The 55,948-nt window shown below is 31.8% G+C and overlaps 2 protein-coding genes and 1 pseudogene across 2 annotated transcripts; all 3 read left to right on the forward strand.

Moving 5' to 3' along the window:
* The window catches only part of LOC112691810, a 26,827-nt pseudogene extending 16,560 nt beyond the window's left edge, over positions 1 to 10,267 (forward strand).
* Positions 10,268 to 26,324: 16,057 nt separating this feature from the next.
* LOC112691889 (glutamate receptor 2-like) lies at positions 26,325 to 42,953 on the forward strand. Its single transcript, XM_025566322.1, has 10 exons — positions 26,325 to 26,529; positions 27,090 to 27,241; positions 28,007 to 28,366; positions 29,317 to 29,432; positions 39,140 to 39,310; positions 40,874 to 41,097; positions 41,517 to 41,725; positions 42,198 to 42,320; positions 42,389 to 42,537; positions 42,663 to 42,953. Exons 1-10 carry the CDS (start codon positions 26,379 to 26,381, stop codon positions 42,934 to 42,936), a joined length of 1,929 nt encoding a protein of 642 aa, XP_025422107.1. The 5' UTR covers positions 26,325 to 26,378; the 3' UTR covers positions 42,937 to 42,953.
* Positions 42,954 to 48,975: 6,022 nt separating this feature from the next.
* LOC112691811 (probable glutamate receptor) lies at positions 48,976 to 52,343 on the forward strand. Its single transcript, XM_025566211.1, has 7 exons — positions 48,976 to 49,142; positions 49,214 to 49,335; positions 49,428 to 49,598; positions 49,836 to 50,047; positions 51,284 to 51,485; positions 51,916 to 52,065; positions 52,123 to 52,343. The coding sequence occupies exons 1-7, from the start codon at positions 49,074 to 49,076 to the stop codon at positions 52,340 to 52,342; spliced, it is 1,146 nt and encodes a 381-aa protein (XP_025421996.1). The 5' UTR covers positions 48,976 to 49,073; the 3' UTR covers position 52,343.
* Positions 52,344 to 55,948: the final 3,605 nt, after the last annotated feature.

A 55,948-nucleotide genomic window follows, 5' to 3' on the forward strand; every position in this document is an offset into this window, starting at 1 on the left:
CCAAAACTTGTATTCAATTCATACCAAAAATTTTAAAAGTCATTTAACTGTCGTATACGCCACGCAAAGGCTTGACGTATAGCAACACAAAAAAGGGTATCTGTCGGTTGTTGGACACTCTAACCGTCAAACAAGCGCGTAAAGAAAAACCTTTATGATTGGCCCGGACGACTACCTCATTAAGTGACAAAGAATACAATCTAGCACTGCTTAATGGGATAGTCGAAAACAGGTTTATCAAAAGGCTTACTTTCCTTTAGTAGCTCTAAAGTTATTTTGCACTCGAAACAACTGAAAAAGAATAAGATCTAACACTGGATGTTTCAAACGTGAGGTATCCTTTATCTAACTATATTATACTCTCCCCTCAAACTGACAAAAAATAAGATCTAGCGCTGGATTGAGGTTTGAAGTACAATATAGTTTTAATACCCTTTTTGTAAACGTACCAACTTTCTCATATACTCGCACATGTACGTAAAGTAGAAAAATTATTAAATACGAACACCTTTTATAATTATATTTAAAACCTTTTAATTTAAGGCAACGAAAAATATTTATTAATACAAAAAAGAATGACCGATTACTTCACTCGTAAATCGGGCAGCGATCCGTTCTCCACATCGATGGCAGTAGAACGAACAACATCACGTCTTGCGGGGGGCGTTTCATTCTATTGCAATCTATCTGGTCAGCATTTCGTGAAAGTGGTGTGTGTATGCGTATGTGTATATGTGCGTTTGCTGACAATATATTAATTTTATGTTTATAATAATAATTAAATTAAATTAGGTGTTAGGTGATAATACAACATAATAAAATCTAAGTAAAAATTAACATTTTTTTATAAATAGCAAAAAAAAAATCTTTTAAAATGTGTACCATTTCATGTTTCTCATGTTTTAAGGTTATTCATTTTTGAATTAATATTAAATTTTGTCAAAATCCGGTGTACTGTTAAACTTTCTCATATTTTTATAATTATTAAGAAAACTGTTGAAAAGTTCAAATAAAATATCAATTCTTACAGAAAGAAAGTATGTTATAATGGTTATTTTAAGATTTTTCAAGACTATATTTAATATTAAAATTAATATTCAATTAATTTAATAGTACCTATAATATTTCAGATATTTTCAGCGCTATAAAATCTGAACTCTTATTATATACATAACATATAATATGCATACACAATAAGCGCGAAGGATCGGTTGGATACCGTGGGTTAGACTTGATAAAACAATGAGCAACTCGGCGGCGGCGGCGATAGTGGTAATATTTTATGCGTTTACAGGCTCATTATAATATTTTGTAATTACATTACGCTTTGTATTTAAATAATTGCGTGGTGTCTTGATCCAGTCTCGTATCTGTGAGCGCACCGCCTTTTACCGTCACGGACCTTTTCCGAAGACCGTCGGTGTACACAAAATAACATGATATCCAGTTACCGAGTAGCTTTTTTTTTTTTGGCGGTGGCTTGTAGAGGATATAATACGAATACTCGGATAACTCTAGCTCCTATCCCCCGTCGGTGACCTAAAAAAACCACATTTTCCCATGTACGCGTGCATCTAATTAATCCATGCGTTTTTCAGACAATTTACGAAACAAAAACCGTTTGATATAATTATATAATAAATTAATACACTAATCGATTTTTGTTCGATTATAAATACTTAATATAATATAAATTAATTAATTAATTTCTTCACATTTAACACGTTACTTTTTGATCGTTAATTATTAAAAATTAAGTTCTGATTATATATATATTAAAAATAAATAATACACAAACCGATTTTTTTCGTGACAATTAATACATATTATAATATAAATAAATAAATTCAAATTTAAAATTATACTAGTTGCATTATAATTCATACTTAAACTTTTTTGCAACAATAATTATTAAGATCAAGCCATTTTTTTTCGCGCTCTTTCTTCCCCAATCCATCACGAATCGTTATAGAACGCGCAGCAGTACGGTACGTGTGTAAATTATTTTCTGTTTTTATTAACTGTTAACGTTCCTTTTTTTCACTTTACTGAAAAACTTAAAACAATCTTTTACATAATGCAATTCAACAAAAGGTGATATAAAAATAAATGTACTTCTAAACTTCCGAAGTACTGAAATCGTCAACGGAATCCATGAAAAATTAAACATGCCAAATTAGCAGAAACAATTTGGACAGCTTTTTGCTTATGATTTACAAAAACGTTTTTCAGTAGGAATGTAATTTTATTTTATCTTTTTTAAACTATCATGAAGTTTAAGTTTCAATTTTTGCGGTCCGTAAATCAATCATCTTATTAGTAAGCTTCCATTTCTTGTACTATTCTATTTTTAACATTTTCAAAGCGATATAAATACTATCGATATAATATTTAAACCGAATTTTTATCATACTTAATACAAGATAGATGTGTATCTATACAAATGTATAAAAATAACAAAGAAAATTATAATGTGGTATAGTTTCACATAAAAATAAAATCACGTGACTGACAACAATCCCCTACCTGGTACTTTCAGTTATTGATTTCATGAGGTTTTTATTTATTATTTGTCAATCAATTGATTATTATAGTAAGAAGCACATGGTTAGGGATACAGATATAAATTAGGAAACCACCTGATTTTACCGATAAAAAATATCAACCTCTGTATGCAGCTGCAGGTTAATGAAGGATAGTAAACGCAAAAGAAGCACGCGATGGTTTCGGCACTAATACGTTATTTTCGGGAGATGGCAGGTCCTTCCTTAATGATACTGCACCTGTACAGTTCCTTTTAAGGTTGGGTGGGCTTCTTGGAAAAAGCAGAACTATAAATTTAAGTACGATAAGTATATCATATAACTATTATGTAGTAAATTACTAAGGGATTGGATTTTTATGGGTAATTAAACCGAAGGACGAAAAGTAGGTAAGTGGTATCCCGATATCCCGCCGTCATATTCTTATCTCGACCACTGTCTGTGAACGTAATACTATAATATATATTAGATATACACAAATTATCTGTATATTATGCATATATATTAATTATATTACTTGATATTATTTACAATAAATTGTATAACGTTAAGACGTTTAGAGTTGTGTATAATGAATAAATAAGAAATACGCCCAACAACAAAAACATATTTTACAACAAATAGTTTCTTTCCAAATTAAAATTAACGTTAAACCGATGTTAATTTTTGTAATGTTTCATTAATCTCGCAATCTAAATAACAGTTAAAAATAATATGTAATGTGTCACTTTTTTTTTATATACCGTTTATTCGTGTTCATTAAGTATACAGCTGCATATACTTTATTATTACAGATTTCAACGAAAAAAAAATTTGAAAAAAAAAACAAAAAAACGACCTTAATAGAACTCATTTGTGCTTACCTACATATTTAAACTTTTAAAGGTACAAATACACATAGAATTAAGTACGTTTTCAGCCTTAGTGTAGTTTAACTTTGCCGTTGGTAGAGTAAAATTGTAATTTTATTTCAACGCTTTTTAAGACTGCTTCGTAAATACCACGATATACCTTAAATAATATTTATTATTATCCCATCAATATTATAACGTGTCATTATAGATAGTAAAATAGTTTTTTTTATTTTTTGGTTTTGTAATAAGACTGTACCGGATAGGTACAGAAGTAGGTAATTTTTACTATGATAGCCCCATTTAAAGGAGAAATAAAATAATAAAAGAACACTGGTACGAATTATTAAGATTTAGTTTAGAGCTCTAACGAAACTGGTATAAAAAGCGATTATTATTTCATCAGTTATTTCCTTTCTCGACCATCACAATTTCGGTGTTGTCTTATTTCGTGTTCATAACATCGGCATTTCCTCGATAATCTCACAATGCGGAGGAACAAGTAAAAATATTAAATCTGATTTGACACACATTATTGGAGCACCGATAGAACAATAATAGGCAATTTAATGGACTACGATCATTATCAACTAGACGTTATAATAGCTTTTTAGCTTATCGATGGATAAAAAATGATATATCGAACGGTCAAAGTATAAAAGTTAACATATTTAATGGCATTCATTTTCAAAAGTACATGTTGGACATTCATTATTTTTACTCTACCCTTTTGGTTGTCATTATGTGCTTTGCGTATCGGGAATGGATTGGATTTCAATAGTTGAAAATTACTTTTTCCATTTATAATTATTATTGAACGATCGTTGGACAACGTATCGATACTTTGCATATTATTTTTGTCCGGTATTCGAGTCAACTAACTTCGATAGAACGTTGACTAACCGAATAATTTAGTATTTGTAATTTGATCTCCAAGTTGTAAAAAACATCACATTGATGGTAAAACGAAAAAATCTCACATCTTCCCGAATAAATCACAACCACAGTTAGTTACCATTTGAATCTCGATACTATACACAAATTTCAAATGTTTAAAATTATAGAACACGGATCAATACGCGCACGTTCAAAAATGTATAACATGATATAGAGTATAACGCCATAGCAATGAAACGATCTGGACTCAGCCCTACATTTGCAATAGTATTACGTTTTTGTTTTTTGTAACGCACGCCTCATGTAGGACGTCGTTTATAGGTCGTGTGACCTACATACGAGCATACCAAAATCATATAGTGGCGCGAATACCATGACATGCCATCCATAGACATAACCGTGTGAATACTGATCATAATAATGCAAGCGGATTGCATCTTGCACCGCGGGTGAAAAATCGTTTGCATACATGATATTTTTTACATTTTTACGATAACTAATTGGCGCACAAAATTGTGAACAATGAAGACCAGTTGACCAGTTGTAGACCAGTTGTAGATACCGTTTTTGGTGTACAAAGTATCCGTGTACTTTAAAAGAAAAACGTTCAATCGTAGTTTCCCGTCAGTTTTCGACCACCAGTAACGTTATAATTGCGATTACCATGCCCACCAAGTATATGAGTCATTGATGTTGATCATTTATAATTTTATTATATTATTTATACAATTATGTTGAAGATTTGTTTATTTATATGATTTTAATAATTACAATTATCACAATTATTGTGATCATTTTTTTTTTTTTTTTGTAATCGACAAAATTATAAATAATGGTTTTTTAATGAAGTTACATCAAATTAAATAACTCAAACACAATTTTAAAGCCCACCAATCCATAACATCAGAGAACATGATTAAGCAGAAAATCCTAAGCCTTATAAAGGGCGAAGGAAAATGTTATACGAGTATAATAATTTTCCACCAACAGTCACGACGAATTTGAAAATTTGGAAACGTACGCAAGTTATGTACACCCTATAATACATGGTCAAATCTTTCCGAAAAACTCGTAAACTGGGCATAAACGAGGTCTAAAAAGTAAATGTGCGCAAATGAGTAGTAGCTTGCACCACTGATTGTGAACATTGAATGGTTAAAAAGTGTCAACACTGCCTGTTATACTCTGTACGTGCGCATTGCATACCACACATAATTAGAACCATTAATGTGTACAACAGCAGTCACTATATTGATGTATTCCTATCACACAATTTTTTTGCGGTGAAATATCGCAATTCACAATATATAACGGCTGGGGAAAATCGAATGTACCAATTGAACGTACATGTGGCTAGGTATAAACCATTCGGTTAGCCTCGTACCCGAAGAACTACCGGTGTAAAAGAGTATTTTTAGGTAAGCTCAGTTCAACTTTTTGCAACACGGATCTTTTATCCGAGGTTTTATTCGGCAATAAACACGATCTTGACTTGGGCGTCATGACAATTTGTTCTATTCATGCCACGGAAAGCCAGCATTTTCGCCAACTCTAGAACACGTTTTTTTCAGCGCACTTTGGGTTACGTTTTTATTCGTGTATCTATCTACTCATAATGAATCATATTTCATAATACAATGAATCATAATACATCATATTTTATTGTATTAAGTCTAGAACGACGATCCACAACCATCAAGGATTGAGAGCGCGCACACACATTCGGTGATGTACGTTGTTTTGATGTTTGTCACTACGTCTAATGTATTGTTATAACGCCCTTATAATCGTCGATCAAACCTCGAAATTTTTGCTTCGAACGGAACTCATTCAATCATTCAATATTTTTAATAAATTATAAGAAAGAAGAATATTATAAGAGGTATACGTGCAATTCTAGGATTCGGATGTTCTTCCATCATTTGCATGTTTTTACCGAGTACGCCAAAAATTCAATAAGTTCAATTACCTACACGTTTGAATCACAACTTAACGAGTTCTAAAATATAATTTAATTTTTACGTTTTTATCACATATTTCGAACATTCCTACGTGTGTATGCATATTTTAAAATTATATTTCATAAACATGTCGAACTTTGAGTCTGTTGAAATATATGTATTAAAATATATGTCTGAATCAATATGAAAAGTTCAAGCGTTATGAGAATGAATTCTGAGAACATTTTTTTTTAGTTTTCAATGCGATTTAAAGCTGTTGTTATAAAAAAGTGTTTGAAAAATAAAATAAAAAAGTTTACAAAAGAGGTATAGTAAAATCATATTTTTTTAGTTTTTGACACATGAACTTTCAAGCTCTCCATATAGTCATTGCGTGTACAATACTGTATTTATAAATATTTATTTGGGAATAAGGAAAATTAAGCCAATAAATTCTTAAACCTTCTCCCAGGATGGGAAAAATGTAGGGGATTTAATGGTTATTCAATTTACAATTACTTTTATTTTCTTAACCCATTGTTAATATATTTTGATATTTTAAATTTTCTAATTTTGTATAATATTTTATTTTAATAAATTGTATTTATTTTTATAGCATTTAAGTAATGAAACAAATGGTTTAAAAATAGATACAACAGAGCAAATTAATAAAATGTATACATTACAACATATTCGATTAAAAATATAAAGTTCAAATATTTAATAGAATTTTATTACCTTATTCTATTGGAACACGTGGAACACGATAGTGTTCCAACTGCTGTGTCATTTTGTAACGTTTGTCAAAAATACGTGGCATGATGCTGTAAGTTATATAAAATGTTATTTTGATATTATGATATTTGCTTATTTCTCATATATATTTAAAAACCTTTACTGAAATAATTATATATTCAAGTAACTTAAAAAACATGTCCGTGGTCGTCTACTTGAATTAATAATGAAATTATTAGATGAAGGATACAGAATGCAAGTTAATCAATTATGTCATCGAATAAGAGCAGCTGAAAATCAATGATTTCAGATCAAAATTTATTTAGAACGAATGCAAGCACAAAATAAGGGTAAAGCAAAACCAATGATCCGTAACTACTGCCCTATGTGCAGTATCAGTTTTTAGGGATCTGTACATTGTATGTGTGTTCGTCATCGTGTAAATTATGGTCAAGTAGAATTTTTCAAGACGAAAGCTATCTATTTATGTACTTTTTTTACTATTTTTTTACTGACTTCAATTATAATCATTAAATTTATTATAAACTTTTAATTTTAATTTTTTTATTCCAATTATTGAAAATAGTATTACATCAGTTTTGTCTAAAATTATATTATATTTTTCATTTATATAGAAATTGAAACAAAATCTTCATCCGGAATGCAAAATGTGTGATACGTTGTTCCGTACTAGTTGGGAATGGTATGATCATAAAGTGTATTCAGATAATTAATACGTAAAGTAGGAGAACAGCGCCGTCAATTTAATCTTGATCTTAAAAATTATGAGTTCGCATTTTTTTATGTCATTGTAATTAAAAATTCAAAATTAGCTGAATAAAAAATACATGTAGTATCAAAACTAGATATGCTTAATGATCAAAAGTTAAAAGAAGAAAAACATAACGATCAAGATAAACAACATAATAAAAAAGAACCGGGAGATAATGAAGCTACAAAAATGATAACTAACAGTGATAAAGAAGAAAATTATGTTAAAGATGAGATTACTGCTGTGAAAGAAGATATCACCGCCAGTGTTACTACAACAGAAGAAACAACAGTAGTTAAGAAGGAAAAATACAGCTCTTCTAATGTTGTTAGTCGAGAACTTGTCATGACTGGAGGGCATGTGTGTCGTTTATGTGCATTGCATTTAAAAGTATTTAATTTTCATTTATACTGTTAGACGAAGTATCAAAACTTTATTTTATTTTTATTTGCACATTATGCAATGCACGAGTATATTAATGATGAAAAAGTTGAGTTGTATTATCAAATAACTTCACAATGTATTAAATTTACATCTATTACAAAATCACATGTGAGTATAATACATTTATATTTTTTACTTTATTAGTAAAATGTATATATTATTCTTAATAAAACGTCAATGTACTACTATAAATTATTTATAAATCTAGACACTGGTAGTTTTCTTCGAGAGAGACCACTACATGCAAAGAAAAGAATCATTTTATTTTGTTAACTATGGAAGTTGGCTTTTTTAGATATAATAGTCATAGAAAATTAAAATTAAGTTTTGGTACTTTGGTTATTAGTACAAATGAAAATGGGATACAAAACAAAATTTAAAATACTTTTAAATAATTTGAATAAATATTTAAGTATTAATTTTGAAATATAATTCAGTTTGTCTGTTCTAGGCTAAAATGAACAACCATAAGCATAAAATTAAAGAAGACAAGAAAATGGAAATTATAATATAAACACAAAAGAGACCGAAGGTGAACAGCCCGAAAAAATGTGTGTTTGGACAAGTCTAAAAATAATAAACCTGTAGTTGAACAAAATGGTAGATGTTCCTACAAAAGACAAAAAAAAACCTAATATGCTTTAATGTAAGACATTTTATCATACACTTAAACGCAATAATGCTAAACTGAATTCTGATATATATAGACAATTATATTTTGATAACTATAATACTTAAAGTGTTAAAAATTAAGTGCTGACGTAAAAAATAAAAAAGGTACAGGATTTAAGTTTAGGATACTAAGTTGGGTGAGTCATTTGGGCTGGTAGATTTAAATTTGAAATCGATGTTAATTATTATTATTACAATTAAAAAACTATTCTTAAACGATGCAATTTTGTGTACCGACTATTATAATGTAATTAAAAATGGATTTAGAGTAATTTGGGACAGTGTGTGACACTTTGCTTAATCTGCATTTTTAATATATATTTTAGACATATTATTTATAGCAAGAATTGTGTAGGGTAAAAAAACGAGTAAAAATAATTTTTATATTTCATTTTCGACTTCTAATATTCGGGGAATACATTTTATCGATATTAAAACGAATATAAAATGTATTATTTAGTTCGTCGTAATTTGTACAGGTAAGACATATAAATGGCGAAATTATTCATTAATTTGACTATTATGACTGAACTGTTTTCTAAGTGGGATAAAGTATCATTATGTAATCCTAATGTTGAACAACGCGACTGATACAGTGTTAACATTTCAAAGATTCAAATTTACCATTTTAAAAAAACTATAAATCAGCATACTTTGAAAATATTAATGCTAAGTCGGTATTATGATAAAATATACGAAAATACGTTACAATGTAACAAAATTGTACGAAATAATATCAATTAATAAATTGTAATAAGATCAAAGAAAAAATATTTTGGTCCTAAGAGACATAGCGTGTACACTACGGGACCGATAAATTTAACCTACTGTTAAAGCATTTGATGGCATCAATGTGATTGCACTAATGTTTCTCTAAACATTTAGTAATAAGAAATTTAATTTGTAAATTTCGGTACAAACGACATTTACAAACAGAAATTTTATATAAAATTAGGGGCTAAGCGGCTTTATTTTAGGGTATAAGAGACACTATTTAATGAAAATTATTTAATTTGTTAATAAATATTTTATTCGACTTTTTTTTATTAAATAAGAAATAAGTACTATAATAATTTAGTTTGTGTTTTTTTTTTTTTTTTGTTTAAATTACAATTTATTCGTAATATTATTGTCGATTTGCGATTTGTCCGCAAACGATACATAAACGAGAATATCTAAAATGAGATCTCTAAAACCACATCAATTCAGTCAATTATCATTATAAAAAAGATTAGCTTTCTAAGTGTTTTTTCAAACCACTAAATAATTACGGAAATATTTGAAAACTATTTAGTGATTGCAAATAGTTGGTATTTTTATTTTCTTTCGTGAAGTTTCAGTTTCAATTACGTATGCATTCAATATTGACGAGCGCTTTAATTGAAAACGTTAAAGACTTTAAACGCTAATTGGATTCTACTTACAATACATCGTTAATGGTCGTAAGTTAGTATTTGTGTTGTATATATAATTATAATTGTTACACTAATGCAGCAGTTCCCAACTTGGAGGTAATTACCCCTCAGAGGGTAAAAAGACGATTTTTTTGAGGGGTAAAGGTTAAACTATTTATTTAAATTTTAAATACATATTATCTATTTAGTCATGTGTACTATGACTCTAAATGTACTTGTAATACTATAATATTGTTGTTAATAGTTTTGAGGAATACCTTATCTTATGTTCTAATGACACTGATAATTTTATTACCTTCAAATAATACTTTTAATATTACATTATCTTGAATTTCTTTGAATTTTTTTTTTTTGTTGTATAATTCTCTACACATTTTAAATCCTATATATAAAATTATATCAATATTTAATTTAAAGGTTTTAAATTTTAACCATCAGTCGTTCGCCGTTTGTTTATTAGTATACTTGGATTTTCAACAATGGTAACAATGAAAACAAAAGCAAGAAAAGTTCAAGATTGAACTTGAAACACGACATAAGATGTGCATTGGCTGAAACTGAACCAAGTATTAAACAAATTGATAGAAAAAAGCAATATCAACCGTCTCATTAATGTTTATTAATGGTTATTAAACTAACCGTTATTCATTGATTGTAATAAAACTCTTGTTTTCTTTGTTTGAAAAATTAAAATAAATTATAATTATAATCATAATATATATATATTTTTCGTTATTTTTTTACTTAACTTTTTTCAGGAGGAAGGGGTATTTGTTAATATCTAACCTGACTTATGGGTTAATAGTCTCAAAAAGGTTGGAAACCGCTGCACTAATATAATTTTATTAAATAATTAATTTATAATTGATGTGAACATTTTATGAACAACTGTGAAAAAATTTTGATTTGTTCGAGAAACAATTTTGCGAACGATCACGATTTAAAGCGAGTATCATGCAACGTGATTAACGTAGATCTAACGTATTATTGTTGAACGGTACACGAAAAAACAGATTTTATTTTGTATCATCACATATTTTATAAAATTAGCGTTGGAGAATAAAACGATTTCTAACCGGAGAATCAAATGGTCGATAACGGTCAAGATCTAATGATCTAATTTTGTTGTTATTCACAATAAACAATATTTTATACGGAAATGTTTATAATTTAAAAATATGGTACGGAATACGGTCATCGAAACACTGCGTATACGTATAAAAGCATTCCTAGATATTATACGATAATATTTCCAGTGACCGTTTGAAAACGTTTGTATTCCATACGCTCTCCGGTTCATTTCCCGTGGACGTTATTCAACACGAGCAGGGATAAATCCACGTTCCAAAAGACAGTAATTTATGCGCGCGACACAAAAATATTAATAACGCAACAATGCGATCATCATCCCTTAAACAGACGTGCGACTGATATCACGCGTAATAATTTATCGCCATTTTTATTGCTGTTCAATTAGAAACCAATGTTGGACCGACCGATTAGGTATTTTAACAAGGGATATATTCTCGATGAATAAATTCATTACGCTGTCTCGCGGCTACTCCGACACCTGTATACACGTGTTACGCATGAGCACACAACGCGTAATGCAACGGACGATTGAAAAATAATTAGTAATAAAACGTATCATTTTACTATTTATGTTTCGTATAATATCTGTATTAAAATATGCATCGCGTCCATATGGTGTCGGATACAGATTTTTACCTCTTACACGTGTACAATATGTACCTACGCTCTGTGGCCTACACGCATTCTACACGCGCAAATCGTATTTACATCTAATTATACACATGTTAATGTAACCGACTTGATTGATGAGGTCTTTACACAATGCCAATAAAGTAACGGACACACAGTTTATACCCAACGTATAAACGTATAGATGTATTGCACCGAATTATCATAATTCAACCGCCGGCATTAAAGTATATAATTTCCAGACGTATTGTTTTTGACGAACGCGGCGACTACATGAGACATCAACGCGAAGTGTAACACACGTCGTTGTCGAGTGTGTATTTTTTCATCTCATTTTTTCGCGACCGATTATCATAATGAAATCGTAACAATAACTAATGGATAATTTATCGTATCCAAAGACTTCGTGTAAGACCATCACTTACGTTGAATTACGTAAAATCCCGGTTTCAAGTTCGTTCGGAGAGGGAAAAAAAACAAGAAAATATCATGAGAACTTGCGGTGACATTGCGACATTACACTGCACGTAATGGAGGCAACGAAGTCACAAACACACACACACACTTTTACATACTTAATACATATGTATCTCATTAATGATACGTTCAATTTAAAGAATTAAGTCAGACATATGAACGGCATTTAACGAATCAACTACAACTATTGTCCACATAATACCGAGTGATGTATAATATATATTTATTAGCATTCCATATGTAATGTTACTGCAGTATCGAAACATTTCAATGTCAACCGAAATTAATTATACCCGTTTCGATTGTATTACACTAAATATTCTGTTGAAACATAAATGATTATTACTATACAGTAATATTATAGTTGGAATAATAATCACAATGAACCTGCGACACAACGTATACTTGTAGATATACCCACGTGCCGTACATACGACTAACTTCAAAACACAAATTGTTGTGCCCGTAAGACTCATTCTGAAAGGGCACGTTTCCTGTTAACTAACTCTACGGCACTACGATGCGTTTCTGTTATATTATTTCATTTTCTCGTCTTATAATGTCGTAAATGAACTCTTTGCAATTGAATTACGTTATGATTCCATTGCAAACAACACCGTACGAATGAAATGTACAGGTTGTTATTTTATAAACACGTTTTATACTTTTTTTTTTTTTTAATTTAATTTAATTTAACCATTAATAATTATTATATATAATAATACATAATGTAATAATATACAGTACGAATAAACTTAATGCCGCAAGAATGCGTATTGAGTGTTTTATCGGATCTATTTCGCGTTTTTCAATCGTGCTTGCACAATTACTAATACCAATACGATCGTTTATAACCACGTACATTTAATTACGATTAGAAATTGTGAAAAAAAAAAAAAAGTTATCTACAGCTGCCCGCGAACTGAACGTCGAACACAATTGTACTGCGAGGTTCAATTTTCTGACCGAAGTACGCGTTTTTCTATCGAGACACGTGCCACGGTTTCCCGAGAACCGTACGCACTTAACTACGGATCAATAATGCGTGATCTTTCAAATTGTCATCGGCCGCGGTAGTCTGGTCACGAACCGACTGCAGACGAACAATATTTTTATGGTTACTATGTATATCGGTGCAATTGAGTCGCAAGTGCTTAGGTTCAATACGGATTGCAATCCGAAGCATACAGGGTTTGTACGACACGCATAAATGTTTTCGACGAATGGACCTTGCGCGCACGAGTTACGGCTAACCGAAATGGAAAAGAGAAAACTACGTTGCGCGACACAAGACACGAGCGGTACATCACCGGGCCGGTATTTTCTTCGACAGAATTTTAATTTAAAACAATACATTTCCCACCCCATGTGCAAAACAGTACAAGCGAAAGCTTAATTTATAATAACGATTCCGACGTCGTAAGTGTTCAAAAGTAATTCACGTGTTTCATCACTGGGTAACTATTGGAGCGAGTGATTTGTTCTTGTGCGCGCGCAATCGAGATCGAAAACTTACGAAACGCGTAATAACGTATTAAACTTGTACCATTTTTTGGTTTTACGGTCATTTACGATTATTCACTAACTGGGTTGATCGAACCGTACACGATATCACTGTTCATTCGACATTAATTCAACCGCACGTTTTCATAGCTAGACCGTACGATGTCGAAGGGCTAATTTCGACGTTCACTACCGCGGTCAAACGGACGGAAGTTTAAAAGCCCTGTAACCGTTAATTGATTAATTATTGAGTATCCTACAAACGTGTAACGTAAAGTAGTATAACCGGTGTGCTGCATAATGTGATATTGCGTTAATTTTTATCAGTATGCATTACGACATGATCATTTTGACACCAGAAATGATTTATAATATTTGTTACGATATATTATAGTAGTAGCAGGCATCGACAGTCGCGTTCAGAATCACTAATTGGATATTTTCATAAATTTTCTCCAACCATCACTGCCCGAATACATTATTATTATTATTATTATAGTTCAATGTACAGGGTGTCTAACGGTTTCTGCCGTGATCTAGAACCTCTGAAATGAATTTCTGTTCAGTTTTTATAAAACTGTACACACATACCTATGTATTATCTCGTTGATTATTTTTAAATTTTCTTAAGGTATAATAAACACACACTCTTGACGTTACCAAGGAATCGTATGCGTCCACATCGTGCGGAATATAGTTTTCAAGTCGCGCTGTCACTCTCGACGGAGTAGTGCATTATACACGCTAATTTTGAAATCGGGTAACGAAATACAACGACAAAATATCAAATGGAAGAGAAACAAGTTCACCGACGTTGCCAGAAGCACTCGGCGGTACACACATGAGTACCTGTGCACGTAGAATCAACGTTCTTATTCAATACGGTACATTACATGATACCGATGGTCATATGTACACCGGGCTCGTTCGAGTCGTCGATAACGTGGACATCGAATCCGGCTACGGAATATTAAACGACCGCCGCCGATCATTAACACTTTGACTTAAATAACACAGGGTTTTTTTTTAATTTTTTTACCGTCGACACGCACGTTCGCTGAACGTTAGGTTATTTTTCGAGCCCACCGCAAGCTCCTCTCTCGCTCTTTCGTTTAGCCGTGCATTTTTAATTTTTTCGCGTGTCCCGAATGCTTGCCAATAAATGTACGTATACGTCCGGGGAATAAGTTTGTACTCGGACGGCTCGCGGGTCCGCATAGAAATGGCCCATCAAACATTTGTTGCGGAAATCGTCATTGAATAGAAACGATCGATAATTATTTTTTTTTTTTTCTATCGTCACTTCTGATATTAATTATTATTTATATATATTAACAACTAAAGACTTCAAGTACAAAGTTCATTAGCCTACGGTAGTTTAAGATTTCATAATGTTTATTACATTTTAAAGATGATTTTCATACTGCATAGTTGGTGTTTTAGGAGTGTGATCTAAATGCTTGCTGTGGCTACCTCGAGTAAATCTATAATGATCATAGAAACAATCATAGAGACCATTATTGGTCCCACTTTTCGGGGATCCGAATTCATAATAATAACGAACAATTATCATTATTGATATTATTTACTATCGTTAGCCCGCGCACGCACACGCACGATGCACATATCGTGTACCACATAATAAATAAATAATAATATAAAAACGACGGGCTAATTGGGCGGAATAACGACTTAATTGCGAACGCGCGCTCCGCGGATATAATCCCGCGTGGGATTGATACATAACCGTGTGTAAGTAAACCGCTTCGGGTCAGGTCTTTTTTTTTTCTTCCATAAATTCCGTAAGATAAATAACACAACTTATAGACGTCTGTTATTATTATTATTATTATTATTATTATTATACACCGAGCCTATACGTATGATTTATACAGTATAATATGCGACGCAATCGAATTCTCTTACCGTTTTGCAGTGAACGTAACACAATACTAAACTATATTTATAAGAGTAACCGAATTGGTTCCCATTTGACCGAATTGGTTCCCGTTTAAAAAAGGTGTTTTATTAGGTATAACCGAATTGGTTCCCGTTTGTGTACAGGTAAAATAGCGAAAATTTTAATTTTTAGCACATTTTACCTACATTATTAAAAATTAAAATCCAGTGCATAGAGAGCAAAAAACAAAATTCTAAAAGCTATATGTATGACATACAGACACAATTAATATATCGATAACAGTATAGATTATATTTATTATATTTATTTATTTGTATTTCGTACACCTAAGCGATGACTAGTTGACTTCCAAATTAACGATTTAAAATTGTATATTTTTATCAATTTTTTTTAACAAACATTAACGCACATTGTTAACCTATGTTAGCCTACTTTAAAGTTGACAGACCTAAGCCTGTAAAATTGAGAAGGAAAATGTGCGTAATTAAATGGTAACCAATTCGGCCATGGGGAACCAATTTGGTACCAGCCATATCTATGCAGCTACACATTTTATAACGCGAGCGGACAACAAAATCACGTTCTCGTAACACCGCCCGCAACCAGGGTCCAGCGAATCGCGCGTCTTTTTCGGTGGTCGCACGGGCCGTAGTCAATTCGCACCGAAATTCACCCAAAATATATACAACATGAGTGATTTGCACCGAAACGTTTGAAATGCGCTTGTGATTTGCCCCAAATGTAAGGATATGTAATTTTCATTTTCATCGCCCTCGGGTAAAAAGAAATAGGAATTGTAATTTGCACCAAAATTAAAATCTACTTTTTTCATTAATATTTCGATAGTATCAACGTACGAATCGCCGACGAAACATTGCTAAACCATTATATTGCATAGAATAACGTCAGTATACATATCGTCAGCATGAAATATAGCATTAATTTAATTATAAATAAATATTTCAAGCATATAATATCGTTATATTAATATATAGTAGAATTGATAAAAATGATAAAAATATGTATAATTTAATGAAATTGATATAAGAATTAAAAAAAAAATAAAATATATGTACATTAATTAATGGAAGTATGTATTCAATGAAATACCTTGAAGATAATCTTCTACTACTTTCTTTACTCGTTCAACCCAAATGACTGTCTTGCTGTCTTCATTTGGCGTGTTTGGATTTCCAACTACACTTTGACTTATTTTAATTTGCATTTGGTTTTGTTGACGTCTCAAACCGTTTATAAATTGAAATAAATTTTAAATAAATAAAAAAATACTCTAAACTTTTAAAACTGTATAAAAGTGTGAAACTGTAAAAGCGTCAAAGTTACAATACAAAGTAATACTAAATAGAAATTATAAAATAAAAAACCCGTATACATGAATGCATTGCTAGGTAAAAGATGAATACGATTAAATAATATAAATTTAAATGCAATATACAGACGCGATAATAATATACGGCGGTATAATTTCTTTAGAATATATTCGCGAAATTTTAGTTGCGATATTTTGTCGGGGTACTCAACGTACAGGTTTCTATATATAACGAGATATAAGAAGCTAATAACACAGAATTTTAGGTTTTAGATTCTGAGCCGCTATTAAATTTATTTACACCGATTTACCTGTACGGTACTTCAGATCTCAAAGCTACATTCTAAGAACAGTCAATAATTTATGATAACAGTATAATAATTTCATTATTTTAGGAAAAAAATTATTATTGTCATATCTAGTCTCGACGTTGACGAGGATACTTAGGAATAATTGGATGTTCAATAATCGAACAAATAGATATTTATTTTGGTGCAAATTACAAATTCTACTTTTGACTACCTGGAATGGTGTAAATTACATACTCCCGTTGCACGGACCAAGGTGAGGTTGAGAAACCTTCGCTTTCGTGATACGTATCTATGCAGTGGCTCGATCGAATCGTACTAAACTTGATTCTGGCTATATCAATTTAAAAAATTAAAAACGAAAACTTATCATTCAAAATTGCAACTCCAGCCGTGATATTACGTTGTTTGCCGATGTACATTAAATTAACGGACACGTTATAATTGTCGCTTCCGTCGGAGGAGTTATATTTTTGCTTTTCCCCAGGTAAAGTTAGTACATACTCGCTGGACCCTCACCCTGCAGAACCATCGCTACAGCGCGTTCGATAACCCAGATTTCTATTTTTAATACGCAATCAAAATGATTTATACATTTAGTTGTTGACATAAGGTTTTCCGATCAAAACAATATGACACCGTTTTTTGGCTAGGCTCAACGGAATATATTAAATTCACCGTGCCTGAAGATATGTGGTAGATATTCATGGCACGTACGTTTAAAATCCAATTTCTCACAATAGAATTTCTGTCTAACGTATTGCCGGCTGACGATCGATTCACTATTATGTGTACATTTACGAGACGTAGAAACATACTACTCAGATTTTTACCAGTTCCTCCAAATCGAATGTTCTGACATAAAATTACCGTATAAATGTTTTTAATCATACCGTCTCGGAGGTGGAAGTCCCATAATTTGTGTACACAATAAACGATGATGATTGTCAGTGCCGTTTTACAATCATTGTTTCGGTCGATCTTTTTCAATATTTTAAAAACTATTTATAACCGTTTTAAGTATGGCGGTATTGAGCGCGCGTACTATCAAAATATGATAGATGACAATAATATTATGATCATTTGCGCCATGTAGTGCTGGTCCGCACTTTGCAAACGACAAGATTTACGCAAATCGGTGTCTTATGAAAATAAATAATGGGTAGTCGTGAAGTGTGTGTTAAGCGTCCTCGTGTATATTTGCTGTGCAGCAAACCGTTACTGCAGTAAACAGTAAGTGCGAAAATTGTCATCATTGTCACCGGTTTTTTTTCCCCATTTGAAACGTTAGTACACAGCAATATAATAATTATGTATAGCGATTGCACATGGCCGATGAATTATTGAAGAGACTCCGCTCTAAATGGAAACCCATCGCGTCGATATAATATAATACATTACTATAAATCATATATATATATATATATTTATATGCATATAATACGTATGTGCACTTGCGAATCGCAATGCAAATTTATTATTGCAGTTGATCTCGTTTAACACGTTTTACTGATTAATCCTTAATAAATGTTTCTAATTAATCACAAAACTGGTCGTTTTCACGTTTTGTTGACATGATATATTATGTGTTATATTACTTTTTAATATTATTTATACGAGTACTTCTATCGCAAATAAAAACAGCTCGGACTGCGCGCGCCGCTACAGTAGAAGTATTAAAAAAAAAAAAAAAGTTTCTACTCGCCTGTAATACAAGTATATTCTCGAAACAGTAGTTTGTTTCAACGTCGTTTATAATCCGGTAACTTTGGATTCGAAACGAACTAAATTTTCGTTTCAGGATCTTCGACTTTTTTTTGGTTTCACGGTTCGCAGAAAACATGCATACCTATACGCTGTGGAAAACAAACATATTTCATCTTCTTCGTTTGAAAAAAATCTCCAAAATCCCTCCGTACGAACAAACGGATCTCATCGAGAAGAACAATAAATCAATTTTCATGCGTGATTTCATGGTTTGATTTACCAACGCAATACGCGTACCAATGTATATAATCAGAGCCGTCTAAGGATTTTTAGGATCCGACCCGGTGCAAATTAATTCGGAGAACCCTCCATTATTATAATATTATTCGAGTATAATAAAAAAAATACACATAACGTTTACAAAATCGTCATAAATATGGTTTTCTAAACCTCGACCAATCAAGATAGTTTAAATGCCCCAATACTATGAATTACATTTTCCATAACTTTTCAATAATGTATTAATATCAAGTAACATATATATTTATTCCTATATAATTTAAAAACGGTCATAGAAAATAAGAACTTGGATGTTGTGGTGTCGATAACGATAGCGATAACGAATTTTTACGTAAACATGAATAAACTGATATCATTCTCAACAATCCAGCAATAACAATAACAAATTGCGGTTATAACTATTTAGAAATTAGAATAACTAAAATGTACCATGTATAATAGTGCTTTTATATAAATTTCTGTTAATTTTATTTAATTACATTTATTAATATTTCATAAAGAAAAATAATTTATAAATAATATATTAATATCAATCATTTCTAATGGGTAACGCCGAATACTTCTAATAAATTTGGATTTTAATGAAACCCTTTAATCTTTCCTAGACTAGAGCTTGGGGCAAAATGGTCCCAATACTCCCCCTGGCGATATTTGATATTTAATTTTGATTTTTTTCGTTCAAACATTTTCCCAAATTTTGAGATTTTCAAAGTTATTCCCGATGTTGAAAACCATTTAAAAGATCATAATTAGCTTTGCGAAAGAACAATTTCGGCTCCGAAGAGTGATGATGTCAACAAAAATAAACTAACAAATTCGATTGAAGCTAATGGCTGAAGTTGTCAAGTACAAATCGATTGACGCAGTTGTAGATGAGGAATAAGTAGTCAACTATCCAATAGTTTCTCAACTCTTTGGAACCATCTGGAATGCAATCACACATCTTAACTTAAAAAGTTGATATTCGCCACTTAACGTTGTTATAAAATCATCCCGGAATTTGATCGAAGCCACAACAATCAACAAATATAAAGATGTGCTGATACCACGAATTTCAATGTTTTTGACCGATTCGCCATTTGATTTTAAGCGATTACAGTTTACAATGCGTTTAGATTTCCCTATAACCATCAACAAGAATATCCAATTATATCTTGTTTCAGAGTTAAAATACTCAAAACTCTCTATACTTACACGCTTACCGAAAAAATTCAAAATATCGTTTATCCGCTAGCATTAAGATAAAAGAATCAATAAACAAATAAAGTTTCCTTTTTTTCCCAATAAACAAACAAAATCCGTTTCTTTTTTTACCGTAGTAGAACGGGCGGTGGTCGTTTGGGCGAAGGTAATAATTTTGACCAAAAAAAATAATAGTCCGTTTGGGAGAGAGAAATTATTTTTACCTGTGCGAGGTAAAAATCTGATGACAGATACGAATAATATTATTGCTAACAAAAAATAGAGTTTATACAAGAAACATGGAATAAATATAAAAGAGGGGATATCAACCAATTAGAATATATAAAATGTTTAAGTTTAAAATATCAGACCAATAGATTGCTTTGAAAACTACTAATAATTATATTATCTGTAATTTTATTTTATTATTTAAATTTTTTGACTGTAGATTATTTCCTACTTATAAATAATAATATTAATAATATTTATATCAATATTTTTTTAAACAGAACTTATTATTAATTATTTATATTTTATATGATTTTTTTCAATTAATTGTTGAATATATGTCATAAGAATTTTCATACAAAGCCAATAGATTATTTAAAATATACTAATTACATTATATGTAACTGTATTTATAATTTTTTGACTGTAGATTACTAACTACTTATATATTTATATAATATATATATTTAATAATATTATCAATATTCATATAAATATTTTTTTAAAATATAATTTATTGTTAATTATTAATATTTTATATAATTTTGTTTAATTAATTGTTGAGTGTATATTATAAGCATTTTTATACCATTTTATATTTTTAGTTAAATAATCCTCGCCCAAACGGTATATATCTATTCGCCCAGACTATATTTTGAGCCGATTCATCCAAACGGTGTACGCCCAATAGAACACGTCGAGTATCCGCTGTTTTATGTTCGATCAAGACAATCCGAATATAACTGTATTCAAAATGTATGCAGATTAGTGCTACTACATTAATGGAGTTTCAAAAGGTAGTAAATCCACGGCCATTGAATTCGTCACGGGCAAGGATCAGCTAGTATAATATATATATACATAATTATTATTATTATTATTGGTAACAGGTTTCGTTCGTACCGCAACAAAATTCTTCGGACAAATGAAAAAAATAAAATTCTGCTACACACTATGTACTTTTTGCTAATACTTATACGTAGTAGATACGTACATAGAACAGCTACGTTTCGTTATGTGTACACAGTCGGATAAATCATTAACGGTTTATCTCGAGCGTCACTCGTTAAATACAATTACACGGACATCTTGTGCGTGCGCTCGTCGTTGTTGTATACGGCGGTAGTTATACGGTAGAAATATCAATGGGGGGAAGACAAAAAAAAAAAAAAAAACCATAACGACCGAGAAAAAATCCTCTCTCGCTCGTTTTATTCTCTTTCGTTATTAATTTTTATCGTTACCGGGTTTGATGTGCGTTACGCGTTGTGCGAGTCGAAGAATAACGTACACGAACAAGAAGAGGCGACCGCACGACACGTAACAATATTATTATCGTTGTCTTCCGCTTCGCCCTTCCGCCGCACGACGCACACCGAACCATGTCCTGGACCAAAGGGCTGGCGAAAGATAGGAGAGACCACGTGCACGTAATAATGCGTATAAATAACGATACCCGTGCGCCCGTCGTACTCTTTGAACGGTCTTTTGTGCGCCTCTGCCCGCGGCTCCGATAATTAATTTCCGTCGACCGACGGTCACTAAAGGAATTCGGGAAATCGTAACGCGCCGTAAAATACGTGCTGCACCATTACGGGGTCGTAATGAGATGTGCGCGCACGTACGTATGCGTATGTTACGTAAATGGAATTTAGACCGACCGGAGGAGGAGGAGAAGGAGAAGAAGGAGATGCAGAATAATAGTGGAAGGAAAAAAGTCTTCAAGTCTTCACTCGGTCGAGGTTAATTTTTATTTTCAAGACCAGTTTACCGATGTCCGTTGATAAATAAAATGATGGTTCTTTTTTTTTCTCTCCGTTTCGGGACGACGACGCGTAATTCCAATGTTTTTTTTTTCCACTTTTTAATCGTTACTCTAATCGTGTACTATCGTTATATACTATCGATCAATGCGATTCGTACAATATCATATGTGTACGCGCATGCGTCGCACAGTTCGTTAACTGCTCCGCCGTGCGGGTTTGATGTGTTCGTCAAGCGAAATGTTCGGCGGCGGGCGATCACGATAATTATACGTACAAGTTTATAATACAACGTTTTTTCTCCTTCTCCTCCACCGTAACGTATGTGTTTTCGTTTGGTTTCGTGTTTCTTTCTTCTTTTTTTCATTTTTTTTCTCATTCAATTTTTTATTGTACCGCACTCTTCTGTTTAACGGATACGTTTTCGGCCGGCAGTCTGACGAACCGGTCGATGTTTATCGCGATATAATTTACGACAATAATTTTCAATCGTGACATAAGAGGTCTCGGGACGAGACATATTGTTATAATTTATTGTTATTAAATACATTTTTTAACGCCAGAGAATCTGCCGCGTCCGTGCTGCGTAGCGATCCGGCCAAATGCACATAATAATACAATTATCGCTACCATCTGCGGATATCGCAGGAAAAACGTGCGTTATACGTCCATAAAATATTACGTGCGCTCGTTTTTCGTCCGTCAGCGCGGAGCGATTTAGTTTTCCGTTAAACGGCATCCGTGTGCGTTCCACAATTTATTAATCTTAACGATGTATTGCGTTCTATATGATGTTCACGCACATAATAATCGCAATAATAAAAAAAAAAATATATTATCGTTAATAGTGCAGTATTATTTTGCGTGCAATTTTTTTACCCGGTGTTTCGCGAATAAATGTGATGTATGGCGTTGTTATGTTCTTATTTGTTTGGTTTAAAATTCTAACGTATCAAGCGATGCGTACAGTTCTGCGCATTTTGAAAATGTGTTTTTTTTTTTTTTAAACCTACTTCAAGCAAACGTTAGTTTAATGTCCGAAATTTTTTTCCGCGCACCAATGCGTACAGTTTGTCGAATACGTCCTCGAGTTCACGCGGTGCAACGTATGCCGACATGACAACATTGAAATTTATTATTTTTACGAGAAAATCACCGTGATATTTTTAAATATGTTCGGAGATACTGCTCGTTTTTGTCGAAAACTTTATTCCGTCGTGGTTTTCACTCGTGCACACGTCTATATGTAATCGAGTACACGAGCAACGCATTGTAACGATATACTTTTGCTTTCGAATAATGATTATTATTAATCTCCAAAATAAACATTATTCATTATGATAAAATAATTATACAATAAAATTATTATTATTATTTTTTTTAGCGAAACGTATATTATTATTTTCCAAAATATACGTTTCGCTGAAACAAATGCTTAGTAAAATCCGTTCGGTACCGTTATTCGAACGAAATTAACATAGTATTATATTTTCTAATTAAAAAATCACAACACGATAACTCTTGTTATTTTATAAAACAACATCGAATTTCGGCTCATGTCACGTCATCACGTTCACTGTTCTTTTTACCAAAATACTAATGGGCCAAGATCAAAAACTGCTATAATTAACACTTGAGTCGACTAATTTTTGAGACACATAAAAGTTGCTGTTGGAAAATTAAAAATGGATACTGGACCAATACTATTCATTTTCTTATTACAAAATAACCACCCGACAAATGGTAAACTTTGGTTGTTCTTGTTCTGACCAAGTACTACTGCAGTGCACGGTTTTTAATAATACAATTAAATTAAAAATGTTGAATTCGCAAAGATTAAAACCAAATATCGTCAATGAATCATTTGAAAACATGGTTATATAATGTTTAACGATATGTTGTTACGACGTAGCTGACAATATTGTGCAATAAGATTTAAATAAAAGTTTACGCTTACTTGAAGCTACTTTAAGGGTCTTATTGAAAAATTAGTGATAAAAGACACACTGTATATAGTAACGAATTGTTTGATCATAAAATCTCATCACGGTTCGTATACGATTATTGTGTATAACTCATGTAAAATCGTAGTTGTAATCACATTTTGTTGGAACAATGATAATAATGTACAAATAAACTCTTCAAGCACGCCTTATGTACAGGCAACATAACTTACGTAAAGCCGATGCGTTTATTGCATAAAAATATTTTGATAATTATGTCAACTAACATAGCATTTATTCGAATGGACTTTGGTGCACTTTGGTGCATCAAAGTGGCAATTTGGTTATAATATCATCTCCGACGACCACCAATTTAATTAATAAAATCAATTGATAAAGATATCTCGACTATATTATCATTATAAATATCAAAATACTTCCGAACAATATTGTCCTTAAATACCCATATAATAATTACTAAATTGATACATTAATTTGCAGGGATACTGTGATAAAAACAAAAGTAATTTTTTTTTGTCAGTTCGACACAATATGTTCATTGTTATCAGCTTCATTACATGATTAGATAAAATTGAGATTTCTTAAAACCACGTCATAACGACACCACATTCGTAGCCAATAAATCGTCTTTTTTCCTCACTCTTATTCTAAAGAACTATGAACGTTATTATTGCACATTTTAATTGCGTCAAAGTACTATGTTTATTTATTTGTAATTTAATACAATATCGAGATTACGCCTACATTTTGAATTGTAATTCTATATTATTCTTCATTTTTTTTTTCTGAATTTCACATCTTTAAAGGAATAAAAATATCATCTAGTTTTTAAAAAATATTATTATTTTTCGGATAACTATTCAGTTTTAGACAAATATACGTCTTATTACCAATGATAATTATTTAAAATTAATTATGATAATTTATCTTAATTTATTTTTTATGGAATTCTGCCGAAAAAATATTTCGGCACAATTCCCGTTCTTTTATCGTATTATTATAATATCAATTTTTTTTTTTTTTTTTAAACAGACCAATTTTTCATGTCTCAACATTTTTAAAATAAATTACCAAAACGATCCTCAAACATACGTTTACTTTATGGCAGCAAAACGATTTTACGATGTTTGTTCAAAATTATTAAGTGCTCTAACGGACATTTTAGCTAACAAAATAAAATTCTTTACTAATTATTTCGAAAACTACCTATCACCCAAAAGAATCTAAGAAATCTAAAAAAATGTATTGATTTTCGTCAATTACAATTTTTTTATTTTTTTTACTCTTATACATAAAAAATAAAAGTCCTATGCGTGTCTCTGTTGTAAATGGTAGAACAAACAATAATCGTTTTTGATTATTATTTACTCGGCAGTTAACACAAATCGTATTCGTATAATAAATAAAAATGACCTAGTTCTATTTTGGAAGTTAAATACATTATTTTCTATTATTATTTTCTTTGATTTAACGTCGTCCATTCCGAAAATACCTTTGTTAACTACTACATTCCAGCACTATTAAATTAAATATTGAACAGTAACAAGTTTTTCGTTGAAAAAATTAAATAAATAAAAAATTAGGTAAACGAATAACATGCGATAGGAATCGTTTTGAGTATCTTGAAACGCAGTGCACTAAATCCGTATTTGTCGGGAAGACTAAGTTTCCGTGGTTCACTCGGGACGGTCAAATTTCTTCGTTATGCGAAACGTCATGGTTTTACTGTGCCTGGTGATGACGAATTTCAAACCATCGTCGTCAGAGGAATACAAAGGTTTGATAAACGCGTTGATCAATGTGTTTGCACAGAAGCACGTGTCAACGGTAACGGCTTCCACCTGCTGGTCCTCAGGTGACTTGGAATGTTATGTATAGTATTTTTAAGAAAAAAATTTTTTTTCACTATCCGTAAATCTTTCCGGCCTGTATTCTACTGGCCATCACCCCAAAGCGCACACTTTTCAACAAATCAGCTACAGAGATCACGAAAAATACCTCTTCAATAATATTGATAAACGTGTCCTTTAGAATAATGGTGTTATGGAGCTGTGCATGCACTAATAAATCAGTGATAACCGTGTATGTAATATTTTTCCTAGATTTAGTCTCGAGTTAAATTTAATTCCTATATATATTTTTCATTAGTATTATATCTGTACTAAACGCCGATTATCGGCTTCGATCCGGTTTTCACATCAACCGTCCACACGACTATGGTTAGATATAATATTATAATCGCGAAACACGACGGCACGGTTGCGTCTGTAGTTCGTTAGTCAGCGTGTTAAAACTTGGGATACAATAAAACAACTCCTTGTATTATCCCGATATTGTTATAATATTTTTACTTTTTTATTTATTTACTTCATTTTTCCAACAGTAATATTATGAACGTAACGTTTCCGTTCGCAGATTCTGTTAACCGGTTGCTGTTGGGACTGTCGTCGGCCAATATATCCGTGGGCTTTCGACCGTCCGCAATTCCAACGTTCAACACGTGGTACAGATGCGGTATCCTGGTCGACGTGTCGTGTACTCAAATCGCGACCACGCTATTCCGGCAGGTTATGCGCTATTGTTTTTAACTCGATGATAATGACCGTTAATATAAGATGTATCATGAACTAATTATAATAGTTTCATAGAAATACACGTGTAGTTCCCATAGTCGTCCTGATGATTGACAAGAGCGTTAAATACACTACAGCCCTGCACATAACATACCTAACATACCTAATATTCACTTCCCATCAACGGACATATCATTATATACCTCCCCTTTTCCGCGCCTTACACACTGCGGTTATACACATTGCGTAAAAAGTACGTGCAAATTACGTAAAACATGTTACGGGCAATATGGAATAATGTACACATTACCCGAACAATTTGAACTTCGATTATAAACAAATAATTACAAAGTACAAAGTTTCTCGAAAAGCACGAAAACTTGACTGTTTTATTGACCAGGTGTTCATAAATTATTGTTCATATATTGTTGACTGATCGTATCGACACAGCTATATTACTTTTATCAATCTGATATGGAAAAACAGTAGATACTAGAAAAATATGAATAACGAGTAAGAAATATTTATACTGATATTTTATATTTTGTTCTTAATTATAATAAAAGTATGATTAGTAAAATATTGTACAATTATAATAATGAGTATTATTAACATTTCCGTCCGTGGTTCAAATTGTTCGGGCAGGACCAAATGGCCGAAGCAACGTGTAAATCGCCCAGTGTTTCATATTGCCCGTAACATTTACGTTTGGAAAACGGCCGACGAACATAAAAACAAGTCCATGTGCAATGTAAATAGGCTTCGGAAAATCGACTGTTCAGCAGACAAAACGATTGGATACTGGTAGATCCTCGGCGGCGTCGGCGGCGGCAGGATACGGACTCGACTTGGTCCAGCTCGGCAACAGCACTGGAGACTTTCGAAAACCACTTAGCCGACGCGTACGTGCTGCCGGAATCCAACGTACTGCTGCTGGTCGAGACGGATGACGCCGGCGGCACGTGGGATATTTGGGAGGGCTTCAAGGTGGGCAAAGCGGAACGGATCCGCGTGTACAAGCACGGCACGGTGACGAGCGACGGTGTGCTGGAACTGAACAGGAACTCAGTATCGCCGAGAACGGATTTACGAGGCATCACGCTTAAGGCGACCACGGTGGTGAGTACATTTCGAACCGCAGTGTTTTTTGACTGACCCGATTTATAAAATTGAAATATAAATTCAAATAATTAGATTGACCCATCCACTTTTTCCAATTCTTCTCTCATTTCAAATACACAAAAATTTTTTTTAAACATATATAAATAAATATACAGTTTTAAATAGAAAACATTTGTCAAATAATTAATTTGATTTAAAAATTTTGAAAATTTTTAATTTTTTTTGTTAATATTCCAATTTTCTAGGCAGTTCAATTGAACTACGTGGAGTTAGGTGCCACTGACAGTCTCAGTGAATTATAATTTTGTTCATTAATATTTGAGTAAAATATTATGCACACATTGCATTTTATTTTCAAATAATCAAGAATATAAACCCTAAGAATATTAGAAATAAACCTTAAGAAACTGTGTTAGAAGCGTTTTAAGTATTTACATTTTTTTTTTTTTTTTTTGGAGGGACTCAACTGTGAACTGGAATTTTAAAAAAATTAATACCAATACAAAATACTCTTTCATCCAATACTAAACACTTGTTGCTATTTGTGAAACTAAATGGGTTTTAAAACATGGCTGTATTAAATGGTTTGAATACATTTTTATTCCAATTTTTAAAGCTTTAGATAATTTAGAAAATTCGGTGAATAAAAAAACATTAACTACAGCTTAACATCTTTTACGAGTTATATTAAATGAAAAAATGTTCACTTTTTTAACCGTATTAGAAAAAAATACATTTTCTTTTTTATATACATTATTACATTTTTTTATGTAAGCATTTATAATACAGGTTATATCTACTTATTTTAATGATCTAGTTGTCAATTTTATACTAACTTAAAAAATTAAACCATCTCCCCCCCAATACAAATGTTGGGCACATCCTTGTATACAATTACACATCATTGTACTGTACTGCGTATATTATTGCTGTCGTGTTCCTATCAGATCACGGAGCCGACCAAATTCGATGGATTCTATCCGTTTGCAGACGCCGATCTGGACATATTTGCTCACATGCACAACGATTTAAATATGATTCTACAAGACCAGCTGAACTTTAAGTAGGACAAGTGAAGCGAACGATTTTTTTTTTTTTTTACCGGACGAACGGTCGATGATATAATGTTATTACAAAATAACCGTAGTGAAATACAATATTAATTGTTTATACGCTCCGTTGAAACTGTATAGTACATAGTATATATGTATCCACTGCATAAATCCGATAGTTAACACAACACCGTTATGCCACGTAAATATGTTGCGTATGTTGACCAGTAAAATAGGCGCAGAATCAGAATAATTAATATGAGGGGGCCATATTATATTGTAAACATAATATAATATATGAAATTCAATAATCCTATGATATTATAAGTACTACGATTTACCATAAATACTTCTTAATTAACACAATAAAGAAATAGACTTTCAACTAAACATTTTAAAAATAATAGGTAGGTACATTGAAAAAAAAAATCCTATAAGAACAATGAAAAAATATTAAATATGAAATTGAATCAAAGTTATAGAGCAAAATCTAATTTTTTTTTGGTTTTTGACAACATGTTGTCAACGCCGTGGCGGCTCTTACGGCTGTGGCAGATAACCGCCAAGACTCGCGTTTGGTCGCGGGATAAGTATATTGAAGACCGATCGTACGATTCGATGTTAGCGATTGAAAAACAACAAAAAGGCATACAATGGATGCGCGTTGCGTTTAATAATTATAATAATAATATACAAATATTGAATTTACGAGGCGCCCCAGAATAATAATAAATTAACAGATATTTATAATATAAATGACCAGAACCTCATTCGCTGATCATAGACTTTTAACAATGATAATAATAATAATAAACGACTATTACCCGACGATGGAAATTATGGACATCATTCTTGACACTACGAGATGGGAGTTGCACATGATGAAACAGCGCACACGAACAGGGCAACAACACGAACGTACCCGCCGTTTTGAACAGCTACGGTGAAGGCGCACACACGTTAATAAATTTATGGTGGCGACGAGGACGCACTTATCTCGAATGTAACGACGACGACGACGAAAAGGGGTACACATGTCGATTGGCAGAAAAACAGAACGCAATCGCAAGTTAATAACGTACACGGGTCGAGGCGGCACCACGACACGAAGAAGGAAAAGTGAAAGACAAAAAAAAAAAAAGAACTGAAAATGAAAAAGTAACGAGTCACCGCTGTACGCCCTCCCTCCATCGATGTCGTCGCGCACGATAATCGGTGAGATTCGTGGCCGGACTGTGATAGTCGGCGGCGGAGGGATCGGGAAGGACCGATATCAAGCCTCCTTGGACACGCGAATCATGTGGCACGAGTGCCGGCAGTGCGAAGCACGTGCGGCTCGAAAACATGTCAATGACTTTATTGACGTCTAAGCAGGCACGTCGTCAAGGGGGGGGGGCTTAAGGGGCCTGGCCCCCTAAGAAAAATCAGTGGCCCCCTTGATTTTGATTTTTAAATATTATGGTGTTGAGTTGTCCCAAACCAGCTAAATTCTGAATGTATATTCCATATGGGCGATTGTAAACTCCGCTAAAATATCGGTTAAGATAAAAAGATTATAAAAGGTCTAGTGTAAACTCCGCCAGTTTTTTTTTCTTACCTATAATAGGTATATGTAAATTCCTCCAGTTTTTTTTTTTTTGTTGTTGTTTACCTGCTCATTGCTCACATTACCACGTGCCTTCTCACATTAAATACGTTGACGTCTATTGCGATGATGTACGTCGAAATTGATAAGATTATTATCCTGGTTCCATTCATTTCAATATATATCCACATTGGTTCATTTATTAATAATTTTATCTACATATTATTTGAAATTAGTATTTCCATTGATGATGTTGGCAGTAGGTAAGGTATACGTAAAGTATACTTTGACGAACATAATCATTCGTAGCTGCGTGTCTTCGTGTATATTTTGTATTGAACGAAATATGTTGCAACAAAGTAATAATATAAAATTAATTACTGGTCAACGAGGCAATTTATAGGTTCTATTTAACAACCAACTACAAATATAACCAAAATATAAAATATACCAGACGGTGAAATAAAATGGAGGTACGATATTATATATTATAATAATAATATTCACTTATTATTACTTATTACGTATTACTTTTAATAACATATCATATTAATTTTATACTACTTCTCGGTTTTCTTCACTGGCAATGTTTACATGTATTAAATTTTACATGATTTTTTTTTAGTGGCGGAGTTTACATGAACCCAATTTTACAAGTTTTATTTTTCTAGTTAACAGTAGTAGGAGTTAACAGTAAAAAATGGTACTTGTGGCGGAGTTTACATGCGTCCATTCCATATAATTAACGATCGTATAACAAAAATTAAATTCTGAGATTCTATTTTATAAATATTCGTCACTTGATAATTTGAGATAAGACAATAGTACGTGTATTAATAGATTGAAAACTAGTAATTCCAAATACGGATATCGAACGCACATTTGATAAATACAACTACAAAAAGGGGCCAAAAAATGTTGGCCCTCTTATAGAAATATGTCTGGTTACGTGCCTGCGTCTAAGTCAATATCACAGTGGATATTCAAAAGAGCGAGTCCAGTTTATCCTAAAATTGATTTAATATAAATTACGCATCATTTTTAAAGATGTATTATCATCGGTGTCAGAAGTTCATACTTGATGTAGACTGTTTAGTTGCACAGAATAAAATGAATGTTACGAATGAAACATTTATATAAACGGTAGGCATATAAATGCGGGTGATTACGATATGAGACGACGATCGGTATCCGTCACGTCGTCAGTCGACGCGATTAGAAATTCCCCAACTATAAATAGAACGATCCACAAGACAATGCAGTTATCTATTATTATTATTCATAATTTACATCAGTGGTTCCCAACCTTTTTAGTAGTACAGACCACCAATTTCATAGAAAATCTTTGAGGCTCACCAATAGTTATATATGTATAATGTGCACATACGTCAGTTATTATAATTTATTTATTAAAAAAAAAATTGTTTATCAAAAAAAAAAAAAAAACTTTATTGAACCAGATTATTCAAGAGTTAAACAATGTAATTTTGGATTGTCCCCCACAAGAGAATCAATATCTGGATTAAAAATGAAAATGTTTAGCCTTAAATCACTCAAAATTAAATTTATTCCTAAATTTATTTTTTAAAAAAATTAATGTAGAAAAAGCTCGTTTACACAGACACACAAGTTGTCGAAATATAGCCCACCAAGTTTCTAAATCAAATTTTAGAAATTGCTGGAAAATCTTGCCGAATATTTAACTAGAATGGTAATAATGGTGTAGTTTTAAAAAACGATTTCAGAGTCTGATCACATGAAAGTTCAATCAACGAATCTTCTTCACTTACTGATATTTAATATTTTACAAATATATGTAAATAATGTTAATATAATATGGTTCACGGCTCAGTACCACCTGCTCGCGGCCCATGGGTTGGAAACCGCTGATTTATATGAAACCTACAAAATAACATCCTAAACAGTTTTGTTTTTTGATAGTTGCTTTAATTTTTTTTTTTTTTGTTTCTCGACATTTGAGGTAGGCCATCGTTTCCTTGTTCCCTAACCTCCTCTTGTATCCGCGCCTGGAGTAAAGAAAAAGAAAAATCGGTCGACGCAAAACATGTGTATATTCAACGGTACACGGATGATGGTCAAATTTTAAAATGTACATAAATATACTTCATTGGCTGACGAAAAGTAAACATAAAATTTATTCGGTAGTAAAAAAAAAAAAAATTATATAATTATATAAATTTTTATAAAAGAAAAAACGTATGGCTTGTACGATTCGTTCCTGAATAATGTGAACGACTTACTCTTCGATTTGCGTTACAATGCGTAATTTTTTTAGTATTTCTTCTATTGGAAATCGAGTAGGCTTTTTTTTTTTACGAGCTCTTAAAATGCAAAATCGCAATAGTAATATCGCAACGCTACACGCAGAACCGATTTCCGAATGCAATGATTCTTTTTCGATCCCCGCACATTTGAAAGCGAAAAAATCTTCTGTTCGCTATTATCTCGATCAAACGTAACAACGCGATAAATATCGTTGTCAGTTCGGAACGTTAATGTGTAAACCGTACAAAATGACTCCGGACCAACTGCGGGAATAACAAACAACACGTACGTTCGAAACGTGTAATTTTTCTCGTTCCTCTCGAGATCCAAAAAATTACTTCTTTACATCATATAAACAGTTTACATCCCGTGAACAAGAATCGTATTCATAATCAGAGTCGATATTCGACGAAACATATCACTTGAAACGAAAATATGTTCGATAGGTCATTGATTCGGCCCACACTGTATCAGTATTATCATACATTAATAGTATAGATGTTCCGGGTATTCGACAATTATATTCGATAGTACTCACTCAGTGTTATAATTAAGACTCGGTCCTTACACTGGCGTAAAACTGCATTTTTACACGACCCTTACTCGGTATTCGATGTGTAACTTTACTCAGTTTATAATCAATTTTCTACACCTAACATCTCCGATTAATACCATTACATTGGACAGTGGCGAGTCGAACTCAACAATTTTCACAGGCAAGTATATTTTGTCGACATACACCCCTCTCTCCCCCAAACAAAGAAAAACTGAGAGGCAGTCGCCTCTCGTTTACCCATATCTCCACGTCACTGACAGTGTATAAAATAATGCGCATAATTTGCGTCGATACGAGCGATCCAGTGGCGTAGCCAGGATTTTTAAATGGGGGGGGGGGGGCTAACCACTTTTTTTGGATAAGTAAGGTAAGAGAGGATATGAGAATTCACCCTTAACCCCCCCCCCCCATTACCATCTACCTCCAAGTTTCTAAACGTAATTCAAGCATTTTAGTATAATTTTAAAAATATTTATTAATATATAATTTATAATAATAATAATAATTTTGGTTTCAGTGTTCAGTCACTTGCTCCACTCTGACAGCTGCATTCTCTTAGGCGAATTTCTGGCAAATTCAGTTATTGTTTCACTTTCATCGAATTGCTCTTTTTTATTTACATTAGTCATAGCTAACCCATTCAGTCTGTTTTCCGACATGGTGCTTTTTAAAAAAATTTTTAAGCGATTAAGTGCTGAAAACGTTCTTTCCGGAATGAAAGAGGTAACTGGTAACGTGGCGAATAATTGTAAAAGTATTTTAATGTTAGATCGAAGATTGGTGCGATGAGAGAGTGAATCAAGAGCAGAATTCGGTTTTGGAATAGTATTTTGACTCCATTGTTGCCTCCATATAAACAGTTCAGCTCTGATTGTAGATGAGGTATCATCATGGAGATCTTGGACATATATTTTAGCAGCTTTTATAATATTTTTATCGTCATACATATTGAAATTGGCCGGAATAAGTCCTTTAAGTGGCATAACATCAATATGCCTTTGATTAAAACGAGCGTTGATTCTATTAAATAGTCAAGATACATTATACATATAAACACGACCCATGGGGTAGGCTATAGCCCTCTTAGCTTCCCCCCCCTTGGCTACGCCACTGAATACAGGTGAATAGTTCTTATACACATGAAATTAATTTACCATTACCTTCGAAAAACGTATCTCAGGGAATTAAGACGCATGGATCACCTTCTATGACTAAAAATAGTTCGTATGACTGCAGAAGTATACGATTAGGTATTTGATTTCGTATTCAGATTGGTCGCAGTGCACAACCAACTTTAGATAAAACTAAGTGTATTCCATATGCGATTATAAATTAAATAAATCAATTATAATTTATTTACCTTGAAACCACAATATTAATAAACAAATACATATTTTCAAACATATTTTTCATATTTTTTACAAAATGGAATAATTATTTAACATTTATTCGCAAACTTTCAATGCATACGACCATGTTTATAATTTTACTAAAAACTTTTCACGTTTTGTTATCTTATACCTATAACCACATTTAAAAATACAATAAAATCAAAATTCAACAAATATTTATTTTATATTTTACGTACACAAAATATCACAAATCTTTGGGGACATAAGTATACAACAGCATATTATATGTTACCGTCAACAGAGAGTTATTAAGGCGTTATTGAAAATGTCCAATACATGTTTAAGTGTTTTTTATGGGCAATAATATTATTGAAAGATATAATTATGGTATGCCTAATTTAAGCTAAGTGTTACAGTCAATGACATAAATACTTCAAAAATCACACATAATTTTCAAGATTTGTCTATCATTTTCATAAGTGATATTGTAGTCATAATGATCATGTGGTATGCAGAGTCGATGAAAATTAAACATGTAATAAGGTACTGTGCTCTGTACAGAGGAACATGACGCCTTCAAATGCACAGATTATTTTATTACTTTTATGGAGATCCATAAATATGGACTCTCACATAGAAAAGCGTTATTTACGTAAAAATTTGTTTAGCAAATCGACGAGTATTGACATTTATTCCGTAGGTACAACGAAGGTTGAAACTATGTTAAATTTAGTCATTGACAAAACCATTTGAAATTATTATTAACTAAATGTTAATGTAAATAATGTTAATTTATCATTGACGGTAACACGTAAAGTGTACATTGTACGTGTAACTATAAATATAATTATATATGTCGAAAATCTAACTATTATTTTTCGGTCTTGTGTGTGGATGTTTGTTTTTTCAGATACTTTAGATTCAGGTGCTTTTCTTATTTTTTTTTCTTCGTATCACTATAAAAATTGATAAATTTAATATCATTTTGATAAAATATTTTAATATTTGTGATTATCTATAACATAAGGTTATAGAAATGGCTCCTCTACCCTTGAAAAAATGTATGACTAATTCATTGTGCAGTCATTAAACACAATTTAATTATTTTTTTAAAAATCGATATAACATATTCGTCCTTTTACCATTTCGCGGCTGGTACTAGTACAATACCACGTTTTTTATTGAGTGAGTTCGACTTCATCATCAACCGCAACACATTAAATTTATCTTCGCGTTTTTCTACGCATGTCTAAACAATAAAGGACTATGGTTAAATGCGAATAACATTCATCATCAGTACAATTGAAAAAATTACTAGATAACTGATACATGTTTGCTGATATGCGCAGAAACCTTAATATGTTATATATACATCTTGTTTTGTGAGTAATGAGTGTAATTTTATATCTTACTATCAACAACCATAATAACGCACTGGCGACTAATGGATGGGCACAAAACTTACGTTAAGAAATAAAAAACTATTGATAATTACAAAGTACACGTCTCTCCATGATTCATCTTTGTAAGGGTACTCGTTCGGGAAATGTTTCTTAGTGTGGTGTTCCCACAGTTCATTGGTGTGTTGCATCAGATAAATATTATTTTTTTCAATTCTGTGCAACTGCTCGGGAGTAGCGAATTTCAGGGCTGGTTCCAGATAGTCGAATGGGATCCCTTGAGTAGATTTTAAATCTAAAAAAATTAACATAAAATAATATTACAATAATATCAATATACTGGTGACATCAAACTAGAGTTAAAATCATGTATATATCACCATAAACCGAGAAAATAATATGTACCGTCTAAGTTCTTCTTTAGGGAATTTATGCAAGTATCTTTGAGACTTGGAACTTCTGGATTCACAGCCCTTTTACTCCCAGCGTACACCTTCGTCCTTTTAAATATTATTTAAGGTGAAAACAAATCTACGAATATATAATTATTCTAAGTAAAACCTCTTATATTTTCTCGACAGCATTTCATTCAATGGATCAATCTCCTCGACGAGCTTTCTTTTACTTTTTAATGATGATCCGCTTTCGTTCTGTTGTTTTGTGGAACTTCCTGCTGCAGCTGAGTCCATGGTTTTCAATTTGTTTTATAAATTATTATAAAAATTGAAGAAAAAAGTGATTTTTCAAAAATATTCAAGTTATTCAACAATATTATCGCAAATATATTAAGATTATAATCTTCACTTATACGGTTATTACTTAATATTCAGTAAGTTCATATACGAATACACTTGGTCACTTGAATGTAGCTAATACAAATTCTCATATAAGAATGAAATATCAAGCTCGTTACTATTAGAAGTAAACATTTCATAGATCATCATCAACCATGGAAACGGAATATTTAAATTTATATTTTATGTCAACTACTTTTGAAGTGAAATATTTTATATTATCTTAATTATTTGGAAAACTGTTGAGAATTATAAAAAAATTACTTAAATGTACCTTAATGATAACATCTTATAGACAGATAAAAAAAAATCATGATGTTAAATTTTGTACATTTCTCGCTTCGCTCAGAATCTATAATGTTTATACTCAATGACGTGCCTGGAAATTAAATTGTATTGGCCACAGATGTGCCAATACAATTTAAATGCCTTCAATTTCCAATTAGATTGGCATTTGCAATGACTATCAATAAGTCTCAAGACCAAACGATATCTGTCTGTGGCTTAGATTTGAGCACATCATATTTTTCACACGGACAATTATACGTGACGTGCTCTCGAACCATCCAGTTTGTGTTGGTGAAAGATGGGATAACAAAAGATATTGTACACTCTGTTGCATTAAGGGATAGATATTGTTTTTTACTAATATTGTCATAATTAGCGATATATATAATTTTAATGGATCAATTTTAATAAATTATTAAAAAAATAAATGTTTGATGTTTTTTCGTTTTTATATTTCGTTACCATTCATAGCACTCCATATCTCTTCCTTACATCCTTATTCTTACCCACATTCTTACATGCTTATATTTAATTAGTTATTTTTTTCTAGAAAAATATTCTCTAGAAATAATTTATATGATAAAACAACGTTTGTCGGGTCAACTAGTAATTTATAATAATAATAATAATTTTGGTTTCAGTGTTCAGTCACTTGCTCCACTCTGACAGCTGCATTCTCTTAGGCGAATTTCTGGCAAATTCAGTTATTGTTTCACTTTCATCGAATTGCTCTTTTTTATTTATATTAGTCATAGCTAACCCATTCAGTCTGTTTTCCGACATGGTGCTTTTTAAAAAATTTTTTAAGCGATTAAGTGCTGAAAACGTTCTTTCCGGAATGAAAGAGGTAACTGGTAACGTGGCGAATAATTTTAAAAGTATTTTAATGTTAGGTCGAAGATTGGTGCGATGAGAGAGTGAATCAAGAGCAGAATTCGGTTTTGGAATAGTATTTTGACTCCATTGTTGCCTCCGTATGAACAGGTCAGCCCTGATTGTAGATGAGGTATCATCATGGAGATCTTGGACATATATTTTAGCAGCTTTTATAATATTTTTATCGTCATACATATTTAAATTGGCCGGAATAAGTCCTTCAAGTGGCATAACATCAATATGCCTTTGATTAAAACGAGCATTGATTCTATTAAATATTCAAGATACATTATACATATAAACACGGCCCATGGGGGAGGCTATAGCCCCCTTAGCCCCCCCTGGCTACGCCACTGGAGCGATCAGTTCGATTTTACCGAAATCGATTATTTTAAATATTACCGCACTGTACGAAACGTATACCTAACTCATTGCCGCAGATAATTCTTAACTATTAATAATGTAATTCTTACGGTCATTCTTCGCCGTCCGTTCGAACCGGAAAATAGTTTGGATGCGTTTTTTAATTAAAAAAGTTAATTTTTTATTATTTCTCCTTTTCGTGCGCCCGCCAACGAAAGGATGGATCTGGAAATCGTGAACAGCTTTGGCTGGGATCTGGGAAACGGTTCGTTCGGCGGACTCACGGGTCAGCTGCAAAGGGAAGAATGCGATTTCGGTGGGATCGGCAGCTTCATTCGAGCCGACCGAATGATGGTGATAGATTATACAATCGGGACGTTTTATAGAGAGTAAGTATAAACTTCGATACACATGATTTGCACATAGATTTGCCGACGCGGTTGTTTAACGACTCGGCGGCGCTCGAAACGCACCGGCGGACGCCGTGATTTTAAAAATACCGTTTCGGTTCGGAAAAAATATATTTTACGTGTTTCTGTTTCGTAGACCGTAGTGCGGATTATGTCAATTCTGTGATATAAAAACGAGTCCATGTTAGGCGATTCGGTATACCATTCCATCGGGCGCATGTAAGATCCGCCACAAGTACCTTATTTTACTGTAAACTCCGCTAGAAAAAAAAAAACAGGTAAAATTGGGTTCGTGTAAACTCCGCCAGTGAAAAAAATCAAGTAATAGTATGAAATGAATATGATATATTATTAAAAAAAAAAATTATATTATAATACAATATCATATCATTCACACAAAATATTTAAATCATAATAAATAATCGTTATACTTAATAATCCAAAAATATATAGTTATGTCATGTATGTAAACTAAAATGATGTGATACAATTTGTAAATATTCTAAGTCTAGTATTACTCCATTAGAGTACCTATTTATAGCATCCTGTAACACTGTCATATTTTTTTTATGTCATTTAGTTTTATATAAGAATGGATTTGAAATTCGGAAAAAACTTTACTAAAAATATGAGCATTCGGTTGATTTTTATAAAATTAATTTCTTAGATGACTATGAAAGGATTCACAGGCAAAACACATAAAAACTGGTGCAGTTTACATATATCCATTACAGGTAAGAAAAAAAATGACTGAGTTTACATTAGATCTTTTATTACCTTTTTATCTTAACCGATATTCTGGTGGAGTTTACAATCGCCCCATTCCATCGTGTATGGCGCACCTTCTCGTCGTGCTTACGTTTTTAAAAACGTGTTGGACGAATCGGTAGCTTGAAAAAAAATAAATATCCGCTCAAATGAGCTCTCCGTGAGCGCACGTTTCACAGTTGGAAATGTTTTAACCATATATAATACATAATGTATTATGTATGATGTATTATCTATAGTTTTAACCGTTCTGAGCAGTGCAGCCTTAACGTTGAACGCGATTTCACGTGATCGGAGTGGGCAGAACTCGACGTGTTGTTGCGCTCGTGCCAGTGGCATACTTGACTTAATTTTATGGTGGGGGGGCGGTACTAAATTTACGAGCATTATACATTAGTTAAGTACATTATTTTTTTATACATATGCTTATGTTCTTGAATATGTACCTATTGGTCCATTTTATAGTTGTATCTTTTACTCATTGCACATCTCGAGAAAGGTAAATAAAATACAATAAAACTAAAATTTAAAATTTAAATGTAATATTCCTAACATAAATTTATAATAAGAATATATACAAATAACTTGAGCAATGGGAAGGCGATCGCCCTCCTCACTCCTCCCTCAAATATGCTACTGGTTCGTGCGAACAATACCTGGTAATATTTTACAGGTGACGATTCCGAATTTATTCGTTTACCCATTCGACGAACCCGTTGACCGGTGTCACGAGAAATGTACATTTCGATGATCCGTCATTGATTGCTGTTGTAGGCAAGGTGCTCTGTTCAAACAACCACCGCTATCCAGCGTCCGGAACATATGCGTGTTGCCGTTCAAAACGGAGGTGTGGATGATGACGTTTTTCACGTTTCTCGCGTTCACTGGGCTCATCGTGTTCTTATCGCGCGTCACGAAGAAGTTCAAAAACACAGACGACGAGACCCTCACCGTACTGGACTCAGTGACAATCGTCCACGGGGCTATTTGCCAACAAGGTAATACAATTCGTTTTCCACTCGATTCAACAATGTTTTTAACATTCGCTGCGGACATACTGCATCGCGTTTCTTGTATTTTTAAGCCCTAAACGGTCAACGCCCTGGTCCGATTTGATATTAGCTTTGATCGTGCCGTGTATGCCAACCATCTGCTGCGACGAATTTTATCCACCCGGTCGGTTTACGGTTAGAATGAAACGTTTCACGCCCGCGTGTTACTTTGAAAACCAGAACGCTATCCGTGCATTAAATAGTCTTGAAAATAAGACAAATATCGACACGAACCTACCAAAAATTATGGCTTTTACTTTGGACCCGTAATACCGGGGTGTGGTTGCTAGGGAAATGTAGTTAAAAAAATATGACGTACTGATTATAAAATCTTAGAATGATTAATTTTTTCGTCTCGCATACAGGATGCACAATGAACCTGAACACAGTGTCCATACGGGTTTCTATTTTCGTGCTGTTCTTGACCGCAGTGTTTCTGTTCACTTCGTACTCGGCCAGCATCGTAGCGCTACTTCAATCACCCAGCAACTCCATAAATACAATCAAAAACCTCGTAGAATCTTCGATGACGTTCAGCGCGCAGATTACTCCGTATAGTGAGGTTTACTTCGACGTGAGTACAACGATAAGGTGTCATTCACCAGATCAAAAACTTAAAACCCAAACAAAGTGAACATAGAGTTTATTGTTGACATTTAAACTATAAAATGTTCTAGACATTTTATAATAATTGCAACTCACGAAAAAATCTTACCCTAGAAATATATATATTATTTTCTCGTGCACATATAAATGATACGTTAAAAGATTTTCCATAATGTCATAAACTGATAACTGATATGTTTGTATTCCTCTCTTTCTTTGTCAATCTTAAACAGATACTCATCCTTTCACAACAGATTTATAGGAAAAGATAGTGGTGAGATACAGGCATACATAAAATAAATCAAAAACATATCATGTCTTACAGTGTACTAAGTAATATTGTGCGAAGTTAGTTCAACAAACAATTGAATAATTCATTTTATTTAAGATTTAATAAAATCAATTTAAATGTTTTTCCTTTTTGGATTTGAATCGTCAAGGAGACTGATGATCCACTATTACGAAAGCTCTACGATAAAAAGATGAAAGTTGAAGGCTCACGAAAGTTTACTGTAGCCTCAGAGGGTATCGCCAGGATCCGTACAGAGTTTCACGGATTTATGGTCAGCATGCACATTTAAATATTCCTTATAAACATCCGGATTCAAAAAAAAAATTCAATCATTTTCAGGTTGAAGTCGTGTCCGCTTACAAACTGATCAGTCGTCTATGGAGAGAAGAAGAAAAGTGCGGGTTTTCAGAGATTCCTCTTTTCAAATTGCCGATCCTCGCATTAGCTGTGGTCAAGAAATCTGGATATAAAGACATTTTCAAACAGAAGTCAGTCAATACCGACAACTCGTAGTTTTTTTTTTTTTTTTTTTTTAAATTCGCAATTCTCTAATCACGGTTATTCTCCGTACAGTTATGAATAGGTAATTTGATCGCACTTTATAACTTTTCAGAATAATTCTCCAACAAGAGGTGGGACTGAAGAACCGAATCATTCGACAGTGGATACCACCAAAGCCTGTGTGCGATTCATCGAACCGGGCCAATCAGTTTGTCAGCGTATCAATAAAGGAAATATACCCCATGCTTCAGATATACGGGTGCGGGTTATGCATTTCTATCATAATTTTGGTTTTGGAAATGGCGTACAGTGCGTACACGAGCCACCATGGAAAAGTCGACGTTCCACGTAAAAATATTGATGTCTCTTTCGTTTACAATAAATGATAAATCGATTACAACAAGCTTTATTATATTACTGTACCTTATCAGTAGCGTATTATATGTGTACTATGAATAAGTAGGTGTAATGTCTATAATTATTAAAAGTTAATTCAATTTCAGAAACAATGTCGTTGTTTATCCATGTACAATTTATTTACCATTGTTCAACTTATGTTTTTGAGTTTGTTTAAAAAGTAAGTTTTAAATTATAGTCGAAATAAGCCGATTCGAGTAAATAATAAAAAACAAGCCAAATAAGATAACGATGAAAAAGCTAGAATTATATGCATAATGCATATTTATAAAAATAGTAGTTTTCTATGACTGCAGGCAGTGGTGGCGCAGGAAAGTGTTTTAGGGGTTCAACCCCCCTACCGAAACTAATGGATGACTAATTTCAAACGTAGTTATTCTACCTTATACACCTTAAAAAAAATTAACTTAAACAAAATTTACTATCGAAAACCACCCTAAAGTTGTTGATATGATAATTTTGAACATTTACATTCTCTGAGTTTGTTTCATAATGTTTACGAACACGTTTGCTCATCGTTGGAGGAACTTGACAAGAATAGAACTAAAACTGATGGAGTACAACCTCATACTCTATATCATAATCTATGAAGGAGTTCCCGGAACGTACTACCGTCGATCCATCTAAATTCCATTTTTAAACCATTTATTAGATCAACTCAAATCCAGGTTTCTTAATCATCGTGAATTACTTTCAAAAATACCAAATATTTAACCAACAAAATGCAGTAAACAGACTACAGAAGAAATAGTCGTAACAGTCAAAACGTTTAGAAAAGAGTGGCCAAATTATATAAAAGGATCTATTGAAGATTTATTTTATTTTATATAACAATACGGTACATGACCAATTTAATATAATATTGATAACATATATAATTTGTACAGGATATATTTTTAAATTAGAGTTGATGGGTCCTTATTGGCTAAACTCATCATACGGTGTAATGGCTGATTTTTTGCGTGGTTGGTGTTACATATTGATAAGAAAAATGGATAATTGTGACGGGAATGAAAGGATGGTACTTTGAAATTAATTTATGCTAATAGTTCAGGAGAATCTATTAGTCCATCAATAAGATGTCATAGAAAAGCCAAATTAGTTTCAATTTTTCTGTCAGCTAAAGTTTGCATGCCAAGTCGGTATAAAACTGGTGAATAATCATGTATTGGGTGATCAATTTTTAGTGCATATGCCGCAAAGTTAAGAAATTTACGTTGAACACGTTCAACTTGATTTTTACCGCAAGAAGTACTTGGATCTCATATTTCGATATTGATCTCACAAACGCACAATATATAGATTTTATAGGAATTACTAATTTAAATTTACTGAAAATTCTTTTGATAAAACCTAATATCTTTATTGCTTTACAATAAATACTATCTGAATGAATATGAAAATTTAACTCACGATCAAACACTATACCTAAGTCAGTAATCGTATTACCCGCAAACAACAATGTGTTATTATTATTTACATACGAATAATTAATAATTTAAAATTAATTTAGGAGCGGATATCACAAAATGGCGCAGATAACTTTATTTCTTATTATCTTAGATAATCTTTGTTCTTGAAAACTTATTTATATTATTGTTTCAAAGATTGTTCAAATACGCCTGAAGAAAAAAGACCAAAATCGTTTATGGACGTTCTAAACTGTTATAAATCTATGTTATATCAGTCTATAAATCGATTTGTGCAAATTGGAACAACACTTCTCATTTCAGTTGCTTCTAGTGTAAGATTGTTCTTCGTGGATTAAAAACTTATTTACGAAACAAGACGGTGGAGAACCGATTGAATGGGTTAGCATTATTAAACATATATAAAGGCGTGGAGATATCTTGGATATTATGGCAAAAACACCGAAGGGAATAAATTTTATTTTATAATTGTTATAACTAATATGAATACAATAAATAATTATTTCAAAATAACGGTAATTATTATTATTTTTTTTAAAACATCTCCCAGAATTTTTTTCTGCGTCCACCACTGACTGCAGGTTATTTCAGGTGGGATTGCAACAACTTCCTGATTACTCGATTAAAGCTCTTATAATGGCCATATTTTCTGTAGCTGTTATGGTCCTAAGTCTGCTCACCGATTCCCTTGTAAGGAGAAAACTTTTTTTTCTGAAGTTTAATACTACATTCTTAATGGTTTTACTGATGGGAACGAGAACACACACGTCAACCGAGCGCGAACCGTAAGTGAAATACACGATTTTACTAGATGAACCATAATTTTAAATAAGTTATTTAACACTAAACGCACAGTGCTCATTCGACCAAACTATGGCATGGATCGAAGAAATACCATACAAAGCTTTTGGTCAGTGGTTTTTATCATTTTAGTTTCGCCCTAACCAAAGCTACCGAAGCTATTAAAATCAAAGGAGTTATTTCTGACGCAACTTGTATACCCATATTATGTATACACAATACAAATGGATATGATATTTACGTACATTATTCTTGAATTCTTCATAACGCTTGAACTCACATGTAAATGCACATATTTATTTCCAAGTAAAATTTTCTAACTTTTAAAATCGATAAGCATATTGAACGAGAATGAACAAATGCTAAATCATTCGTATTTTCCATTAAGGTTTCAATATCTTCTTATTACAAATCTAATTTAGAAAAATATTTATACTTTATACACATTTTATTTATTTTATCTAATAAAGAAAATATAAACTATATTTCTCAATGTTTCTTTGTTGTCGAATATTTTCCACTCGTGACATACAGCTATAATATTAAATTGGCCACTAACAATAAAGTTTCATACCAATACCGTTTCTTCGAAAAAGAACAAAATATTTCTTCATATTTTTGTAAAATAATAAAAAAAGTAATTTGTCATTCTTTAGCACCAAGCATACACACATGAATACGGACTATAACAAACTCATAGTTATTTAACAGTAGTCGTTCTATATGTGTACAGTACATGCGTAAACATCAAAGAAAAAAGTACATTTATAACCATAATAAATTAAAAACGATTGTAAAGACAAATTAATTTGAACGATATCAAGTTAATAACTAGAACAATATCCATTATTTGTATCATTGTTTAGAATTTTAACGAATTTTTCAGATATATTATTTTTATATTTTATACTGCAATATAATTATTTGGAGCGTTGTGTTTTCTTTTTTCTTTAATATGTATATGGACTTCTTTAATTTTATTTCAATTGATATTTGTTCTGTGCTTCTATAAAATTTTTATAAAAAAAAAAATACGTATTAATTTATATACTTAATACAATTAATTATTTACTCTATAATATACATTATATTTACAATTATTGTGCTGCGATCTCACATATAATTCCTAACCTCAGAGAGTATTGATCCAAATCTACAAACATATATGTAATACATTTCACCTCCAGCGCATTTGTTTTAATTATTTATTTATTATAATTTATTAAGTAGGTATATAATTTGTAAACTATTGTTTACAGTAAGCATATAAAGTAAAAAAAAAAAAAAATTTAAATTAAGTGAAAAATAATTTATCCACCGATTACACTAAATATACTCGTATTTCAACAAATTTAAAATTTTACATACATTTATAATCAAATTTACTTTGCCACAATGAATAAATATGTATATCTGTGTTGAATTATCTTTTACAAAATGGTATATTACATCTAAAAAAGAATTTCATTTTTTCCTTGAACGAAAACAAATCAATTTATTGTTACTGAGTTGACTTTCTCTAAAACTTTTTTTTTCATAACATTATATAATTGGTAATTTTTCATCAATATTCAATGCCTAATTTATTTTTCACTATATGAATTATTTCATAATTCAATTTTAGTAGACAAAAGTTATCCTCATTTATTAACCTTTCAAGACGTTTATGTTTTGATTCTGAAAAAGTATCTCTACCAGACAAAATCCCTTCAAATGTCTACTTAATTTTGTGTTGGATTTGGCTATAAATAATGAGATTTTTCATTAAATCTATCCCTCTCTTCCTTCACCATAATCTACTGCACGTAAACTTCTGTAATTCATCACAGCGGAAGCGTTCAATCGATATCTTTATTTCCGACATTATAATAACTAGAATAGTAAATAGAACTATTGATCGAATCGCATTTCAAGAGAAAATATACCAACGAGTGCTATTCAACTATTATAAGTGATTAGTATTTGTAATATTTTACTGAATGACTGTTTCAATATTTTTTTTATTATTTAAGTCATAAGCTATTAGCATGCTTTGTAGTTCAAATAGTTATTTATAGAATGGATATATTACACAAGTATTTGATCGATTTATGCTAAAGTTTTAAAAAGTAATTATTGTTCAATTGTGAATTTTGAATTGGCATTAATGAAATAAATTACAAGCATATTTACATATCTACATATACAAACACACACGGAAACACATAAATATATTTCTATAACCGTTCTTGATATTAAACGATATAAAGCAAAATACGAAACAAGAATATTTGAACATTTTGATGTAGCACAAAGAAATGTATACTATATTTAATATCATAGTTATTTCGAGTGCCTTTTTCAAGTAATTTGTTTGCCTTTTAAGCAAATTTACGTTGATTTATTTTCCCACGCATTTCTATCATTTTGGCTTGATATTGTTGATGGGAATGTGTTGATAACGTTCATAACTATTCATTCATCAGCATAAAAGTCTTAATACCTATATAACATTACTATTTTATGAATTCGTTAGTTTATAAAACGAACGAAATGATAAAAATGTATGTTTTATGTTTGCTTCTGAATGTCGGATTTACGTTACAAGACAACTACTCCGATTACGACTTTATTCAAGTTGCATCGAACTTTTTCCAACAGAGAAATGTCCAAACAATAACTGCCGCTACGTGTTGGTCAACAGGTAATCAAGTAATTTATAATAATACTCGTCGACTGTAAAAAATGTGAATGCATTCGTGTTATATTTGTGTTTAATGGTGTTTAACAGAGGTCAATGAAAGGCTGTTGAAAAAACTTTCAGCGATCGACAAATCGTTGTGTTTCTATTTGTCCAAAACCCATACTACACACGATACTTGGTACAGGCACGGGTTTATGATTGATCTGTCGTGCGACAGATCAATAAACTTCATGCAAAAAGTATTTTGTACACATTTATTTACACATTTACAAATATATATTATAGTATTTTTTTTTATTTTTTTTTTTTTTTTTGTTATTAATTTATTATTTATAGTATTATAGTTGGCCAAGACTTTTTCTACAAATATTATAAAAAATCTGTATTTTTCAAACACAATAAACATGAATAAATGAATAAATTTTATTCGACAAAACTAATGATTAACTCCAATAACCAACACAATACGTTTACAATTTGTATACTCAAAGCAGTAGTAGTGGTTATGATCAAAGTTATAAAAATGTTATGAATGACAAATACAAACGAATCATTTCCGCACAACGATTGTATATTTTTTCTACCGTAATTTAACCATAACCGTGTTACACAATCTCACCGTATAGAATACACTAAGGTTACGGACGAAAATGTCAAAGGACAAATTAACGTAATTCTTTAAATATAATCGATATTCGAGTTCCAATTTGGATAGTATTCAGGTTAGGTTACGCCCAACCGTAGTAATATATATCAAATTATGCCGATACTGGTTCAATGACCAATTAAGTTAGAAAAATACAAGTCGTAAAAAAACGCCTAAACTCACACATTTATATTTACCGCCGACTTTAGTTACACGTTTTCTTCGAAGTATTTACCTCGATGTAAAGTAGACAATATAACACCAAATGCGTTAAAAATATTAACGTTTTAGATTTCAAACGATCGAATATTCAACTTGCAAAACGACTGGGTACTGTTCGGTGGGAAGTCGACAGACAGTACGAACGACACTTTAGCGAAGGACGTGTTCGAAACGCACTTGAACAAGTCTTACGTCCTGCCCGATTCGGCAGTGTTCTTCTTTCAAAACATCGGGTATGGTGTTTGGGAAATCTGGAGCGGTTTCCGAGCGAGTAAATCGGACACGATTCGAGTACTGAAAATAGGCGTGACGTCAAAGGATCACATGGAAATCGATAATTTGATACGGTCGAGGACGAACTTTCGAGGCATCGAACTCAAAGCGACCACTGTGGTAAGTGCGGTTTTGCGTTTCATATTTTGTACGTTACGTGCGCGATACGAACGAGTTATATCTGCTCGCAGATAACCGATTTTGATAATTTTTTCGGTTTCGATCAAACGCCAAACACTGCGACCGGCTTCGATGTGTACACGCATATGCACTATCCAATGGTGCAACTTTTAGCTTACCAACTGAACTTCAAGTAATTATTGTACAGTAACATACAGTAGTTATGCTCATACGAGCTCATATTTATTTCCAAGGGGTTATCTTGATGATTGATTTTGTTAAAAGGTTTAACATTAGCTTTACTAACGACTACGGTTGGTCTTACGGCAACGGTTCGTTTTCCGGTCTGACCGGTGTTTTGCAAAGAGAAGAAAGTGATTTAGGCGCTGTTGGAACTATAATGCGAGTCGACCGAATGACGGCAGTCGATTATACTGTCGGAACAATTTCTTTAGAGTAATGATTAAAAACAAAACACGTCGTGACTTACTATCATGAGCGTGAAAAATCCTTTTCACCGATGCACTATACCTATGTCATAAACGTGTTAATAAATGCATCTAAAAGCTATACTCGGACGATGAAAAGTTTTCCGGTGAAATCGATTTCCGACGCATATAGTATAATATTGATTTTTTGGACTATTTTGTTCGTTGAACATCTTCATTTTATAATTATTAAACTTTAACACAGAAACAATATACTGTTCAGACAACCTAAGCTGTCGAGCATCAAAAATATTCACATTCAACCATTTAGAAATGAAGTTTGGCTCATAATTTTGTTTCTATTCGTCGGGTTCGTCACGATTATAATACTCATGAATAGATTCAAAGCTAACGGCAAAAAATCGTTAACTATACTGGACATCATCGAACTGGTTCTAGGTGCTATATGTCAACAAGGTAAACATTATTTCAATGTAAAACATTATCTAATACATTTCATACTTATTTGTCTTACTCCAAAACTATAAAGAAATATAAAAATATTCTAGTTGCTTTTATAGTTCATGTTCGTAAGTATTTAGAATATAACAAAAAAATAATTTATATATTTTTGGAAATTAAAAAAGCATTCGATTTAGTTAATCATACAATTTTATTAAATAAATTAGAGCTTTGCGGTAAAAGAGGAACAGCTATTAATCATTTTAGGTCATATTTTGATTCAAGGTTTCAGTGTACAAGACTAGACAATATTCTAAATCGAATAACTAAAATTTAATAATAATAGAATTTTAGAATTTAGAAACTGTACGGGGTAGAATATATTGATGATGAAATAACGAGAATTTTGTTGTTAAAATTATCATAATATTTAACAGCCAATAAAATTGAAAACAAATAAATTTCCAGACGGTCGCCTATCAATTTTATAATAATAAATCTCTTCGCATGTTAGGTTACCTCTTATCCAAAATTGATGGAAAAAGCTATCTATTCGTTAATCCAGTTTGTATTTACTTATCTTCGTAAGTCTGGTTTTTCCACACTTTATCAAATAAAAAGCAAACAAAGAAATCGGTTGGATGTGGAAAATTATATGCATTACGCATTGTCAAAAATATCCCCTTGGATTATGGACTTAATGGACCATAGATAATTTCATAAAAATCTAGGGCTAATATTAAATATTAATAAATAATACAATTTATAATAAAATAAATTATTCAAATAAAATAAAATAATAAAACCGTCATTTATACTGTTTAATTTCATATTGAATAATAAAATTTACCTAAAAATCAAATATTGTCCATGTATTGTAAAAACTGTCAATTATATATGGGTACATTTCATGAAGTGGATGTACATTTCATAAAATAAGAATTCAAAATGTTTACTATCATGTATTTCAAATGTATTTATTTCACAAGGTAACAATCATGGTAATAATTTTATAGTACTAAATAGATCGATAATGGATTATATAAATAACCTTGGCAAATGTTTATAATATTAAACTCTAATTTTATAAAAATACAAGCAATACTTTTTTTTCTTAATTTGATAAAATTTCGGAGGGATTTGAACATCCAAACTCCCCCTTTTCCAATACACGTCCCTGAATATTACGAGTGGCACATTTTATATTACATAATATATCTAACATGTATAATAGTATACATAAATTTGCAGGTACAGTAAATGTCTTGAACATGATCTCTATAAAAGTGGTAGTGATTGTGTTATTCTTGACTTCATTATTTATTTTTAACGCGTATTCGGCGAAAATCGTAAGTTTATTTCAGTCGACAAGCGTTACAATAAAGAACATAAACGATTTTGCAAATGAAAAATCAGTGACAATGAGTATACAGATAAGCCCATATGCAAAACCGTATTTTAACGTAAGCATTGAACTATTTCACTTAGGGTCAATCAAACGAGACTAGAAGGGATATTTATTACATTTTGTTACCCATGAATTCTTTTCTATGATATAATATATTGTATATTTTATCGAAGAACTCGAAATTATATTAATATTCTTATACCTCAATCCCAAGCTTCTAACTTTATAATAAGTTATTAAAACACGTTTTTTTAAATTTTTTTAAACGCTATATTATAATATTTTTAGGAAACGACTAACACGATATTACGAAAGTTATACGACGAAAAAATAAAACCATATGAAAATAAAGCATTTACTGATGCCCCAGAAGGAATAGAAAGAATCCGTACGGAATCTCATGGATTTATGGTCTATTTACCATTTTATTTACATTTTGAGAAAATTTTTTGGTATATAATTTTTCTTTTCTTAGGTTGAAAAAAAACATAGCTCACCAGTTAATCAATAGAAAATGGCTAGAAGCAGAGAAGTGTGGATTATCTGAAATTCAAATATTTCAACTGCCCACTCTAGCGATACCTGTAATTAAGAAATCTGGTCATAGGGATGTGTTCAAACAAAAGTATGTTGTCTTTCAAAATTATTTCAAACCCGAAATAATTTGGCTTGCAACTTCAAGGTTGATACAGCAGCAAGAGGTCGGAATTAGGAAACGTTTTATTGAACGATGGACACCGCCAAAACTGACATGCGATTCCATGAAAATAAATAAGAACTATGTCAGCGTCTCGGTCAAAGAAATATATCCAACGCTTAAGCTATTCAGTTACGGAATATTATTGTCCTTTGTGGTGTTTACATTTGAGTTAGCCTCCGATTACTTCTTTGATAATAATTAACAGAGGGCACACAATCATTTAGAATTTATATGAAACTGGATCATTGATAAATGTGAGATTAACTCGATTATATTATCATTAATATTTATTCTATAATATGTAATGCCCATTATTTTCATTAAATATCAGTCGCTATCGACTACCTGTTAGTAAAATTATTTATTTATTTATTTTAATCCTTTATAGTTCGCATGAATGGAAAAAAATAAAATTAATTATATGAGACAATTATTATACTTAACGTAATTTTAGTTACGCAAGTAAACACAGTAAGTACTCGTGGTATACCAAAATTGGTACTACTGCATATTTAAAATTATGAATATACTCCAGAGAGATTAAAATCGTTGATGCTATATAATCTTTGTGCATCGGTTGTCTAAACGTTAAAAATGTTGATTTTATAAGCATGTGTTTTTATGATATTATTTATAAAAAATATTTAACTTGATGTATTGAAAATGTGTAACCTGAATTTATCCAAAACATCACAGCACCCTGATTTTGACGAAATATGCGACCAGCCCAATAAAAAAATGTTTAATACCGGTCGCAGTAGCCCACCTTCCTGTATTTATTAGATGAATAATTGCAAGTATTTATTTTTTACGGAATTTATATCAAATTATGATACATAATTGTTTTTCGTGCAAGAGAATTTAACTACAGAAAGCAAACAGTTCGTAAATTTATTTCTGAAGAAAATTATGTGTCTTAGTAGTTGGTTAGAATTTTTTTCTAAACCTAAAAAGTTTTGAAAGTATTGCGGTTAAGTAAATACTTTTAATATTTTATACAACTATAGTTAAATTGATAAATCATTTTCAATGGTTTCAAATTACTTAAAATAATTCCAACAATGTTTTTTTTTTTATATTTTTTTTCGTAGAAATTTAAGGTATTAAAAACCCTAGAAAAACAAATAGTAGTTTTAATAATGTTATCGTGTTGAAAAATAATAATAAAAATAAATGGCCCAAAGTAACATTAAAAACATTTATAATAGTAGTCTTTTAAATATTTTTTTCTTTGACGTTAAATGTATTATTTATTTAGTTGATTGAGGTATTGTATAAAATTCAAAAAAATACATATCGTCACGATATGACGATTGAACTTTCAGAAAAATATCGGTTTTAAAAATAACGAACAAACCAAGAACGGTTTCTCTATTTCTATCAATGAACTGTAAATATAAAAAAAAATGTGTACAGTTTATCCATACATTATAATACTACTAATTGTTTTTAAAAACTAATTCTACTAATTATGACAGAACGGTGGAAATGCAGATGATTTTCTTGAATCACAAACATATTCAGACGGTAACGGTTCATACGTGTTGGCTCGGTAGTAAATTCAACTATGTATTATGTACTACGCTACCATGTTTGCTCCTGCTGATCAAATCCGGGCAAATACTATTAATTACATTTTTATTTCGAACAGATATCAGCAAAAAACTCTTTGAAAATCTGTTGTTCAACGACATGTCCGTAGAATTGCTATGTCCGTTGCCACAACAAACCTGCATGGTACAGACACGCTTTCTCAGTTGATGCGTTTTATAAGGAATTTTCACTGGGCGACAAAAACTGTTTTTTTCAAAATAGTCAATGTATAATACCATAGTACGATTATAGTATTACACGTTTCTTTCGCATTATTTCGCCCAGAGTATAATCACTGGGCGACATTTGTGTCGCCTAGTTAACTAGTTAAAAAATGCACTGGAAAGTTCAAAAACCGTCTTTCGACAACTAATAACTGCACTCTTACTAAAAAAAGAATAAAAGTAAGTCCTGTATTATGATGGCCGAATTATCGAAACAGGTAAAACATACACGCACGCACGATATAATTTCCCAGTTGGTATATATGCCATAAAAATATATTTTACCGCATTCATAACTTATTGATTACGTGTAGATATAAAATAATCGTCTGTTCAACATGCAAAACGATTGGGTTCTGTTAGATGAAAATTTGATTACGGACAAAACGAACACTATAACACGATCGTTAGAAAAGCTTAAAACCTTTTTGTACGATGCTTACGAACTCCGTGGTAGCGAAAACACCCAGAAAATTTGGAATGGTTTTCGTGCCATCAAATCGAGTAGAATAAAAACGTTCAAAATCTGTACGACATCGTGGATTTTGAGTCATTTATCTTAATTCTCCATGACTTGAACCAGTAAGATAAAATTTTCAGATGGGTTTGGAGTTGGTTGCTAGCTTCAAAAGGGCCTTGACTGGATGAGAAAATTGCTGTATCGTCGGCTTAAGTCCCGATTAGGGTGTTTTGTGTTGTAGGGATATCAGTTATGTAGAGAAAAAGTGCAATGTCGCTCCCTAGTGGTACCCCGACTAAGAGATTATGTGAGTTGAAAAGTGAGGTTTTTAGTTTAACTCTGAAAGCTCTATTAGTTAGATAGGATTTTAGAATTAGATTATAAGGTGCAATGAAAATTGTTTTAATCTTGAATAATAAGCGCTCGTGCCATACGATGTCAAACACCTGAGCAATGTCGAGGAAAAGCGCTGAACAATTTTTTTTAATATCAAGAGACGAATTTGATGGAAAGTAGCATGATTGGCCTGGAAACCGAACTGGAAGTCAGGAAGGGCGTTCTGTTCTAGACTGTTTCGGACTATTCGGTATCACAATACGATCTAAAAAGTAAACTTAGTAATGAGATTACTGTAGCGTTCATGTTAATGTTAGTTGAAAAATAAATGTTAGTATTTATTTAAAATGAACATATAATTGATTGGCTGCTCGAAAAAGTTAGCTTCATGTCTTTAAAATGTGTCATAATTTATTATTTATGTTTAAAATATAAAATGAATTATAAAAGCTTAATTAATGTATATTATTTTTGGCTGGTAAATTAAGCATATACAAATCATGTTTTGTTATAAAAAACACGAAGCACAATATTGGTTATATAAAATTATATAAATGGTTAATTGAATTGTTTTTTTTTTCAATTGTTTAAAAATAATATACAGAGATAGTCGTAACAAAGCCTTCAAGCTCCGAAAATGAATTGAGATGAACAGTATCACTAAGATATTGATATCCATACTGTTTGTTTTTTTATTGTTTTCTTGCATGTAATACAAACTAAAAAATTAGATAAATAAATTGGTGGTGTTGAGGGAAGGTTGGGAGGTATAACATAAGCTCAGCCTTCCCCACCCTAATAACGGCAATGTAGATGAAGAAATATGGCTTGGGTAATATATTTTCCAGGCATATATCCCGGGATACTGGTCAGGTCGTCCCTGGCTGTGGTAACATAATAGATTTCTAAACATAAATTTTGAACAACTTATATATCCGTCGTACCCGTTAGATACCAGTAAAATGTTAGGATTGTTGATATTAAGATATTCAATTATATTGACCCCGGGCATTATTATAAAATATCAAAATATGAGTATTTAATATAGATTCATATTAGCCAATATAAATACTTTATTTACGAATCAAGATATTTATGCATAGACATATGAAATTTCAGTATATCATATAAAACACGTTAAGAAGCCGGAAATCTGGTACGCACGCAGCACGGGCTTTTTTAACTTGTTTATAAT

This window comes from Sipha flava, unplaced genomic scaffold, assembly GCF_003268045.1.
Source record: "Sipha flava isolate LNK unplaced genomic scaffold, YSA_version1 67_pilon_pilon, whole genome shotgun sequence".
In the NCBI taxonomy this organism is placed as follows: domain Eukaryota; kingdom Metazoa; phylum Arthropoda; class Insecta; order Hemiptera; family Aphididae; genus Sipha; species Sipha flava.

Coding starts and splice junctions, on each gene's coding strand:
- LOC112691889 (XM_025566322.1), top strand. CDS start 26,379: ATGCGAAACGTCATGGTTTTACTGTGCCTGGTGATGACGAATTTCAAA. Junction 41,098..41,516: donor CGGGGCTATTTGCCAACAAG/GTAATACAATTC, acceptor TCTCGCATACAG/GATGCACAATGAACCTGAAC. Junction 42,538..42,662: donor AAAGACATTTTCAAACAGAA/GTCAGTCAATAC, acceptor ATAACTTTTCAG/AATAATTCTCCAACAAGAGG.
- LOC112691811 (XM_025566211.1), top strand. CDS start 49,074: ATGGAAATCGATAATTTGATACGGTCGAGGACGAACTTTCGAGGCATC. Junction 49,143..49,213: donor AACTCAAAGCGACCACTGTG/GTAAGTGCGGTT, acceptor ATCTGCTCGCAG/ATAACCGATTTTGATAATTT. Junction 52,066..52,122: donor AGGGATGTGTTCAAACAAAA/GTATGTTGTCTT, acceptor TGCAACTTCAAG/GTTGATACAGCAGCAAGAGG.